The 71,067-nt window shown below is 43.0% G+C and overlaps 3 protein-coding genes across 5 annotated transcripts in view; 2 read left to right on the top strand and 1 right to left on the bottom strand.

The window, feature by feature from the left end:
* The window catches only part of FAM3B (FAM3 metabolism regulating signaling molecule B), a 13,402-nt gene extending 10,744 nt beyond the window's left edge, over window positions 1–2,658 (top strand). For both annotated transcript variants that reach the window (XM_021540324.3, XM_085586974.1), the window contains exons 7-8: window positions 194–326; window positions 2,528–2,658. In XM_021540324.3, the coding sequence (XP_021395999.2) occupies window positions 194–326; window positions 2,528–2,617 (223 nt within the window). In that variant the 3' untranslated portion in view covers window positions 2,618–2,658. The remainder of the gene's footprint in view (window positions 1–193; window positions 327–2,527) is intronic.
* Window positions 2,659–16,903: 14,245 nt separating this feature from the next.
* LOC110475866 (interferon-induced GTP-binding protein Mx) lies at window positions 16,904–36,285 on the top strand. 2 transcript variants are annotated; one of them, XM_085586958.1, is made up of 14 exons: window positions 16,904–17,040; window positions 19,780–20,104; window positions 21,607–21,799; window positions 22,599–22,736; window positions 24,034–24,188; window positions 26,051–26,189; window positions 26,660–26,858; window positions 27,597–27,675; window positions 28,577–28,699; window positions 29,455–29,596; window positions 30,792–30,950; window positions 31,457–31,533; window positions 32,853–33,092; window positions 34,933–36,285. In XM_085586958.1, the coding sequence occupies exons 2-14, from the start codon at window positions 19,835–19,837 to the stop codon at window positions 35,164–35,166; spliced, it is 2,148 nt and encodes a 715-aa protein (XP_085443084.1). In that variant the 5' UTR covers window positions 16,904–17,040; window positions 19,780–19,834; the 3' UTR covers window positions 35,167–36,285. The 2 variants fall into 2 exon arrangements, with proteins under 2 accessions (XP_085443084.1, XP_021396005.2); XM_021540330.3 differs by having other exon boundaries at window positions 16,905–17,040; window positions 19,746–20,104.
* A 1,773-nt stretch (window positions 36,286–38,058) lies between these two features.
* Window positions 38,059–59,780, bottom strand: TMPRSS2 (transmembrane serine protease 2). Its single transcript, XM_031506356.3, has 15 exons — window positions 59,548–59,780; window positions 52,868–53,024; window positions 51,617–51,687; window positions 50,268–50,463; window positions 49,282–49,365; window positions 48,020–48,139; window positions 46,635–46,764; window positions 46,121–46,231; window positions 45,242–45,285; window positions 44,450–44,624; window positions 42,753–42,928; window positions 41,544–41,639; window positions 40,795–40,937; window positions 40,004–40,156; window positions 38,059–39,815 (listed from the first exon to the last, which is right to left on the bottom strand). The coding sequence occupies exons 3-15, from the start codon at window positions 51,629–51,631 to the stop codon at window positions 39,804–39,806; spliced, it is 1,455 nt and encodes a 484-aa protein (XP_031362216.1). The 5' UTR covers window positions 51,632–51,687; window positions 52,868–53,024; window positions 59,548–59,780; the 3' UTR covers window positions 38,059–39,803.
* Window positions 59,781–71,067: the final 11,287 nt, after the last annotated feature.

Here is a 71,067-nt window from a genome sequence, read left to right as displayed (position 1 = left end):
AAAAATTTGATAAATTCAATTTTCTCTGTGAATTCAATGTCATGCTGCTACCACAGCTCTCAGGACTATTTGAATCTCATTTTTGCTTCTGCAGGCTTAATGCTGAATGTAAAGCATGAATCAGCTATGATCTTTTTCATCATTTTTCACATCTTGAATTTTTAACACTCGTGTTTTCACTACATTTTCCTAGGTTGAAAGATGACACCAAAAAATTAGTAGAAGAACTGGGAAGTAAAGAAATAAAGAATATAAAGTTCAGATCAAGCTGGGTTTTTATAGCTGCCAAAGGCTTCAAGCTGCCAGATAATATCCAAAAAGAAAAGGTCAGATTTGTTTTATTTTCACTTTATATTTGTCTGTATATCAAAACCTAAAACTTTGGGAATAACTTGCCCACAGGCTGCAGGAGGACTAAAGATACTGTTTTTCACAGAGATTTCTGTTTGCATCTGTGCCCTTGTGCTCAGTTTCTGTAAGCCCAGTCGTGCTCATCTGTGTGACTGAGGCTGACAGAAATGAGAAAACCCCACAGAGGGTTCAGGTCCCTGGATGATGCTGATGCCCTCCACAGCTCCCACAGTGGGGCTCTTTTTCCCAGGATGTCACTGGATCACAGCTTGGTCAGGCTGGAAGGGACCGTGGTGGCTCTTCTGGTGCCACTCCCTGCTCCAGCAGGGCCATCCCAGAGCACAGGGCACAGGGCTGTGTCCAGCTGGCTCTGGAATACCCCAGGGAGGAGAGCCCCGAGCCTCTCTGGGCTCTGCTCAGGGCTGGCACTGCCCAGGGCAGAAGTTGTGCCTCCTGTGCAGGGAATTGCTGGGCTCAGCCCCTGCCCGGGGCTCTGGGGCCATCGCTGGGCCTGGAGCAGAGCCTGGGGCTGCTCTGACCTCCTGCACACAGGGACAGCCAGGGACAGACTGGGACAGACTGGGACAGACTGGGACACACAGGGACAGACTGGGACAGACTGGGACAGATTGGGATTCACAGGGACACACAGGGACACACAGGGACAGACTGGGACAGACTGGGACACACAGGGACAGACTGGGACAGACTGGGACACACTGGGACACACAGGGACAGACTGGGACACACTGGGACACACTGGGACACACTGGGACACACAGGGACAGACTGGGACACACAGGGACAGACTGGGACAGACTGGGACACACAGGGACAGCCAGGGACAGACTGGGACAGACTGGGACAGACTGGGACACACAGGGACACACAGGGACAGACTGGGACAGACTGGAACACACAGGGACAGACTGGGACACACTGGGACACACAGGGACAGACTGGGACAGCCAGGGACACACAGGGACAGACTGGGACACACTGGGACAGACTGGGACACACAGGGACACACAGGGACAGCCAGGGACAGACTGGGACACACAGGGACACACAGGGACACACGGGGACAGACTGGGACAGACTGGGACACACAGGGACAGACTGGGACACCCAGGGACACCCAGGGCTCAGCCCCTCTCCCTGGGCTCTCTCCAGGCTGAGCAGCCCCAGCTCCCTCAGCCTTTCCTGGGCTGGAGCTGCTCCAGGCCCTTGCTCAGCTCCAGGAGCTCCTGGCCCTGCTGTGCTGAGGAGCCAGAGCTGGGCACAGCACCCAGAGGTGCCCCCAGGGCTGGGCACAGCACCCAGAGGTGTCCCCAGGGCTGGGCACAGCACCCAGAGGTGCCCCCAGGACTGGGCACAGCACCCAGAGGTGCCCCAGGACTGGGCACAGCACCCAGAGGTGTCCCCAGGGCTGGGCACAGCACCCAGAGGTGCCCCCAGGGCCGGGCACAGCACCCAGAGGTGTCCCCAGAGCCGGGCACAGCACCCAGAGGTGCCCCCAGAGCTGGGCACAGCACCCAGAGGTGCCCCCAGGGCCGGGCACAGCACCCAGAGGTGTCCCCAGAGCTGGGCACAGCACCCAGAGGTGCCCCCAGAGCTGGGCACAGCACCCAGAGGTGCCCCCAGGGCCGGGCACAGCACCCAGAGGTGTCCCCAGGACTGGGCACAGCACCCAGAGGTGCCCCCAGGGCTGGGCACAGGGCAGGGTCACCCCTGACCCGCTGGCAGTGCCCATCCCGATGCCCCCAGGCCACCATCGGCCTCTTTGGTCTCTGCTGGGCAGGGACAGCTCAATGTCCGCAGGACCCCCAGGTCCTTCTCCACAGAGCTTTTCCCAGCAGGTCACCCCCAGCTTGTGCTGGTGCAGAATACTTTTGCAATATTCTTCACATTTCAGAGCTTCTGCTGGACAAACATATTCAATTTATTCTATATCATGACAGCCATCTGTGAAAAAAGAAAGCACTCTGTGTAAGAGAGAAACTGGCAGAATCTTCACCCATTATTTTAAGCAAGATGTGCAACATTCTCCTCAGCTTCCCAGTCCTCCTTCATTACTCCCTCCTCTTATATAAAGTAAGACAAACTAGTATGTAAATAGAAAAAACTAAATACTGATTTTTTTAATAATTTTTAAAAATTTATTTTATTTTTACAGATAAACCACTCTGACCAGGCAAAGAACAGATACAAAGGCTGGCCAGCTGAAATCCAAATAGAAGGCTGTATCCCAAGAAACCTGATGTGAACAAATGCATACCTCATTAATAAAGACAATTTATATTTTTATATCTATGACTCTAATCAATTGCCTCCAGAACACAATAAGCATCTGAACACCAATTGCAAAACAAGTCAGATGCACAGTTTTTAACCTATCTTTGCTCTCTGTGCTTTTGCTTTAATCTGAAAACAAATAGGTATTTTAATAAGAAGTAAAAATAAAATAGTCTGGTTTGGAAATGCAGTGTTCAGGAAGTCAGTCATAAAATGCAAGGATTTTTGAAAGTGAGTATAGATTGTCATTAATACTTTTAGGGGTTTGGTTTTACTTTTTTCTTTTTAATATGACTTTTCTTTTGGTTCCCTTTAAATACTAATACACAAATACACAAACAGAACTTAGTCTAAATTGTAATATAAAATCATTTGCAATACAGCAAATTTCTTTGATGTCAGTTTATTAATAACATTTCATCTGTTCAGAGAAACAAGATCAGCAAGATGATCAAGATCTATGGCAAGATCAGGTACATTTGTTGAGCTGCTTTTAGTGATGTTGACAACACAGAAAGCAATACTAACATGTAAAGATCCAGTTATTTGAATTATTTTGCCAAATTCGAGCTGCAAATCTACATAGTTTGATTTAATTATTTTTTCTTCCCTTAAGTGTAACTTACATTAAAAAATGTAGTAACTTCATGCAAGTGTGTTGTTCATGTTAACTATAGAATTAAGCACATGATTGAAAGGAAGCTGCAGAAACATGTATTCAATTTCCCTTTCTTTGAAGCACGGCATATGTCTGGACTGGTCTTAAGTGGTGTTTGTCCCCCTGTGATTCAGATATCTCCCATATCGCTGATTCCATAACTTAAATTAGGCTTCCTGCAGAATTCCACTATTATTCTAATTATTCCCCAAACATATGGAATTAACCCAAAAGGATTACATGAAGAATAATTCATCACTATTCTTTTTATACCATTCCATGATGTATCTGATGATTGTACTCATCTACTCTCTCTTCCCTAGACTGAACCCACCTGTTTTAATCTTTCCTTACACTTTTTCTCAATATTAAAACATTAGTTCTGTGGTTCCTGCTTGAAGACCTCTTTGAAAATTCAAATTAAGCTTGAAAGTTTTAAATCTCCAACTGTGTCTGCCACTTGTAGTCACTGCTGTGCTCTCAGCAGCTTTCTGGTGTTGTGTCTCTCACCAGTCCCTAAAGTTTCCTGCTACTGGTTTGCAAACTGCTCCATAGCCCAGGGACACTGCCAAAAAAACCATTTAAATTAGTCTGACTCAATTTGACTGTGGCAGACTCAGTGGTTGCTCCTTAGCACCTTGCTGCTGATGAGGTGGATACAAACTGAGCCCTTCAATAGCTTTTTCAATGTTTTTCCACATTAAGTCATTCTTCTTAATAATAATAATTTTTTGGGGTGGTGCTACTGGCAGGACATTTATTCCTTTGCATCATAATCACCCTTTGCTACATGCCTGAATTATAAAAATAACATAATTACAGTGCTAATGGCTGGCAGTCCTCAAGAGTGCCAAGCTCTCAGACAGCCCTCGAGCTCTGTGCAGTCTGACAGCCACTGCCTCCTGCTCCAGGCCACAATTAATCTCACATCAATTACAATTAAATTTTTCTTCAATTTCTGTTTAGCAGTTACCATGAAGTACAACAAAATTCTCGTGTTTTACATTTGCTCTGTTCTTCACACTCTGTGCAGGTGTTCCACTCTTAGCAACAGTAAAAGCTGCACTTCTGTGATCTGAATCAAAGACCAAATCACCCCGAGAACCTTTCACAGCACAAATTCCTGCAAAATTGTCTTTAACCCATGATATTTTCCCTTTTACAGAGATGAAGATGAGTAACTTGGTCTAGACTGAAGTGTGTTGATAATCTGTAGTGCTGAATAGCCATCAACAGCTTTGTTTTCATTTGTTCATGACACAGTACTTAAATATGACAAGCAGAGATCTCTCAAGTACTCTGACAACACTCTGATCTGAGGAAATTGTGAAAAAGTGATCACTTGCCACTTTTTCAACCACTATTCAGATCAGAAACAATCTTGCAGAGTTGGTTTGAAAGTGGGACTTTGACTTTACACCCACATTTTGAAGACTTTTAAAGGAACGGCCTCCTAGGAAGAAGTGAAAAGTTTTTCGTGGAATCCTAATTCTGAAAAACTAATCTGGGGGAAAAACAACAGTGCAGTGGTGGAGGTCAACGTTCTCCATGCCAGGTGGTGTTGCCAACAACAAGGAGCAGGTAGGAAGTGATTTCCTGCATTCTCCTGAGCTGGGAAAGTGCTGGGAAATACATCTGGGTGCTTATTACACACATGGGGCCACCACCATGCAGTAAATTAAAAGCCTGCACAGCAATCCATCTTTTTCTAATCCCAGTAGGCAAATCCCATAGGAAGCCATGAGCTTTAGGCTGTAGCATTACTCAGGGTGTGGATTTGTGGATTTAAAAGTGGGATGGCACAGCAGGTGGTAGCAGTGGTTTTCCACATCCTCTGCATCTCTAGAAATACCCAACCTTCTTGTGCTTACCTGTCCTGGGCAGACACTGGAAGCCACAGACACGGCTGGAGGTCACCTTGGGTGGACACCAGCAGCTTTGCCCCTGTTGTGCCAGAACTTCTTTTCCTACACTTTGCCAGGGGGAGGCTCCCATTTCAAATATCACCAGCAGAACATTCCACACATGGAATACAAGGGGCTCCCTCATACCCTCATGTAGAAACATATTTTAGATGCTCCCACTTTTACCTCTTATGTTAACATGACAACCAGACCCATAAAGAACAAAGTACCTGGACAAAGTTCCTGTTTTGCTTCTCTGTTTAAGAGCATGAGAAGCATTTCAGGGTCCTGACATGTCTCTTAAAAATCCTTGGATCCCTGGCAGTCCAATTTGTTGGCAGCCATTTAAAATATTGATCAAATAATAGGTAACATTTTCAGTTTCTCAGTGGCAACTGCTTCTTCATGTTCTTTGTGTGGTGTTATCTAACTCAAAGTGGGAAGTTTCCACTATACTTAAAAGAAAAATAGAAGACAGGAAAAGAAAGGTGAAAGATGCTCTTTTTAAGGCAGGCTGTGCTTAAAGGAAAATTCTGACCAAGGGCAATCCACCCAGATAAGCAAAGAGAAGCTGATGCTTTTATTTAAACATAGTGCCTGGAGGGAAGCAATGTATGTATGACTGTGATTTATGTGATCTCGTCTTAACAGCAGTGAGATGCTGAAAAATGACTAGAATTCATGGGATCGTGATGAGTGGTTTAATAATATTTGAGTGACAGCAGTTCTTTATTTCTGGGGACTTGAAGTTTTGATTTCAGTTCTCTGCTTTTTTTTTTTTTTTTTTTTTTTTGTGCTGTGTTTTTGTTTTGGTTTGGGTTGAGGGGGGTTGGTCGGTTTGGTGTTTTGTTTTTTTTGCTTTTCTTTCCCGAAGAGGTTTTCAGCAGCACAGGAAATGTAGCTTCTCCTCCAAAACACAGACTTTACACTAGCAGCTCCTTCTTCCAAAGTCTACCCAAAGAATAGACCTTTTGGCCTGTCTCCATCTCCATTGCAGGCCTCATTAAAAATAAAACATATTTTTAATAGCTATGTTTTAGCCAAAAACAATACACATTTCAACCTTGTATTTCTCAGGTAAATCCTATGTGGGTGTGCTTTTTATCTCCTGAGAATTCCTAGCCATGTTTCGTGGGAGGCTGCTCTTGGCCACTCAGCCAGGAGGTCAACACCAACAAATGATTTTTTAAGGAACCAAGGGACACCTCCAAATCAGCTGCCCTTGTCCTTGTGGAGAATTCAGCTTGCCAGGTGTTCACTGGGAACACCACACAGCTGGTCCAAACAGCCCCAGAAGATTCCCCAAACACCTGGAGGACAATTCTCGGCACAGGGACTCGAGCCGGCTCGCAGAGTTGCCCTCTGGGATTTGTTGCTCCTTCCCAGAGAGGCTCTCGGGGCTGATGTGGGATTGTCTCGGCCACAGCGACCGCGCGGCTGCCGAGTTTCAGATCTCTGCTGCTTTTCCTGCGCCCGTCCGGCTCCCGAGATGGGCCAGGCACAGCTGAGCCTGGCTGGAAAAGCAGCATCTTTTATCAATGTGTCCATGGCAAAGCTGCTGTCCCAAAATGGATTCTTTCACCCCGTGTGCAAGGAGCCAATCTCCACACAGAGTTCAGCTGTTTCCTTTATTTACAGTTCTGCACAGAACTCAGAAACAGAGAATCAGCTAGAACTAGATTATATTTAAGGCCCTTCCACTAGCAACCATTAAATCCTGATCCTGACACAGGAAGCCGAATACTCACTGTATCTACAGGAGTATTTATTCAGATGAGCTACAAAAATAAATCAGAACAGAAAATCAGTTCTCCCACACTGTGCTGCAGGAGCCGATGTGTTAAAAGCATAATCCTCTTTCTCGGATGAATGAAAAACGAATTTTCACTTCGCCTTCACAAGTCATTGCTGTGTGACTCATCACGAGTCTGCATTTTATATTCTTAAGACACACCCCATAGTTGCAGTTGTCCAACATTAAATATCAGAGAATCTGACATTTATTGTGGTACTTGCTTTCTCCTGACATGGAGGATTTCCTGATCAAGCTTTTAATTTCCTTCACTTACAACTCATCATATATGTGCATGTGCAAGTACATTGTAGTTAGACTTGGTTTAGGAACTGGCTGCTCAGTCTGACAGACCAGGCTGGGGAACACAGCTACAGCTCCTGCACAAATAAACAACTGGTGATTATTAGTGATATGGAAAATGTCTGGAGCTCAGGGTTTGCCAGAATTCCCTGCATCCCTGTTCACTTTGACTGCAGCACTGGCCTGACTGAGAGCAGCTCTGCACATAACCAGCAACTGATTTAGAGCACTCTGTCCTTTACTGAGTCCCACTTCTCACAGCTCACACGGATGAACTGTGAGGGCTTTTTCTGTGTCATGTCAGGGAATGGGCCAGGATCACAGAAAGTCATGGTTCCCTGTCACAAACCCCATGTCTATGTAGAGCTCCAGCTGATGGAGATGAGAACCCCCTGCAGAGGAGGGGCTGAGGGACAGTCAGACTTCGATGCTCCTATAACCTTCTTCTGGGAGAGGATTTCACTAAATACCATGGGGAACTGCAACAGAGCTTTCATTTTGCTGTTGTTATCTTAAAACTTTCATAGCACTATACTAAAAATGCACTTTCATAGCACTATACTAAAAATGAGCACTCAAGAGTTCCCTAAGATACAGTTTCCCACAGTTTTTATTGCAGGGCACCTCAGCAGGCAATGCAACACATCTCTTATCTATTTGGGCTGGCTCTAACTCCATTAGGAATGCAGTAAAACTAAGGAAAGTTTCCTCTCCCTGCTCAGCAGAGCATAAATACTTCTTGTTTATGGATATATTACTACAACCATCATTTTCTAATGCTGCTGATACTGGTATCTAATACCCCAGGAATTTCCCATGAAGGAATTTGCATTTAGAGTTTTACAAGGTTTGTTTCACATAAATATAATTCAGACAGAAAACGGCAGTCATACATATGATCAGTCAGGGATCACTGTTGTTCCTCAGAAAAAGGCTGTTTCTGAAGTTCTTGAACATTTATAAGGCACAACTGGTGCAATTCAGATGTGGCCCTACAAATTTCACAATGCTGTTATCCCGTGTTTATTCCTAAAATGACATTCCTTGTGGACCTGGCAGCTCAACCCCAAGTTTCCCATAGCAAAGACTCAGGCATCTGGATCCTCAAAGTAATTTATTTCCCTGGCTGGTGCCACAGATGCCTGTGACTTTTGTGGGGCGAAGGGTCAGTGCCAGTTCTTGCCTGGGGTCCCACCCTCCAGAGCTCAACCTGCAGCTCCTGCAGCTGCACCCTGAGCCACCTGCACTGATTGTATTCCTCAACTCCATGCCGTGGGGAAAGCATTTTCCTTCTCTCACAGTCCACTGCTTGGTGTCTGCACCTCTATTTGTGTTTTTCTGCAGTGAACGTGTCAGTGAGACACTGATGTATTTCATAGCAAAGAGCAAGCATTAATTAACAACCATAACCTGTTTTCTAGTATGGCACAGGAGGGATAATTCAAATTGTAACTGCTTAGCAATGATAATCCCAGACCAAGGAATGATCTGATGCGGAGGAGATGAGGACAGGAAGGGGTTACCCTGACTGGAGGCAGGGATGCCAGAGCCAGGGCTGCTCCCTGTGAGGAAGTGAGCTTCCACTGGCTGATGAGATAAGAAAAGCTGTGGTATTTTGGTGGTGGTGGTGCAATGGGAGCACTCAGGGCCCACCTTTGAGCAGCAGAGCTGGTGCTGGGGGCTGGACCACGGGGATGGGGTGCTCTATGCACCTCACACATACAAGGGCAAATGTAAGGAATCAGCACATGCCACATCTTTGCACTGTCCTTGTAAAACCACTTATGGCAGTAGGACTCTGCTCTGGATATTGTTCATTAAATCTCTCTGCATTTAAGCATAAACATGTGCTTAATTCACCTTGAGAGATACAAAAATCCCCCACCACCATTCTGCCAGATCCTTTGCTACCATTTAGTTTCCTGTTGACAGTAGTAATTTACATGAATTGAGGAACTCATCTCTGTAATTTTTAATGCAACAAGATTTATAGAGACAGACAAGAGGAGGGGCATGCAAAGCCAGTTGCACCTGAGCAGTTCCTGGACAATCAAACACACTATATACTGTGCTTTAGGTTTCAAACTCTCCCTGCCCCACTCAAACTGTAATATTTTAATGCTAAACAGCTGTGAGGAACTCTTTATTTGCTTTACCTGTAACAGATAACACTCTTTATTTCATTATCAGAAACTAAGGAAGTAGAAAAATGGTTAGAGAAAAATATCACTACTTGTAAATGTCCTGATGGCAACTGTTTAAATACCATAAGCATAATGATCATTAACAGATTTCAGTACCCCTTGAACAAATAGGTTTAATATTCTAGATAACAAGGTTTTAATTCTTAGTCACACTGCCCTATATACGTTGAAGAAATGGTCCCTGTCTTTGAGGGGGGATATTTTTCTTCATTTTTTTTCCTCTTCCCCTTTTTTTGATAGCTTCTACTCATTGGGGTTATTTAATTAATTTTGGGAATCTTGTGTGGAGCTTGCTTTGGAGAAGTGTCCAATCCATTGCACAGTTAAAGTTCTTTGTTTTTTGATACATTACTTCATTTTTTGCTTCTGATTACCTTGAAATTCAGAGACAGAAAAAATACTTCACCTTATCAGCTGGTGGTGGGTTTGTTGCTTTTAAGCAAATCTTCACTCCTGTATTCAGTGAAGTTTGTACCATCCCTCTACAATAGGAAATTTCATCATTTTCCAAAGAGATGAAAAAATGCAACATGTAATTGAAAACAAGCTCAGGAGCATGGACAACAACAAAGAGGGAGTTCAGATGTCATTTCCTGGACTGACTTCAGACTGCCTTGCTTTAGACACTCTTTTAAAGCCACTCCTGGGCCAGGAGTGGAGGTTTTCATAGCGTAAAAAAGAAAAACCCAAGTCAAGATTCAGTGTCCAGACAGACAAAATGGCTTTGGCAAGCACACCAGCACAGACAATTTGTGAACAGAGCCAACAGCTCTCGTGAAAATGCCAACAGCATTTTCAGGTGAACATCATTGCTCTGATTGATTAATCCAGCTCTGGCCAAAAGTAACCAGCCTGGGAATTCATATGAGATTGGGACTAGCTACAGGATTCTCCATAAATATTTATGAGAAATAAGGAAATATTTAGTATAAAGCAGAAAGCAAACATAAATCTCTATGTTTAAAAGTTGAAGCCAAGTTTCTGCCTCATTAGATTTGTATATTTACTAAAAACTCGGAAAAAGCATCAGCTGAAACCACAGTCTCTTCTGTGCCTCTCAAGGAGAACATCTGAATTTCACTTTGCTTCAACCACTACTACAATCACTTCTGATGACCACCAAACTTGCAGTAAAGGAGCCCAAGAAGATTCCCCAAACTATCCTGTTCCTGTGGATTAAACCACTGCTCAACACTCAAATGCAGGAAATATTTCTGTCCACCAGAAAAGCCACTGTTCTCACACACCAGCCTTGGGGGTGACAGCAGGGTCTGGTGCCTTTCCTTCCAGCAGATTCCCTCTGGTGATTAGGGGTCAGAGTCTCCAGGATGATGAGCTCCATGTGCCTGACTCCAGGGCAGGGTGGACACTTCCAAATGGGGGGAACTTTGCAAGGATCACAAGGGAGAAGAGGGAAGGGTGGGGGCAGAATGGAGAGCAGACAGAGGGAAGAAAGGAAGGGTCACCATAGTAAAAACAGAAGATAAACTGTCTGCCCTGCACAGTCTGAACCACCCCCTCTGCCCAGAAAGCTTGAAGTCTAATAAATCCCAGAATCACAGAATCAATAAAGTTGGAAAACACCTCCAAGACTGAGTCCAGCCTTTGACCACACACCACAGTATCAACTGAACCATGGCACTGAGTGCCACGTGCAGTTATTTCTTGAACACCACCATCACCTCCCTGGGCAGCCCCTTCCAGTGCTTAAGAAACTTTTCTGTGAAGAAATTCTTTGTGGTGTTCCACCTGAACCTCCCCTGTCTGCCCCGCACAGTCTGAACCACCCCCTGCCCAGAAATCTTGATGGATAACAAATGTGCAGGAAAGCTGGAAGAAGGGAAAGCCCCCAGGCAGTGAGTAGACAAAAGGAACTGCAGGTCTCTGCACACAGCTGGAGAGCACACAGCCCACTAGGCAAGGGTTTCTGAGACTGCAGAAAACCCATTATCGAATGCACGTGGAATTACCCTGGTAATAGTGATGTCAGCAGCTCCCACTGCTTCAAGTAATTAGGATCTCTCAAATCTCAGGTACTTTTGTACTGGAAAAAGATCCCCTTAATTACAATATCCAGTTTACATAAGGCAATCAGACCTCACCAAATCACACACAGAAAAATTGCACTTGTCTCCCTCTCTGTTACTGACAGGAAACCACACAGTGATGACTACTCACATGAATGAGGTTTCATCACACTCTTCATGCTCTTCAGGATTGCCCCTCTCATTGTAAGGTTGAAACCTGCATGTCAAACACTGTGATCCAAACTGCAGCCAAGTCAAACAGCAGATAAATACACCTGAGACATTTGCAGAAAGAGGTGGCCGTGTTCATACACAACAAATCACACAATTCCCTATAGCTCACCCTCACTAGAGAAGAACAAGGCTCAGGAACTAAAGAGGATGGGTCTGGTTTAAGTGTCTCCCTCTCTGCTCTGAACCATGGAGAGCATTCTACCCACTGATGATGTATTTTTCAGACCCTTTCATGCACACACATGTTTCCCCCCCCCAAGAATGCACCCTCCCCCAGTTATATTTTCTCTCTGACCTTTCCATTTCTCTACTTATTTTAAAGCCTTTCAAATCACTGCCCACTCCTTCCCATCTCATGGGCTGCTTTTTGTCTCCACTAGCTTGTGCTGAAGCAGCTTTACTTTGGAACTGCAAAGCTCCTCCAGTCAGTAACTTGCTCATCTATCACCCCCTCAGTGGGATGGGGAGGAGAATCACAAAAAAACTTCTGGTTTGGGATCAGAACCATTGAATAATTGGAACAAGTAAAATATTATCATAATAATTACTAATTGAAATTTTTAAAAAATAAAGCCCAAGTGATGCACAGTACAGTTGCTCACCGTGCACTGATTGATTCCAACCTGTCCCTAATCAGCAAGAGGCTGATCCCCTCTGGCTAACTGTACCCATTTAAATCCTGAGCATGGCATTCCAGGGTGTGGAATATCCCTTTGGCCCTTCCAGCTCTGCTCCCTCCTGGATTTTTGTGCCTCTCCTCACTGGCAGAGCTCAGGAGACTGAAATGTCCTTGACTGAGGGCAAACAGTAGTTAGCATCTGTGTAGTATCAACACTATTCTCCAAAACACAGCTCTGCACCAGCTACCAGGGAAAAATCAACTCTAACTCTGTCCCAGGCACAGCCAGGACACTGGGGAGGGGGGTTCTGGGGGTGGGGCTGTAGCAGCCCCCCAGCACCTCTGGCTGAGGGGGTGGCACTGGGCTCTGTACAGAGATGCACAGTGGGGGAATAAGAGACATTGGGTAGAAACTGAAACATGGGGGGGAACATCCAACCAGATATGAAGAAGGGGAAAAAAAAAGTCATTAGTCAATCATTTGAATGAATTTCATTCTGTGGAATTTCCATACCTGAGGGTTTTCAAGACTCACTGGGATAAAGCCCAAGGCAACACGGTCTGAATCACTTTGATTTATAAGGTTTGACTAAACATCCAGTTTAATATCTGAATAATTTTATGATTAAGGATTTTTCCTAGTGGTTTATGTCACGGAATGATCCTGCCAACTAGTGCATTTACACTGTCTTTTGATTTCTTTTTAAATTATAATGTGAAATGGCTTTTGACAAATGCTTGGTCATTCATCTTTTGCATCATGCCCCATTTTTCTGTTCATTAAGATTATTTCAAAACATACTCAGCACTGTCAGATTTGAATGAAATTCTGCTTAGTTTATTTTACTTCTGCTTAGTCTATTTAGTCTCTGTTGTGTTGTGTTAGTCTGTAGAACTGTATGCCAGTGAAAGAAGCTGTTATAAATCATTACATAGACATGAAAACTGTTTTCAATGCCTTACACTAAAAAGTTTCCAACTAAGGGGGTCAAGTTTTTATTTTGCAGTTTCAGGAGAAAATGGGAGAACCAAACTCTTGACATGTGGAGAAAGGAGAGCCCTGATTTCACTGTTCACAGCAAGTGATGCTGCTCAGAGTCCTCCTTTTTTTTTGCTACATAGTCCTGTGATTAAACAAAACCAAACTGATCATGTAACAAGGGCACTGCTGAAAATTCATAAGATAATCTCTAGTATTGGTGTATAGCTCCCAGATGGATCAGTTATGGTTTAACATGTCTCAGTAATTGCAGCAGCTATAGAAAACAAAGAATGGAAGACAGAAATTTAAGATAATACATCAACTGAAACCAGGTATTTCTACTGGATAGTGGAGCCAGACATTCAGTAAAACTCACTGCAAGGGTCTGCTAAGTAAAGTTACAATTCTGATGTTGGGGTAATGGGAAAGTGAGCTTCAAAGCCATTCTTACAACCCACAGAATGCACAGCTGGAGATACTAATTAACTCATGAGTTTCTGTATGCCAGGATGTCTTAGGTTGGAAATGCAAGATGTGGCTGTGTGTGTGTTCTGTCACCATCTGTCAGAGATGGGGCAGTTCTCTGCTGTTCATTGGGCAGCTTTTTCTTTATCTCTTCCACAGCCAATCCTCCCTCCAGGAGATCTCTTCCGTTCATGGGCCATTAATTATTAATTATATTTTGTTCATGGCCAGTGAGTGTCCCTGCATGGCTGAGAAAATTCCATCATCCCATGGGGAGATGCTCTGCCCAGGGGAGGAGCCAAACATTCCTACCTGGATACAATCTGACCTGGGAGCAGCACAGCAGCCTCTGCCCCCTGCATTCCCAGAGGAGCAGCTTTCTCCCCACTGCATTCCCAGAGGAGCAGCTTTCTTCCCACTGCATTCCTAGAGGAGCGGCTTTCTTCCCACTGCATTCCCAGAGGAGCAGCTTTCTCCCCACTGCATTCCCAGAGGAGCGGCTTTCTTCCCCCTGCATTCCCAGAGGAGCCCAGGCCCATCTCCCCCAGCCCTGGAGCTCCAGAGGAAAACTCCCCCCTTGTGCAGGATCCTGCTCCAGCAGAAGCACAGCTGGCACTGCAGGAGGGCTGAGCCACCCTGGGATGGGGCTGAGCCACCTCCCTGACCCACGGGGGACAGGGCATGTTCTGACTCTGGCAGTGATGTTTGGTATTACTGCATTTTATTTTTTTTATTTCTTCCCTACTAACTGTTATTCCTGTTCCCATATCTTTTCCTGAGAGCCCCTTAATTTCAATAATTCAGAGGGAGAGGGTTTACATTTTCCATTTTAAGGGAGGCTCCTGCCTTCCTTAGCAGACACCTGGCTTTTCAAACCAAGACACAGGAAGTGTACTGTGCAAGTTAAATGCTTGAAAACCTTTTTCAGTAAACTCTGTGTATCCCACAAGAAAAGGCATGGAAGGCCTGCATCTGTTTAATAATGAACCAGAGCTCAGAGGAACCTGAGCATGACATCCTGAATGCTGCTTGGAGGAGGTCCCTCTGAATCAGACACCAGCAAAGAAGCCTCATTCTCAGCAGTATAGGCTGGTGCAGGATTTAAGAGAAATAAAACAAATTATCATGGACAAATAATGATTTATCTACTTTGGATTTAAAAGATACTTTCTTTTGCATTCTGGAGAATGAGCAGAGCCAGACCATCTTAGCATTCAGATGGGGAAATTCAGCAGGAGGAACAGTGCTGCTATTCCTGCAGATTTGATGGTGGGACACTCATTTCAGATGGTCACAACAGCTTATAGGGATTTTCACTAAGTTACTTCAACCTTTTGTTGTTCTCTTAATGCTGACCCTATTATGCTATGTCTTAATTGCAGCACTGAATATTTGCATTTGAAAAATCGTGAAGCAATTGACTTGCCAGTCATCCCTGTGATTTATTTCTGGGAAATGTGTGATGTTCATAAAAAGTGAGGCTTTTGAGTTCTGTTGTGGCTTTATAACCGCAACTGGAGAAAATGATGAACAGCTCCCTAAAAGATAAATTATGTTTAATGTGCCTCAGTAATTGCAGGAGCTGTAGGAAAAAAAAAAAAAAAAAAAAAAAGAATAGAAGAAACTTGAGATAATGTATCAACTGCAGCCAGGCATAAATTACTGCTGAAGCCACAAACCAAGGACACTTGGTGAATAAACTACGAGAATGCCAGATAGCAAGGAACAAAGCAAGGCCAGCTCATCGAATCAGGAATGGGTAATTTTGGCAAGGGGAGATCACAAACGCCGACTCACTGCCCACCAACCCAAAAAACTCACTGACTCAAAAGAAGAGAAAGACTGAGCATGAGGGCTAATTAGCAAAAGAAGTAAGAGAATAATTTAATGAATAGAAAATAGAAGACTAGTTAATAAGAGAACTCTGTGACTTGTAGCCAGTGAACATGAATGCCTTTGCTCCTCCCCTGGATGGCACAGGACCAGCATCCCCAGCAAGCAACACTGGTGGGAGTGGGGCACAGCAGCTTGAACCAGCAGGTTCTGCCCCAGGTGTGAGCACACTGACTCACTGAGATGCCTTTTTGTGGGGGAGGAAAGGCAAGCTGTTGCTCAGATATTTCCAAATAACTCTGCCATTTGACCCTGATATCATATTATCCAATACAGCCAAGGAAGAAGGAGCTCAGCTGTCTTGTAAGTAGTTTCATTTCTGCTGGTCACTAAACATAACAGGGAAATGAAACCAAAAGACCCAACATGTTACATTGTTATTTCCAGGACTATCACAAAGCTGTCTCCTTAAATTTCACATTTGCCTGACAAAGCCCCTCCAAGGCCTTTGATGGAGACAGTTTTGTAAAGTCAGAATTATGTTTTGAGGTGACAGCTGTAACAGATTCAGAATTGCCTTTGATAAATGCATTTGCTGCATTAGTGCTAAACATCCTAAGGCTCCACAGTGATTAATTAATCATTCACAATTCACTAAAAGTTCAGCAATAATTAAACTTAGCTGGATATAATAATTAAGCTGGATATCATCTGCTGAAGGCTGAGCTGGTGTACAGAGGTGTGGCTGCTCTTCTGAGAGGCTTCAGTGAGAAGAGGACTGAGAGATTTTTACAAGGACAGGAAGTAGTAGGACAAGGGAGGGATGGCTTTAAATTGAAAGAAAGTAGGTTTAGATTGGATATTAGGAAGAAATTCTCCCCTGTGAGGGTGGACAGGCCTTGGCACAGGTTGCCCAGAGCAGCTGTAGCTGATTTTGGACCCCTGGAAGTACCCAAGGCCAGGTTGAACAGGGCTTGGAACCTGAAACAGTGGAAAGTGTCCTTGGCCACGGCAGAAGGGTGGAACAAGATCATCTTTATGTTCTTCCAACCCAAACCATTCTAGGATTCTCTATTTCTCTGAACTTCTAGCTGTGAGGTCCGCCCCTTCTCCGTGGACACATTTCATGTGTTAGGATATCCATGTCCTAAACTGAGCCAGGTGCAAAGTAAGCAAGTGGTGCCCACTCGTGGCAGCTAAGGTCTTTTGAAACAGCCTGGTCATTTCCACAAAAGCCAAATATTTCTCCTGTGAGAATTACTTTCATTTCTGCTCCTTCTTGTCATAATGGGAAGGTGGAGCCTACAAATAAAAAGCAGCTGAAGAAGTTTCAGGAAGTCACTGCTTCTCCTTTCCACAGGACACTTACAAGGGTAAGTTTCTCCCTTCTTTTAAAAAGAGTAGTGCAAATTTTTACTGTTATCTTCATTCCTTTTAATGTGTCAAGGCTGCAGAAAGTGTCTAGAGTAAGTGTGATTAAACAGGGTTGCCAGGAGCAGGATTTTTTTTTGCTTTCTGGGGTGGAAAAAAATAAAAAAGAAAATATGTCAGTATTATTTCCTCTTTAAAAGGAGACAACTGAGAGAAGGCATTTAATTTTTTTTAAGCCATTATTCAGCAAGATGATCTATCCAGCACTATTTATGAGTAGGATCATAAGGTTTGCATTGCTTCATTCTCTTTTTGAGAAGACAGCTGGAGTTAAAAAACATACAACACAGGAACCGTGAGGTTTACCCAAATATCCTGAGGTCACACGATGTGTCAGCCAGAAATCCATGTGCTCCTTTGGCTGGACAGAGAGTGAATAAATCCAGGAGCTGTGTGGATCAGCACTGCAGCTCTGCACCTTGGGTTTGAGAGGGGATTTTTTTAGAAGGGGCTTTTCATCTTCTACAGATGCAAAGCTAAAGAGAAAACAGAAAAACACCCACAGGAACTCCTCTTTAGAACCATTGGCAGGTTGGTGTTTGTGCAGGTGTGGGTGTGCAGCAGAGTGCTTCGTGTTGTGCTGGGAATTGGCCTCACACAGACAAATTCTAAAGGTGAAGCTGAAGGAAATCAGTATTATCCCAACAAAGGCGAGAGGTCCAGCTCTGGTGAGAGGAAATTTTTGGCAGACTTTCAGTATCATCACGTCATGCAAATGTCATGTTTCACATGTGGCTTCTGGCCCATTGGAGAAGAGCTCTTTATAATTGCAGCTTTTTTGTTTTCCTCTCCTCCTTTCTTCCATCCCATGTTGTCTCGGCTCGGTACACAAAGAAATCGCTGTGCCCGTGTGGCACAGGGGAGGGTACAGAACCCACCCTGCAGGTCCCTTGGCTCTGCACCCTCTGGTCTGCTCCCCATCTCCATGTTTCTAAAGGGTGACCAAAGATAATCGGGTCTCCCCAGCATCCTCAGCCTTCCCACGTCCCTTCCACCTCTGTGATTGCCATGGGGTTTGTCTTGAATAAACACACCAGGTGGGTATTGCAGGATGGCTGGATGTTTGCATCATTAATTCATTCCAGAGTTCAGGAACTGAGATGTTTGCAATGGACTTTGGTGTACACTGGCCACAAAAAAAAAAAAAAATTAAATGCTGCTGGAGGCTGGGCCAACAGAGCAAACTGGTGTCACGAAGCTGCAAAAAGTTTCTGGGTTGATTTTTCCCCATTTCCCTTCTCTCCCCACCCCCACCAGGGATGCCCACAAGCTCCAGTGCTTTTGGACAGGTGTTAAAATACCCAAGGTCCACCTAAATACAAACATAAAATCCTAAAGTAGCTCCAGAGGTGCTTTTTTTGTTTGTAATGGTGAATTCTGCAAGGCCAAAGACTGAAAATCTGTACATTTCTACCTGAACCTGCTCATATTGTAACCCTTTAGACATGGACTGATGAATAAATCTGGAGATAAAGTGGAGCAGCTTGCACCAAAACTGCTCTGAGAAGTTTTGGAAGCAAGGGGATCTCACTTGTGACTCAGCAGAAGGACCATGACCTGATAATAATCCATTGTAATAGATAATAGAGTTGTTGTTTTGATATTGCACTGGCAATATTTACATACTGTACTAGCAGTAAACCTAATTATAAATGCTCACACAGTCACTGTGTCCAGTTTCTCATGCCTGGCCCACAACCTCCTGTCAACTGCTCTGCTATAATGTGTGTTTTTTTCTAAACTTGTTTTACACATTGAAAACAAGTTGTATCAGGTCGTCCTATTTCAGCATCTGTTTAAATTAGAAAGCCTGTAAACTTAATTCAACCAAAAAATACAGAACAGGAAGTTATTTAAAGGAAATATGTGATTCTCCTGATTTGTTTTCCAAAGTGCTTGAGTTAAACAGATCCTGGTTTTGGCAGAGGGAGGCTAAAAAATCTAGCTTTGAAAAAGGACTCTTGAGGTTTTTTTTCCTTAAATCACTTTCTCTGGAAATTGCCTTCCTGGATAATATCACAACAAAAGCCACTAATTTCCTCAGTCACTCATAGAAAACAAAATTTTCCATAAGGAAATGCTGAACAAGGAAATAAAAAGCCTCCTAGTCCTCCCTTCTCTAACATCACATGAAGAAAAGTCTGCTTTTGGCAGAGGGTTTTAAACTACAGAGGAGGGGACCAAGATACAGAGATTAGAAAAGAGATGTCAGACTTGCCTCTGACAAGTATTTCTTCCACAGAAGAGGTGAGAAGGGCACTAGGGCACTGTCTACACAGCCCTACACTTCTGACCCCAGGAATTTAAGGATTCACATTCCCTCCAATCCTGCCCTGATACTGACTGAACTTCTCCAAACACCTTTCAGCAACATTTTTCACTGAGGAGAATTGGCTTTTTCCAAAACCTGGTGTAGCTTTTTTTTTTTTTTCCCAAAACAAAAATACTGGTTTTTCCTGTGGCATTTTTTTTTTTAAATATCAAAAACTAAAAGCATAAGAGAGGTAGGGAGAAGTGTTTCAAGTCTATCCTCTGGAGAGCAATTTTAGTGATTTGAAAAGAGCTGTGGCACTTGGTACTTACCAAGGGTTTGGATAAGGAAACAAAATAAGTGTTTGATTTTCTCTGCTCTGATCATTCTTGCCAGGTGGAGTCACTCACTTCCTCCTGTTTGGTTTCAGAAGCTGCACCTCAGAGTGGTTGGACCAGGCAGTGATTAATATTTAGTGAAGCACCATGGACAAGATACGTTCAAGCCCAATAAATCAGCAGACCATGGATAAAAAGAAAGCAGCATTCAAACAACCTTCTGAAAGAACCAACAATCCCCTAAAGAAAGAGGGGGGGTTTGTGTTTTCTTTTGTAAAGCCATTTCCAGAAGCTGCTACAACTCCTCTCCCACCAGAGGATCCAGAAGAAGATCTTGAGCTGTCAGAGAAGCTGTTTGAGAGCAAACCTAACGATGACCAGGACTTGGAGAAAGAGTTTTCCAGAGAAGAGGGCACAGTAAGTCAAGGGGAGGGCACAAATCCTCCCCACTTTTACTCTGTTCTTTCACTTTGTGTTCCAAAATTAATTCCTTTGTCTCTTTGTGCAATCTGCATCTGTTAGGTTTAACGACAACTTTTGGCATGAGGCCTAGCAATTATTCATGTAAGTAGCAAGAGAGGTATCTGCAATTAATATGCAGACATTAATAATGCAGGTCTAAAAAAAGAGATAGCTTCAGCCTAAAAGCCAATTTAATGTGTAACATGTGTGTTTCAATCCTAGCAACAAAAGTTGAACAGAAATCATAAAAGCTGAGTTTTTTGGTTTTTTTCTTGAGGCTCCTTAACCCTTAACAGAAATGCGCAGCAAGTTTTATTATAACCTGCTTGGATATTTAACACTGAACACAGGTTGGTTCTATGTCTGTGACACAGTTATTGAAGTTTTTTGAGAATTTACTAGCTATTAAGCATTTTAGTGAAGAGAGTGAGCAGGGGTTACCAAAAAGGGTTTAAAATCCTTGCCTCCAGTAATATATGCTGCCTTCTTCATCTTGAACCAAAAAATCTGCTTTGTTTGAGTGCATCTGATCCATAGGCATACTTCTGGAGGTATTTTTCTTGGATAAAAGTGATGGAGAGAAACTTCAATTTTTCTTTTCAAAAAATCAGGTTTGAATATGCCTGGCCCAATATGTCTGAAACATATTGGTGTTCCCAAAATTGCATCTCTAACTGCAGCAGTCAGGCTGGAACATTGAGAGAGGAACAGGGAAAAGAGACCAAGTTGATCTTTATATACTTTAGCTGAGCATATTTAACAGCCAGACGGACCAGTTTTGCCAAAGACTGGAAATTATTTGTTTTGTTTTCACGTAAATGAAAAGCCTGTGTTAATATCTGGACCTGTGTCAAACGCAGAAAATGACAATAATCATTTAAAACAACCCACTCATATTCATGCCTTATGGGAGCCTAAAATTAGGCAAAGAAGAAAGAGCCATGATGATCTAAAAGATTTCAACCACCTGTTAAGAATGTTACAGCAGAACTCTTTAGGTGCCTGTGCACAAACTAAATCTTCAAACTCCAAAACAAAGATCTAATAAGCTATTTTTTACCAAATTCAGTGATTTCTGGGAGCAGTCTTCATTTGCATACACATGCTTCAGTACATCTGTGGATGAGTGGAAGAAAATGGCAGTTATTGAAAAAACTGTTATTAAAAAAATTAACAAAGCACACTTAGTAATGTGTTCTTTATCTTTTCAGGATGGCTTCCAAAGTTTGTTATTTTTATTAAGGATGGTCTGTGAGCCAACTTCAACTGTTTCTTTCATATTTACAGACACCTGTTTATTACATGGAGATGGAAGGGTGCACAGTGATATGAAGTAGAGCTTGATGCCAGTAAACAATTTTACTAAAGACCGACGAATAGAAAACGCATCTCTTTTCTTTTTTTTTTTTATTAATTTTTGACTATGGAAAATTCATTCCAAATTTAACTCTTAACAGGATTCAGAGCACACCTTGTACAACAAATATGAGGAGAAGATCCGACCCTGCATTGATCTTGTGGACAGCCTGAGAGCTCTTGGAATAGAAAAGGACCTGTCCTTGCCTGCAATTGCAGTAATTGGAGACCAGAGCTCTGGGAAAAGTTCTGTCCTCGAGGCCCTGTCTGGTGTTGCTCTCCCCAGGGGCAATGGTAAGAATTCACTTTCTCACATTTTCTCTTTGATAAGGTGGAAGGGATTTTTTTTCTTTTTTTCTTTTTTTTTTTTCTTCTTTTTTTGTTTGGTCTAGAATTGGATAACCCCATGACTGAGGCACCACAAGCTAAATCCAAGGCACATGTTCCAGGTGGTCAAGAGACCAGGAGTAAGAAGTGTAATGTGATTACCCAACTGACTCTGTACATTTCCCAGAAAGCAGCAGTGCAGCAGAGTATTAATTTCACATGGAAAACCAGTTTTTAAATTTGCTTTTGGGATTGCCTTGAGTTTTTTAAACTGCATTTTCTTACAGATATCTTTTATTATTATGTGTAAAAAGCGTACAAATATCTTTACTTAAAGCGTAAGTCAGAGATGGTGGTTGAAAGACTTTACAGCTCAAGAAAATCCACTTTCCAGTTCTGTGTGTGTATTTTTACACACATAAATTCTGCAAGTTCCATGTGAATTTACCTAGTGAATATAATCTAGTCTTCCAGGCTGGAGTTGTGGATAGGTTTTTCATAGGATTAATTGCAGCTCTGAAACAGATCATCCAGAGAGGAGCAGAACTCCATCTGTGGAGGTTTGCAGGGCCAGACATGTCTGCGAAGAGCCATGGTTGACCTCATCTCATGACTGTTCTGCTTTAAGCAGGAAGCTGGACAAGTCCCCTCTGGCAGCGTCTCTTGGAACATTTCCACATTTTTGTGTGACACAGGCAACACTCTGTTCACCACACACCTCAAGGCCGTGTTTCATGCACAACCTCTGCCTTTGGAACTGCTGCAGGTATTGTCACTCGGTGTCCCCTGGAACTTAAACTGAGGAGGTTGCCTGAAGGGCAGGCATGGCAAGGGAAGATCTCCTACCGAAATGTAACCCTGGATCTCCAGCACGCCTCTGAGGTGGACAGAGCAATAAGGCAAGGTGAGTGGATTTGGCTGGCTCCATCTCCTCTGAATCCTCCTCTTGGACTGAACAGCATCCACGGTGATTGTGGAGAAACATCAAGAGCTGGAATCAGAGCAGAAGCAAAACTCACTTTTGCTGGGTCAGCAAAACTCACTGCTCTCAAGGGAGCTGTATCAGTGCTTCTGTGGTGAAGATGATTTATGACGATGATCCCAGAATGGCCTAGATTGGAAAGGACCTTAAAGGTCTCCAAGTTCCAACACCTCGGGCAGGGATGCCACCCACTAGATCCATGATCCTTTTATCCTGATCCACGATAAAGGCACAGGCTGTGTCCTTACCTGAGTGGTGGCTTCCTGGTTTGGGGATGTTGTCTGTCAAATTGTAAACATGGAGCCTAAATGGTTCCTGTCATGAGTTCAAAAGCCCAGAGAGTGCTTGAAGTGTCTCTGGCTGGAAATCTTATTATTTTGGAGGAAATTGCAAGAAGACAGAGTGCAGAACAGAGAGCTTCTGTCAGGTACTGTGGCCACAGGCTCAGTCTCTGCCTTCACATGTCTCAGCTTTACTGTTATGGCATTTCATGCTGGGTAAGGAATCGGTGTTTCTACCCAAAGGGCAGCAAGCACTTGCCCAAAATGTGAAAGTTGGATTGTCCTTACTTTCTTGACTAGCACAGCTCTGCAAATTGTTATTATTTATATTTTTTTAATTAGCTTTTCAACACATTATTTGGATATTCTCAAAACTGGCCAGGCAATTGCTATGAATTAAGGTAATTAAAGAGCTGAAAATCTCTGATGAAAATGAGGGTTTCCTTGTTTCTCTGTGCTCACAATTCAAGCATTATTGCCTTGTAGTATCTGGGACAATTTACTCTCAATCTCCCTATCAAAATGTGAAGAATATAGAACACCACCTATATTTCTTTCATGACATCCAATGATTAGTTAATGCTTACAAAGTCTCTTGCTGTTGAGGAAGCATTTCTACAACTGACCAGTGTTTTACCTGATCCCTTTCATTGTGGTTTATTTATATGCATTTTGTCTTCATACACAAGAGTCCCTAAATATAAGCTCTGTAAAATATCACAGCTCATATTCCAACAGGACTTCACATCAACTTCTTCTGGATGATATTTTCCTTAGATTTTTGCATAAGTGGATTTAAGTGTGTGGCTGGATCCGAAAGAAAACGCCAAGCCTGAAAGAAGCTTAGGTGGTAGTTGGTACATTTCAAAGTCATTGTGTTCAGCTTTGGTTTGATGCATCATTTGAAACTTGTATCCATTGCCTTGCTCTTTTCACAGCCCAGGATATTGTGGCTGGTCCTAGAAGTGCCATTAGCGGGCAATTAATTTCCCTGGAAATTCGGTCCCCTGATGTCCCAGATCTGACACTAATTGATCTTCCTGGAATTGCCAGAGTGGCCGTGGGGGACCAGCCAAAAGACATTGGGGACCAGGTAAGCTCAGCCTCATGTGCCAATCTGTGCCCAGGGGTTCATCCCTTCAGGGCTCCCAGCGGCCTTTCTGTGAAGCAAACAGAGTAAGTGGAGAGTGTGAGAACCCCGGGCTTGCTCTGGGGTCTCGTGTGGTGGAAAAGTCTCTCCTCCAAGCCGTGCTTCCAAAGAAAAACTCCACAGCCTCTTGTTGTTCGGTCTCAAGGCAGTTTATTGTGAGTTATCTAAAAGATTTTCTTCTCAGGCTGCGGCTGCTTGGTCAGCAGCCCAGGCAGAGGCACACACACACCCTGACATCCTCTCTGTCTGCTGCTTTCTTCTTCTCTCCCCACACCCAGGGCTGCTGCTATCTTTTATATGATATATTACGTATTACATGTTTACAGTTTTTCCCCAATACCTACTACCTATATTACAAAGTGCTTTTCTACTCTAAACCAATCTGTGCGTGCCAACATCACCAAGAACATGGAGGCAAGGAAGAAGAAGGAGGAAGAACAGGATCAGCCCACTTTCATCCATCTTAGAACTTCTGACCCCCATGTACAAAGTGAAAACCCCCTGTACAGGTGCTAAAACCCCCCTCCACAATGCTAAATTTTTTTTCCCTCTGTTTTGTAGCTACTTTTACTATACTATCTAACCCTTTGTGACTGTTTGTTCCACCTTCAAAGTTGGTAACTCATTGAACTCATGACTCAAACTCAAAATCACAGCTGATTCCAGCTGCCTGCCAGGGTTTAAAATGCTTCTGACCAAGGCCTGGAACCTCTAAAAATGTCTGAGAGACATTTTGAGTTCCAACAGAGAGGATCTCTGCTCTTCCTCTATCTGTTTTAGGAAGAAATGCTGGGGAATGCAAATAAAACTCTGCTAGGATAAGGCCTGCTGTGAGGGTGATGTGCAGGAGCTGGGTGTGTTGTTTCTCCTAAAATACCTTTAAATGGGAACTTGGAATAAGAGGAGCCCAAACTAAATTAGATAGACCAAATAGAAATGAGACAAGGTTAGATTGTCTGGGCTTTACTTTTTGGGAGGAGAGTAATTTAATTCTACAGTTAGATAGCAATCTTTCTCTTGTATTGAGAAAAAAGCAGCAAATGTGATAAAATCCAAACATTTCCATTGTTCCCACCTGTCTGCATGCTCCAAGGGTGGAGTCTGTAGCACTGCAGCCTGTCAGAAACTGGGATGGGTGGGAAGTAGAAAAGAGAGGCATCATTACCAAAATCCAGGGGGGAAAAAAAAAACTGATTTACTGTGCAATAAGCACAATAGTGCTCTGTGAAGCTTCTACACAATGCAAATTATGAGGAACTCATTTTGTTTGGCATTGAAACATAGAAAAACACCAACTAGATGTCATGTGCATCTCCAGTTTTGGTGCTTTTTAAAATTTTCCTGCAAATATTCCACTGAAAAATAAGCTGAAGACATCTGTGCTCCTTTCAGAGATATATATCTGAGACTTATCAGCATAATCGAGCTTGCTTTCTTTCCGTAAGTGTTTACCTGCACACCAGAACCTGATTTTCTTACATGTGTTAGATATCAAATACCTTTAATATTTCTGTACTGAAAGATTATATATGCACAAGAGGTTAAGCTCCATGCAGCTGTCAAGACAGGCTTAACATTAGTCTGGTCTCATTCATGCCAGATATTTGGATTAATCCTGACATAAGGAAAGGGGTTGCATTCTTCTGCTGGTCCCTTTCCATGCCATCCTCTAGCATGTAAGACTATCCTCAGCACATATAGCATTTAATGTCATCAGGAAATTGCTCATATTGTGAGAAATTGTCACATCCTACAAGCAAGTGTCTAATTTCACTGAACCTCCTCACTGCTGTTTTGAATTGCAGATCAAAAGTCTACTTAAAAGAATTATTGGCTGCAAAGAGACAATCAATTTGGTAGTGGTGCCATGCAACGTGGATATTGCAACAACAGAAGCATTGAAAATGGCTCAAGAGGTGGACCCTACTGGACAAAGGACAATAGGTGAGATAATTTTCTAGGCTATGAGCTGAAAAGGAGGTCAAGTATTTATTTTCTCCCTGCCATGAGGTCTGATGGTGTGTGTTCTGTGAAATTAGCTACAAGAAGAAGAGGGGAGAAAAAACAACAGAAAACAGCCTAAAGAATATATTTGCAAGCATTTCTAGTCACAGTTCTTGAGTAGCTCCAAGAATCCCTTAGTTTGTTGTCTTGCTGGCACTCCTGTTATGAATAACTGAAAGCTGAAAATCTCAGTTAATAGTAGTTGATCTGAAGTTAATGGTAAAAAAGCTTTGCATTAAAAAAAAAAAAAAACTTTAAAGAAAGGTTTGCAATGCAAAAGGCTGCAGAGTGAGTTTTACAGCCTGGGAGCAGAGAACTTTCTAGGAGAGAGAATACCAAAAAAATTTCTTTATAAAACATGGTACAGAGTATTCCTGCTTGGTGGTTAACTTTCTCTTTTAACTTCACAGGAATTCTCACAAAACCCGACCTCGTGGACAGGGGAACTGAAGAGGCTATTGTTAAAATACTGAGGAACAGGGTAATCCCCCTCAAAAAAGGCTACATGATTGTGAAGTGCCGTGGGCAGCAGGACATCCACAACAACCTGACCTTGGCTGCTGCAATCCAACAGGAGAGAATCTTCTTTGAGAATCACAAACATTTCAGGTACTCCTCACAGAAATGTTCTCATCAAAGACATGTTAAAGTCACGTCAAATCTTCTTGTTGATTTGCTGAGATTTAACTGCTTAGGGGTCACAAACAGGTATTAGTTATACTCAATATTTCTCATTGCCCATGTAGGATTGTGTTTCAGTAACCCAGAAGATTTCTACATACTGAATAAACTTTTTTTAATGTTTTGGGGGTTTTTTGGATGCAAAATACACGGGGGAAGGGCTGTGAACTTCAGAAGTTCCAAACAGTCTCAAAGAATTTGAATTAAAGTATCTGAACACTTCAATCAGGCACTGAAGTATTTCTGTTGACTGTAAAACATGGAGGAACAGCACATGAGAAAGGCTGTGCTGAGGACACAGATGAGTCAGCAGCAAATCAATCATAATACAGAGAATGTAATACAGAGAACCCTTGTCAGCAGCTGACAAGGGTTGTGAACTTCACATGTGGAGAAATAATAGAACAGAACATTGGTCTGCTGTTAGAATTTGCTTTTTTCAGATTTTTCTCTGTTTCCCTTTGCTCAGTCAGTAACTGTCAGACAACTCTTGAATAAGCCCAGAGTCCTGGGCTGTTGCCACATCTGCACCAGCACGGCCCAGAGACCCTTTCTTAACCCAAATTGTGTAATTGAATTAGTGAAAACTGAGCAGAACATCAGTGCTGCCTCCTTGCCCTGCCACAGCCTGGCTAACCAAACCCACCTTTTCCTCTTTTTTCACAGGGCTATCATGGAAGAAGGGAAGGCTACTATCCCCTGTCTGGCAGAGAAGCTCACAGATGAGCTTGTGAAACACATTATTGTAAGTAACAGAAGTCCCATACTAAGCTGTTTGTATCAATTATGTAAAAACAAGTTCAACTCTTCAACCTTGGACTGCGGTTGGATTTCATCTTTATGTGCTTAATGATCCTTCAACTCAGTGATCAGAGAACAAACTGAACTGAGAGGCAGAGGTAAAAAGGCCCATGGTCTGTCTTCAGATTTGCCTTTTAACTGCAGATCAACAGTAAAACAATTATTTCATCTATTTGTGGCTCATAATTCCTGCCTTTTCAATGACAGCCATGATATTTCTTTTTGTTTATGAGTGTTGATCATCTGGGTGACAAGTTACTGCTGTCAGCTTACTGAAACAGTGATTTCTATTCCACTGAAAATGTCTTCTAAACATCAAGATGTTCTATTATATTAATATACTTGTGTAAGGGTATTGGGGGTTTTTATTTGTTATAAATATATCTGCATCGTTAAGAGAAGATGCTAAAATACAGGGAACAGCTAAATTCAGTCTCAAGTGAGAAAAAAAATATTTCTGTAAATTTACCAAAAATAAGCAACTAAACAGCCATGTTCCATCAGGAATTGAGCAGTCACCACTTTCCTGGCACGGCCTGTGAGGATATTGGCTTTGGTTCACTGTGGGTGAAATTTTGCCCTAGACTGCAACTGTTCTACCCAGATCTCAGTGAAGTCCAGCCTGATCCCTCAAGGAAATCCTGAGTTCCCTCAATAAAGGCCATATTTGCTTTTCCATGTTATCCCACTGCCACGCATGGGACACTGACAGCCAACTCTTGGATTTGTAAAAACAGCAAAGATCCCCTGCAGGTGTAGATCGCTCTTAGAGGGGTTTTGTTTTCCTTCCAAAATCAGACAGGTTCAACCTATCTCAATGTCCTTCGTCACTGTCTCCTCCCCAGAAAACTTTGCCAGCACTGGAGAGCCAAATTCGTGACACCTTCCAGAAAACATTGCAGGAGCTGCAAAGGTACAACAGAGGCACACCTCAAACAGAGTCTGAGAGGCTGTTTTTCCTCACAGATGTAAGTATCAGTATTGGTCACAGAGCAGAGCAAGGAGGTAACTGTGGGAGAAAATAAACCACCTGAAATTATCAAAACTTCAGCATGGACCACTGGGAAGTTTGTGGTATCCATCATTTCAGTGAGGGTAACACAGACAAACCACACCTGCAAAAATAATGGACCACAAGAGCTCATGGCCTCTTCTAAAAATTTTTTCCTGTGATTATGGGACATGAAAACTAAACAACTTGGTTGATTGGGTCAAAATCATGCATCTCAGCAAGGGAAAACAAATTGCTGCATGCTCAGCATTTTGAAGGTTTCCCATTGTTTACACACATAAGATCTAATGTATCCGTGATACCAAAATGTGGTTTGCACATCCATCTAAGTGCCTTATCTCATGCAGTTACTTTCTGAGTAAGTCTTCAGTAGGCTTTAGAGGTATTTATGGAAGATCATCAGACTTCATGCAAGTCTGACCTATTAGAATTTAGTAAATGGCTCTAAAAGTCTACAGGGAAAAGAAAAACCAAAAGAGTATAAAGTTTGTTCTCCTCTAGCTGTTACAGTCTGGGGGGAAAAATTAAACAAAAAACAAACAACATACAAACCAGGAGCTAAGAGCACAAAAGATGTAAGAAAGGGATGTTTTTTATGAACTGTGTCCCTGCTTTAATATCAAATAACTGCAGATTTGCTTAAGATCCACAAATTAGTCTGAAGAAATGAAACTTCACTAAACTGCCTGCTTGTTGTTCGATTCACTGCAGTTGATCAAATACTTCAACCAAGACATCTCTCAGAGCACACGGGGAGAGGAGCAGCTCTATGGGGATGAGGTCAGACTGTTCACCAAGGTCCGCAAGGAATTCCGCTCGTGGGGCGTGATCCTCCTGGAGTCTGATGCGAGGGGTAAGCACAAAACAGTCTCAAGCTGTGCCAAGGGAAATACAGGTTGGACATTAGGAAGAAGTTTTTTACAGAATTGGTGATAAAGTTCTGGAATAGCTGCCCAGGGAGGTGGTGGAGTCACCATCCCTGGATGTGTTTAAAAAAGACTGGATGTGGTGCCAGGGTTGAGTTGAGGTGTTGGGACTGGGTTGGACTTGATGATCTTGAAGTTCTCTTCCAACCCTGTGATTCTGTGAATTCTGTGAACCCATCCTGGCAGCTGACCTGAGAGCCCATCCCCTAGCTTTTAAACCCAGACACAGCACCTTCAGTAAATGTTTTCCAAGAAAATTAAGAGCAGGAAGCCAGGAGCATCCATCTGTTGTGGTGTCCTGGGGACACAGACACAGTTTGTTAAATGTTGTCATTACAGAGAGGTCAGTGCTTGTATCTCCTCTCCCAGCACAGCAATAAAATCAAGACACTGGCACAGAATTTGTTGGTGATTTTCTGAACTGTTCTTCTAAGTAACAGCAACATTAATCACAGAATCACAGAATAATGAGGCTGGAAGAGACCTTTAAGACCTCCAACCTATGCCCTAACACCACAACTAGACTATAGCACCAAGTGCTATATGAATAATAATAAATAATAATAATCTAGATAATAATTTTTATTTTTACTCTTAATGTTTTTATTTTATTATTGCTATTAATATTTCAGAATCTGGGTGGGGTTTTTTTCACTTTAGCTCTGGGCTAAGGTGATACCTCATACAAAAAAATTAGCAAATTTGTATAGTATCAACAAAGAAATAGTGACTGTGATATCTTAAATAAAAATAACCAGTCAAAAGTAGATTCCCCAGAAACAGTGTTTAGTGAGCTTGGAGGTTTTTTTTGTTCAGGGTGGGTTTTTTTAAACTTGGAAGTGACTGGTAATGGCCAGCTACTTCTGTGAGGGTAAAAATACCAAGAAGAACCAGAATTTTTGTGGCCCACCATAATTTCTGTCGGTCAGATGCTTGATGCAATGTGTGACATGGCTCATTCAGAGAACAACGTGTTAGCTCTGTTCTGTGGTAACAAAAAATCATCTCAGTAGTTTTTCCTCTCAAGAACAAATCAAAGAGGAGAAATATACTTCCTTCTTAAACCTGAAACGTGTACATTGAGTGATTTAGTAGCAAAGCAATGTTATTTTACCATTACAGCTAAAAAAATGGTCCCTGGTAAAGTGTGGAAATATGAAGACCAGTACCGTGGACGGGAAATCCCAGGCTTCAGCAACTACAGGACTTTTGAGGACATTATAAAAGAGCAGATGAGAGAACTGGAGGAGCCAGCAATTGAGATCCTGAACAATGTGATAAGTATGGCCCAACCCATGGGAGGTTCTTGTGTGGGGGACACTGCTGGGCCTGACAAGTTTATTTTCCAGGAGAAGCTGATGTTCTCACTGATGCTCTCAGGATCCTTCAGAGCATGGAAGTAAATCTGATTCAGCTTGGGGATTGCTGTTACAAATGCTAACAGCATTTGTTAATACTTTTCCCACTGGCTCTTGGAAAGAAATTAGAAAATAACTATAAAAAATAGAAAATAACTATAAAAAATTAGAAAATAGCTATAATAAATAACAAAGCAAGGAAACAGTACAGTAGAAGTACTTGGTGTTAAGTGGTCACACTCTTGAACCTGGAAATCTAAATTTCTACTTGTTTGTATATATCATAAAGGCAGAGTGCACCAGTACAGCAGCTCAGCTATTTCTGAATGAATACAGAAAATAAGTAGTCTCCCAAATCTCATACTAACAATAGCTTAAAACCCTCACTTACTTACCTGACTGTATTTTGTCTCTCTGTTCTTCCTTTAGAACTGGTTGAAGAGAAATTTATTGAACTCGCTAAAAGGAATTTTGCTAATTTTCACAATCTAAACAGAGCTGCCAAGGTGAGGCACTACTATAACCTGAGATTCTCAAAAGACAGAATGGCATTTGTAAATACATCCATGATTGTGGCACCTTATGCAAGTATGGAATTTCTTGCAGGAAAGTAAGAAAGAGTCTGAAAATGGTGGCATGATTATAATGGCACTAATGAAAGTGCATTTTGCACAACTTTGACAAGATCTAATATCAACATTCTTTATTCATTCTGCCCACATTCTTGACAGTGCAAAGAAAACCTGCTGTGGCTACCTAGAAGATTTTATCATTAATTTCAGATTCAAGTCCTGCAAAGATTTCTCAGAGTGCTCAACTGTTTTCTCCTCTCTGAAAGCAAGCCTGGGTTTTAGCCAGTGCAGGAATCTCATCTTTGATGAAAGGGAGCAGGAGCAGACAAACCAAAAATCATTCAGCCATGAAAAAACTAGAAGATGGCTGTTCACAGTTTGGGCATTTGCATGTTTTGGGGTGGATCCCCTTGAAGGACACCACCTATACGTTCAGTGGTGTGGATGTCCTTGAAGGCCTTTTCTCAGAGAGAGCTTGAGGAAAAGATGAGAAACATTGAGGAAAAGATGAGAAGCAATGCTGGCAGCCAGGAAACAGAGTCCACTCACGGGGTACTGCTGAAAAAGGAAACTCAGAGGCAAATGTGAGTGAAATAGGTAGTTTGCTATTTCACTTGCATGGTCAAACCCTCCTGAGCTCCCAGGCCAACCAGACAGTGAACAAATAAATTACTAAAATACAAACACAGAGGTGTTCAGGCAGGGTGTTTAGGTGTAACACAGTGAGAGGAATGAAGGAGGAAGACGTTCTGGCCAACACTGGACATGAGAAAAGGTATGGGGTGTTTTCTTAGGGATGATAGGAAAGCATTTTAAGGGAATTTGAGCATGACTGAGGGAACTTTGCCAGCCTCACAGACTTTTAGGTGGAAGTATCAAAAAGGCCAGAAAGAGTCAGATGGCTGCAGTAAAAGCACCAGACAGAGAGGGGTTAGACAGGGTTGGTTTGCTGACTACAGATATTTTCCTTTGGGTTTCAAGCACCAGGCCTGGACTGATGTGTAAGGAGGGGACAAAACTACCCATCATGTGTAAGGAGGGAACAAAACTGCCACATTTTTCTGCTCTTTCACAAGAGAGAGACCACAATGCAAAGCCTTAATCCATGTTCCCATGTTCTGGGATTAGACAGTGCTGCACAAGGGCAGTTGAACACTGTGCCCACCTTGCCATTCCCTGGGGATGCTGCTAAGCACTGGCACCTTCCCAAAAGGAGCAAATGTCTCAGAACTTCTTGTTCCTTTCTTTTCTAGATGAAAATTGAAGACATTAGCGAGAAGCAAGCATTGGAGGCTGAAAGACATATCCGGGCACAGTTTAAAATGGAGAGAATCGTGTACTGCCAGGATGACCTTTACATTCATGATTTAAATACTGTTAAGGCACAAAATGCTTTCAACACGTCCTCAGAAAAAGATTTGAAGTCTCTGTTTGCTCCAAAGGACTCCTCTTTTGCCGTGGAGATGGCTTCTCAAACCAGTGCCTATTTTTCTGTGAGTTCACAGGCAGATTTTCTGCCCTCTGAATGCCACAGCAAGTCCCCCTCAGCCAGATCTTGCTGGAGTCAATACAGCCTTGCATGCCACGCTAGCACTGTGCAGGGAATAGCCAGGGGGTATCTCAGTGTCTCATTCAGGTAGATGCTCAGCTTCTCTGCAAACTACTTAGAATTTCTGACCAGCGACGAGAGTGTCAGGGCAAAGCTGGGCTGTATCAGCAGGATGCAGGATGCAGGATATGGTGATTAGAAAAGCCTGAAGGTGCCAAAGTGACAGCTGGCTCCTAAAGCACTTGTTAGCTACCTCCCAGTCTGGCTCAGATCATCCTCAAGCCACTCTGCACACTCCTGCAGCCAGCAGAAAGCGGTGTCAGTGGCTTGCAGTCAGATTCTAAACTTCTACAGCAGGAGGAACAATAATAAAACATTACATTAAAATATATCAGCTGTCTGTAGGGATCAGAGTGCATCTGCTGTACTGCAGATAGCACCCTGTAAGTGAAGTCTCTGAAGACAAATGGGGCGTTTTAACTAAGAATCACGTTAAAGAAGGAAAAGAGAACATGCAATATCAAGATTTGCTTTGTTGTAAAACTCCCTCAGAAAGCAACAAGTTCAATATTAATAATTCAGGAAGGTAGGTAGCAGCTCAGTTTGAATTCCAAGAGCAGGCTTTGTGACAAATTCCTGCAATTAAATGGTCAGGCTGCTCAGGCTGATGAAGACAAAACCTTTGGCTTTCATAGAACGAGAAACAAAGCCATAAGTGCATAAGCACGTCCATCCCACCTTGCTACACACTCTGCTATGTTTTATCTGCAGTTAAGTATTTTTGTAAATGCCCTGAGACCCATTTTCAACAAAGCACCACAGCTCCATGGGACTGACTTGTGCAAGGCCAAATACAACTTGAATGAGATGGAAGTTGTGTCCATGGCCGCCTACACTCTATAGGACCTATGAATGCTATTTTCAAGTTGTACTACAAAAAGAAGGACAGAACCTCTCAATTGCAGCCAGGCACTTAGGTCTAAGTGCTCACCCAGCACCAGGAGGGTGAGCACTTCCAAGCACTTCCCAGAGCTGGGAGAGGTTTAGAACCTCATGTTGCCTTAAAGCACCCCAAACCCTGTGCATTTCCATGGGGAAATGGCCCCACAAGCTCTTCTGGATCAATCTGTTTCAGTTTGCATCCATAAATGAGCCAGGCAGCTGGTCAGGTCAGAAAGGAGGTTATCTTGTGAGGATATCAGTTAATGTAATGCAGGCACAGTCTGGCCTCACTACTGCTGAAGACATTTCCCCTTTAAGGCTAAAGCTTCCTCCAAAGCTGTCTTAAGCTTAAAAGGATGACCACATCAGAAACACCATCTAAATACCACCATCTAAATAATAATCTAATAGAGGAATTTACCAGCTTTAGGAAAAATCATTCTGATTACCTGCATCAAAACATATTGTTAGCATTCAGTGAAGACAGGTGGGACACCAGAAACTGGGCACAAGTTCTGTTTGTCAGGAATATCCTCCTATAACTTGTCCTAGTGACAGCTGACAGAGCTGAGCAGAGAACAGTCTGCCTTGGCTTTAGTTTGCTGAGGGAAGAAAAGCAACAGCTGACATCCCCATTACTCTCAATTTTTAAATTTCAGGCACAAAAGACACTGTTTGGAATTTTTTTTTGTTCATAGCATCACTCCCTTCTTGAACAGTAACTCAGGCCAACATTTTAAGACCTTGGAACCACTTTTTTTACCCGATTACCTAAAGACCCTTCATTTTTCAGTTCTTGTTACCAATTTAGTATTTTGCCTTTTTCTTCTTCCATCTCGCAGGAAGCAAGTAAACGGCTCACCAATCAGATACCTCTGATCATCCTGTCTTCTGTCCTTCATGACTTTGGAGAAAATGTGCAGACCTCAATGCTGCAACTTCTGCAAGATAAAGAGAAGGTAAACTTTCTCCTCGATGAGGACTCTGAAGCTGCTAAAACCAGGAATTTCCTCAGCCAAAGAGTTGAGCGTCTCACCAAAGCCCTCCAGTACCTGAGAGAATTCAGCTGCTTGTAATTTCTTTGGTTTTCACTTTTTTTCTCCTCATCTACTAGCATTACTGAAAAATTCCGTCTAATCCCATAAAAATGTAGTGTCAGCCCAGACTTTTGATACTAATTTCTAGTGTTCAGTTTTTATTTTCCATAATCATATGTGTTGTGGTGTGTTTTTTCTTTAAAATTATGTTTGTTCAGTGTCTGTTCATTTCCCTCCTCCCTCTCCTCCCCAGTTGTCAATCTTCCCAAGTTCTTCCCTAACCCCTCCTCCCCAAATTGTCAATCCTCCCTTTCCCTGCCCCTTTCCCTAGAACATTCCCTGTCATTCCTTCTAGCCCCTTCCCCTGCTTCCAGAGCATTCCCTGTCCATTTAGTGAGGCTCAACACCCCATTGGTTATTTTGTGTTATTCCACTACGCTGTTTCCCCTGATAGGTTTGTGATACGTTAGTCCCACCCTCAGCTCCTCCCCAGTTCTACCCTCATTGGTTGCTGTTCCTGTTGCCCTGATTCTTAAGATTTTCCAAAGCCTTCTGCGTTTACATTCTTGTAGAGAACTTTCTCACACAACTTTCTGTAAACAACCTATTGTTTACCATTCCTCCATAGAGGTGGAGGAATTTGATGTACTAGTAGTTTGTCCAATGTCATTGGAGAGGTGGCACATTCACCCTCCAATCCACTGTCACCTTTGGAAAAGTAGAAATGCTGGAGTCAGAAAATAAACTTCCTCTTTTTCAGCTTTGCAATAGCAGCGGCTCACGTCGTGCTTTCATGTGTCCTATAGTGACAGTTCCTACACCTTCCTCCTGAGTTCTGGTATTTCCCCCTCCCAAGGGGGTCTTGGGGCTCCCTGAATAAATCCATCTTGTTACACCCCAAGTCCCGTGTCGCCTCCGTCTGTCCCCGTGCCAACAACAGGGACAGCAGAGCTCACAGGGGAGCAGGCACCAGTTCTGTTCCCTCTCCACCGCTCGAGGCATCGCGTGGCCGATACAACACATGCAAAGAGCTGCCTTGGCATAAAGAGCTCCAATGGGGGGAGTTGTGACTAAATAAACATTATCCCATTTTTGAACATTTCCTTTGTGAACTCTCTGCAACCACTGGAATAATCATTAAAAAGCTAACTCTCTGAGGATTATGTGTTTTGTTGGGTTTTTTTTTTTCTCTTTTTAATGACGGAAGCTGTATCATTCGCAAACTGTAGAAATCAAATTATCTAGCTTTCCTCAACGAAGCTTAATGCATGACACAGATCTCCCACTTCCCATTGTGTTTTTGGCTTGCTGGGGTTGTTCTCTTTCTTGCCATCACCTAAAACACACCTCTGCAGTGTCACCACTAAGTCTCAGCCCAGGAGGGAGAGAGGAGCACACAGCAGGCACAAAACCCTTCCAGCCTAAAAGGAAAAGAAAGTTTTTTTTCCTTTATGTGACTAGTGCATCTGGACACCGCTGGCTCTGTTCAGCCTCCTTTCCCAGCTGTCTGGTTTTCAGAAGGCCAAGAGGCTCTTCCTCAGATGTCTGCAGCATCACCTGAAATTTCAAGAATGATGGGCAACTCACCAGAGGGCAGGATTTGGATGTCCAAAAGGGAAGAAACCTCCCAGGGTGTTAAACATTACAAGGGTGTCTCAGCATGTGTTTTGCTGCCTTTCTCCTTTCCATCCCAGGGCAAGGAGTGTTGCCCTGATTTTTAAAAGTGTTAAGTTTTCTTTTATAGTTCTTTTGTGAAAGTCTTAAAGTTCTCATAAAACTTCTTCAGGTTTTTGATCGGTTTACATATTTCTACTGGAGTTCTCACTCACTGTTCATGTAAATAATTAATGTTTTGCGTTCTTCTTTGTGAGAGAATTGATGGACTGTTGGTTTGACCAGTGTGGCTGGAGAGGTGGTAATTCCACTCTCCAATCCACGGTCACCTGTGGAATTCTATAAATATCAGATGCTCGAATAAACACTCTTTTTTGGCCTTTGAACTTGCCAAGCATTTGTATACTTATTTTGTGTCCAATAGCAACAAAAGGAGAACCTTTCCAAAAGCTTTTTCATTTCATGGAAGCCAATGCAAAATATATCACACACTGTGTTCATGATTTTTCACATGGAAGATTTGGCTTAATAACCAAAGATAATGTCTGCATCCAGCTAGAAAAAATGTGTTTATACCAGTATTTGATGTAGTCATTTCCAGGTTTCTTACAAGAGAAGCCTTCTCCTCGGGCAAGATATGACAGAGAGGGTTTGTCCCTGTCATATCCCCATTCACCCCAACATCCAGTTCCCTCAACCTTCTTGAACACTGCAGCCAGTTTCCTCTTTCTCCCAGTATGTTATTTTGCTATTAGTGGCTTGCAGTGCTGCAAGAAGCCACAGAAAAATTTTCTCATACCTGTAACAATTTAATTTTAAAATTTCTGTTTTGAAAGTACTTTAAACTCTTTGGTTATTTCACAGTATCCCCCCCCCCTCCTCCAAGATGTGCTATTGCAAACACCCATCTCACACCTACAGGAGGCAAGGACACATTGCTCCAGGCAGCATGAGGAGGAATGACAAAATAGGGTGTGACGCCCTCAAGCCACTGCCTGAAGGCTAAACTTCCTTATTTAATTCAATTATGTCAGAGTGATTTCATCAGACCCAGCCACCAAAACACATTCCTGGACATCTTGCTCTATTTCCCTGAAGGACCTGAAATAATGGAATTAAAATAATCTCTCAGATCATCCTCTTAGGGTTTTTTTTGTTTGGTTGGTTTTTTTGGGGTTTTTGTTTGTTTGTTTGTTTGTTGTTGGTTTTTTTAATCAGACTCTCAAAGCACTTCATACAATGAATCCAGCAACTGCTTCCAAAAACAAAATCCAAGTAAACAGATATAAAGCACAACTAAGGAAAACTACTTGTAAAAAAAAAAAAAAAAGAAAAGAAAAAAAAAAAACAATTTATTGGTGCAGTGTTTACATGTAAGATAATTGTATTTCAGTACCAAAACAGAAAACAAGACTAGTAGAGTCATTTCATTCAATAAAGATTTATCCTTCTTAACAAAGTGACTTGATATGGCTTTTTGATCCTCTACCACGATTATAAATTATTTTCAAAATCCTCAGTCAGGTGGCACTTGGATACAAATTACATTTTGCTAAAAACATACAGGTGGATACATAAAGGAGAGCTCTAAGGAATCAGAAGCCAAATTTAACAAATGAGGTAGTTCATCTCGTCCCGCAGAAACGCAGCTTTGTGTTTCCTTGTACAAAACATCAAGTCCCTGTCTGTGTCTGTGTGTGCAGCTCGAGGTGCAGCACAGCCTGGCTGGACACGTTTGCCTTTTGACTGCAGGGAGAGGTTCAGAGTCACCTTCAGTGTGCTCAGCCAGGGACATCAGCACTGAGACTCCTCCTGCTGCAGCTCTGGAGCATCCCTGACCAGGACATCCCTGTCCGGGGCATCCCTGACCAGGGCATCCCTCTCCAAATCCCACCTTGACCCCGTGCCCGTTTTGGGTTCAGAGCAGCTTAAGGCAGAACAGCACATATTTTGGTAAGGTCTGAGGCAGCCAGACTGCACCAGTCTGACTTTGATTGACGGCTGTGTTGAGATCCTGAGGATTTTTAACTACCTGAATAGACAGCGTGTTTGTTATTTTATTTTCTGTGTCTGTACTGTAGTGCACAAAAAATTCCCTTCATATATATTCCTCACCCTCTTACTGTCCTGAGACCCTGGGATTCCCCAGCAGGGACCTGTTGGAGTGAGTCCAGAGGTCACAAAGGTGTTCCAAGGGCTGGAGCAGCTCTGCTATGGAGACAGGCTGAAAGAGCTGGGGTTGTTCAGCCTCTGGAAGGCTCTGAGGAAACTTCACCACCTTTTCCAGTCCCTAATGAGCCTAGAAAAAAGCTGGAGAAGGACTTTGGACAAAGACATGGAGTGAGAGGACGAGGGCTAGTGACATCAGACTAAAAGAGGGCACATTTATATTAAATTTTAGGGAGAAATTCTTCCCTGTGAGGGTGGTGAGGCACTGGAGCAGGTTGCCCAGGGAAGCTGAGGATGGTCCAGCCCTGGAAGTGTTTAATGCCAGTTTAGATGGGGCTCTGAGCAACCTGGGATATTGGAAGGTGTCCCTGCCCATGGCAGCAGGGTTGGAAGTGGATGATCCTTAAATTCCCTTCCAACCCAAACCATTTTATAATTCTACACTAAAAAAACATTAATTTCTTTTTAAATTGCCAACCAGCAGCTCGGAGATTCAACATTCACATTACTTAACATTTAATTTAAAAACTACTAAACCAACTGTCTCAGCATCCTGCTACGAAAATCTGAAATTAAACTGTGATTGAAATTGTCATTATAAGCCTGATCATCAAGTGAAAGTTATTCAACAAAAGAGAGACATTTCAGCAAGCAGCTGACAGAATGACTCTGCCAGGCACCACAAGGAAAAGAAAGGTACTCATTGTGATAATCCTTCAGTGATTAAGATCTGTCACTGTAGCCAGCACAGAACTAAGTGTGTAATCCTTCATGTTACTTTTAAAAAGAAAAATCAAAGAGGAAAAATAAAATCAACCACAAAGTAAATAAATATCCCAGGCCCCCATGGCTTCATTCATTCTTGTCCTCAGGAACATCAGTTAGCAATGTTGTCATCTGTTTGCCTGTTTAAAAGACAAAACAAAACAGAAAACAACAGCTCAGGTTCTGTCTTAACAATCACTTGGATGCTTCCCAATAAAACAGCTTAGTTATCATGCAAGTCACATTTATTTATTTTTTTTTTTAAATGTAAAATCACATTTCAGGATGCGGGGCCTTAAAATGTATGGAAAAACTCCGGATATTTTACCTGCATATTTTTATAAATCCAGTCTGTAAACACAGTCATATTCCCGTACACTCCAGGTTTGTTGGGAGTGGCACAGCCAGTGCCCCAGCTGGTATCTCCAACCAGCCACCACACAGAGTGGTGGTGAGTCACCAGAGGACCTCCACTGTCACCCTGCCCGGGACACAAACACCTTGTTAGTGACACAGCCACCAGGAAAATCACCACCCATTTCACTCCAGGAACACAGATTTAGTATCAATATAAACCTACCTGCCATTTAGGGAGTCACTAAAACAAGATATGGTGGCAATTTTCATGTTAAATGATGTCTGCTTCCAAGAGGGATGAAAATATTTTGCCCAGAGCCCTCTAAGTAAGATTTGCATTATTGACTTTCTTGCTCACTAGCACAACACTGTGGTTAACAATATAATAATGATAATAATATGGGGAGCATTTAATCACTTTCAAGTACCAGGTAAAAAACCATCCCTAAAGCATTAAAAAGCAGCCTCACCCCCTTGGGAATTTAATGAGAACTCAGCACTGGCAGCCATTCAGAAAAACTCTTCTCTTTAAAGGGATACACCACCAAAATAACCAGAAGCCCAACCAGATATAATGTAAATTTTTAATTTTTAGGAGGGCATAGGATTTATTTGCAATAGAGAAATAGATAGATAGATAGATAGATAGATAGATAGATAGATAGATAGATAGATAGCCTACTAGCAAGGCCACAAAAATAATCAGATCATTTTTCATTTCATCTTTTATATAATTATTAGCTATTAATTAGAAATAATTACCTGACAGGAATCAATTCCCCCTGCTAGGTCTCCAGCACAGATCATTGTAGGCAGAATCATGCCATTGTAGATATAGACAGCATTACACCTTGAATGTTCTATTAAGGGCACTGCAACGTAATTCAAGCTGTTTGATGTTTTACCTAGAATTGAAATATGCACAAACGTGCAAAGACAAAACCAGAATCAGCATCACATTACTTTGCTGTTACAAAAAATCCCAGCAGCCAAGATGAAATAAACTTCCTAGAAGCAGTGGGATGGAAATTTAAGATGTAAGTCTACAAGAAGTCAAGAGAACCTCCCCCAGTACCTTTCTTATACAAAAAAAAACCTTTTCCTCTTTCCAGTCTTGCAAATTTACTTCCACCATTCTCTTCAGCCTGAGGTGGTGGAAAGGAGCAGCTCCTGCCCTTTCCCACATCCACAGGACATGCTTGGCACACAGCAATCCTTGCTGCAGGAGAGGTGGCCCTGCCAGCAGGGGCACAGAATTATCTCCTGATTGGGAATTTCTGGCCCCCAGAACTGATCTGAGGGTTTTTGGCAGTCTGGCTGAGTGCAAAACCTCACAACTTGCTTTGAGACTGAACACCCTGGGGAAATACTGGGGGGCTGTAAAACAGGTGAAAAAATAGTGTATGAACAGATCTAATTCAAACTGCCCCATCAGCTCATGCAACAATATTCTTAGGATGAAGAGGACTAGTTTATGTGAAAGATCAAAATATTCCAGAGGCACTTTTTACCTCCTTGGTGCTCTGCTCCCCACCCTGATATCCAGCACTGCTGGTTAGGTTGGAACATCATTCCTGGATTGGGCAGACAAACTGGCCTCACACTTTCTGCAAAACAAACAGAAAATAGATGTTCAGACAGAACTCAATATTTAAATGGCCACCACTTACACCATGCATTCTCTCTGTATTTTACATTCCTTGCAGGCAGTCAATGCAGGAAGCAGCACAAGGTTTACCAGCTGCCCTTTCCCTGAGGGGTACCTCATCTCCACCTCAAATCTACCTCATCTCCACCTCAAATCCACCTCATCCCCACCTCAAATCCACCTCATCCCCACCTGAAATCCACCTCATCTCCACCTCAAATCTACCTCATCTCCACCTCAAATCTACCTCATCTCCACCTCAAATCTACCTCATCTCCACCTCAAATCTACCTCATCTCCACCTTAAAGTGAGGGACAAGCAGTTAATGGTTCTACTTTAAATCATCAGGTTTAGTAGAACTTGATGACTGAATTTAACACCAGCTCTTCTGAGCAGTAGAAGAAAAAATTCTGCAAACTACAGCTCTGCATTCTCTCTACAAAACTCTGCTGAAAACAATCACAAGACAAGCAGGATTCAGTATTGATATATGCAAGAAGAGTGCAGCACAAAAACCTGGAAAACAGACAATCTCCCTGCTCTCAGGAGCAGAAAATCCCTTTCAGGTCACTCCTGGTAGATTTAAACTGATGCACTGAAACACAAAGGGCCTGTACACAAAAAGCACTTTATGTTTAAATAATGGCTTGTCCTCTATTTTCTACTGATTGCTTACAAACAACCTACATCTGCTTTTATGAAAGGAACTTCTTGTAATGTTGAATTCTGAAGGGTTTTTTTGAGCATCTTTTGACCTGACTTGAGTGGGGTTTTAATCAGCTGCTCTAGCACTGCACCTGTAGTTGTCTGACATACAGCAGTGACCAAACTGAAGCACCAGAGAAAATTCTGGGGTAAAAATGTATAATTGAGATGAGCCCAAATCCCCTATCCATGTAATAGATTTAAATAAATCCTGCTTAGGAAATCACAGGCTATGCCCTCTGTCTCTAGGGTAATTTTGTGTTTTCCAATAAGTGTCTACAAGGATTGCTTGATGAAATTCAGAAATTTGAAAAGGTGTGCTCACTCCCACTGGATTTTTTCCCTTAAGAGGAGCAGAATACCTACCAGTAAAACTCAGTGGTGTCTCCAGCTTCATAAGTGCAACATCATTGTCTTTAGAGTCTGTGTCATAATCTGGGTGGGAAATTATCTGTTGCACTTTGTATCCACTTCTAAAAAGCATCTCATCCTGATTCAGAATCCCAGCATAAACCCTCCAGCTGTGTGGGTCAGCCAGTCGCCTACAGAACAAAGAAAAGGTCTGAAGGTTTTCTTCTGTGGTGACAAGACACAGATTAGGACCTTCAAAAAACTGTCTTCAGGAGCTGTAGTCAAATGCTTGTGTGACCAAAAATGCACATGCATTTGGACTACCATTTCTGAAGAATAAGACAAATTGCCAGACATGTAACTTGAAAAAAGCTTGGCTCTAGTTTCAAAAATATATTAAAAAAAAAAAATCTTTGCAGTGGGTTAAGTATCACTGTCTATCCCTTTAATCACTCAGCACAACAAATTAAGTCTGAGGTTGCAACACTGAAGCCTTTTGATTTCTATGACTGAGGGATCAGGCAGGTATTTCTCAAGTCTCACATGTCAGTGGTATCAGCAGACGCCAGAATTAGTAAAAATGTGATCTAGTGAAAGAATTTCATTATCTTGAAAACATCAAGGGTTTTTTTTTAGGCTGGTTTTGGGTTTTGGTGGGTTTTTTTTAATGTTAGTCATGCTTACTAGATGTTATTTAAGCCGCCTCTTGTGCTCCAGCACAGTTTACAAAACTTAATAGAAAACTTGCCACGAGTGTTAAAACTCCCTCCATGAGAAGCACCAAGGCAGTTGTGCCTACAGGTCACCCCAGCTCCAAAAAAAGCCCAGATCAGGCTGAAAACCAGGTCTGTGCCAGCTGCAGCTTGGTTGCCATTCCCAAAGCTTTTGCACACCACAGAGCTCAAATCCAGGCAACAAAGGAGGGATAAGATCTCCAGGTAGAAATCAACACTTGCATTCCTTTCTCAAGGTTAAGGACAAATATTCTTCCTTGCCTTAGCCTCAAACTGTGATCCAGCCAACCAACCATTAAAAATATTTTTGTTTTGTGGGTTTTCCCTCCAACAGAAGCAGCCACCTTTTAAACAAATTCTTGCCCTTTCTGAGGGTACCACAGAACCCTCAACTCTCTTTTATAGGTTAAAAATGTACAAATCACCAGCTATTTTTCTTGTTGATAGCTACATAAAGTGCTCCTTGGATAGATATAAATCTGTATTTAATACTGACTTGGACTTTACTACCCCGTGGCAAGAAGATATGAAGAAATAAATGGCACAGACATCTTTAAATTGATCATATCTACAGCACTGTGATATTTGAGAATTTGGGGAGGGGGAATTTTCTCACGGGGTAATTTAACACCTTCATGGAAACATTGTACTGGCTGGCATTAAATTTGGTGCCTTGAGTTTACATCTTGAATTGGGTGGGTATCTGTGCTCAACATCACCCATTTCATTTTGTAAATAAGACAAAATATAAAATAAGGCTTCCTGTAGAATGCAGACAGACAAACTGCAGCCATCCTCCTTCCAATCTTCCCTTAATACTTCAGATTTTTAACACAGAAAAAACACTGCAACGATCACCTGCATGCCAGGCTTGGGGAGGGGAGAAATTCAGTTTTAATGGAGAAAGTGGGGAGAACAGAATAAATTCATGCATTTCAGCCTGCAGAAAGGCAAACAGGCAGGGAGAGAGGGACTCACCCTTCCACACAGTGTGCTGCTGTCACGAGCCAGTGTGGGGTGATGATGGAGCCCCCGCAGACGTGGGTGCCCTGCACGTGCAGGCTGACCTGCCACGGCCACTGCCCCAGCACGGCCCCGCTGCCCCCCACGATCCTGTTCATGATGCTCACGCTCTTGCTGGACAGGCCACACTCTGAAAAAAGGCAGTCACACGCAGAGGTTGATCAAAGAATGAGCTGGGAGGCAGTTCTGCACCCGGGGCTCCCCTGGCAGAGGGGTGCACACACCACGCTGGGCACAGCACAGCTCAAAGCCCTGCCCTACACCAACTCTGCCATTGCCCAGACCCCCATTAAATTGCAAACCTCACCTGGCAGCTGCTGCCCTTGGTTCACCATAAACTCTTCCCACCTTTCAGGAGTCTCTGGCGATTCTGGCATCCCTGTGCTGTGCAACAAAGCAGCCAACAGCCAGGAGACTCCCTGGGACAGGAATCACCATCAAGCAGGCACTGCCCACCCAGTTGCTGAATCTTGGAGAGCAAATGTGCCACAGACCCCCCCAACACAGGGGGATGGACATGGAGCTCCACCACAAGTCATCTAAAGGAACCAGTGGCAGCAACTGGGGGTCCAATGTATTCCTTGTCTGCTCTCCCACCCTGCTCCTAAAACTGTATTATTTGGGAATCAGAGTTAAATCTTTTGCCCATGCAAAAACAGCAATTAATGCCAAAGGTCCAAAAGAACCTGCCAGCCAGAGCATTTCAAAGCATGAAGAGGCAGAAGTCTGCAAAAGCCCGTGAGTTACCTATGCAGCGCAGAGAAACCACCTTTCCTGAGGCACAGGAACCACTGCAGGAGAAACAAAAAAATCCAAAGAGGATCTTAGGCACTCAAGTGAAGGAAATGGTGAGCACAGTCCACCCTCCAGCTGCTTTCTACCCTTTGCAGCTACATGCCCTGCCTTCAGCCTCATCTTCCTGTGCAAGTCCCTCTTTTCTTCACTTTCTCCAGCTACCCTACCAGCAACCATCTGGCCTCCACCATGCTTTGCTTTCATCAAAACTGTCCTGTGGGAGCCTGCAGGCATGAGCACAAAACGTTTGAAAGCCTTTTGAGAAGCAAGATGAAGTGATAAAGTGCAGCTGATTTAGGAAGCCCTTGCAGAAGAACTAAACAAGGGAGCTGCAGGAAGTTTGCAGGCACAGCAGATTACAGGTTTTGACACTGGACACTTCAGAGTTATTTAATGATAATACAAATGCTTTCTAGAGTGAAGATCCGTTTTTGCATGCTGTGCATTTATGTGACTGAAAAAATGGCTGTGCCAGCTGCTGTGAATGTGTTGCAGCTTGTAGCTCTTGTCACCATACACAAACTCCTACAGATGGTCAGAGAGCCTTACAAAATTACTTTTGACATGGCAACCTTCTAGACAGCACAGGGGATGGACATTTTTTCTTTTAGAAGAGGACAGGGAGGATGGAAAAAAAATTTAATAACAGCTGTTTTTTTAAAAAGAGGGAAGAACAGTTGCTGCAATCAGATTGAAAGCAAAGTCTCTTTCCCTCCAACAATCCCCACTGAAAGATGTGCTTGCATTGTGCTGCAGGCAGAAGCTGCACCTCTGCCAGCATCTGGAGAGAGCCTGGATGAAAAGAGAGAGGCTTTTATTAAACAAAGATACCTGGTGTACAGCTTTTTGTACAAGTCTATATTCCCAGCACTCGTGTTCAACTTCATGTAGCTCTTAAAGCTGACTTCAGGGGCCACCCCACGACTGTAGAAATATGTATCCCTGCAAAACAGAACGTCCACGATGAAACCCAGCACTGGTTTCAATTTTCAAACAAGTGATAACAGTGAGCAGTGCCAAGCCAGATCTTCTGACATGACAGCACTAGGAATCTTTATTTTTGTTTATTATATTTATTTTTATTTTTGTGAACATGGAACCCTGGTGGTGCAGCCCAGCCAGAGTCTCAGATTCTTCAAACATCTGTCAAGTTCCACTTCCCACCAATTGCTGGGTTAAAATAATATTTTTATCTGATATGCATGCACCTCATGTAACAGGGCAAGATGAAGAGGTGCCTTTGCCAGTACATTTTCCCAGCAAAGTCTCAAACACATTAAAAATGGCAAGAGGGAAATTTTAACCTTTCTTTGTCTGAGCAAAGGCTGACAGGGGTTGCACTTACACGCTGTAGCCCATGTCTTTGCATGCAATCTTCCCATAATCATCATTCCAGTCATCTTGGCAAACAGGATACCAGAATTTGCTGACAGGTGAATAAACTTCCAGAATAAAATTTGGTCCAAAAAGTCTAACTGCCAGAAAAGGAAGAAAGGGAAAAAGGAAAAAAAAAAGGAAACTAAGAACACCACATGCCGTTATTACTGCTTTCTCTGCTTGGAAGTAGTTACCCATAATATCCAATTCATTTATGAACTGATGTTAATTTAATGCTCTCTGCTACTCAAATTCTGAGTAAATAGCAAGTAGACAGAAATATGGCAATGACTTACTTCTTTTTATGTAAGGCAATTTAGAAGAACTAACCAGTTTTAAAACGCAAATGTACAAGATACAAGATTTCAGTTTTTAGACTCAAAATTCTCTTTTATATTCTACCACTGAAAAAGATTGCAACAATGAAAATTTCCTGATCTTTTCTCTACACAACCATATCTTTCTTAATATATCACATACTGCGTATAAATAAAATATGATCTATTGAAAATACTTTATATTGTCTCTTAACACACCAAATTTCTCCAGAGAAGTGCTTTGTAAAGCAAGAATACAACCAGGAGCAATTAGCTCTGACATTCCATGTCCCATTGTGTATCTGCTTGCACAAGAATTTAATAAAAAGTACTTCAAGCAAAAGAAGAGATTGAAACAGGCCTCTCCAAGATGCCATTATTCAACTAAAGGAGTGGAACAGCTGCCAGCAAATGCCAACCCTGCATGAGAATAAAAGTTTACAGAGGGAATTTAAAGCACAGCTGCAGTTTTCCATGTGGCAGTGGCACGACACAAGATGCCAAACCTCTGGAATGACAAATCAATGTCCTTCTACCTTCAGCTCTGCACTAAAGCTTCCTTTGGCATATTTTCAAAGCAATGCTTAGGCAGCTTTTTGTACACAAATAAGTTAGGAAGTACTTGAAGAACTAAGAGAACAAGGAATATAAAATACATGAAAAAAGACAAGCCTGACTGAAGACCACCAGGTTTGTTATCACCTGAAGCTTACTGAGAAGTCACCACTGACTGTTCCATCCAGAGACAATGCTAGATCCAGCTCTGCACAAACCCCACTCAAATTAACAGGTGACATTTCAAAAACTGACTCAAAGTCAATGCAGCTCAACCCCCTGAGCATTTTATTTCAGCTTTTCAATCGGGCTGGAAGCAAACTGAGTATCTATACATAACACACATCCTAAACCATTTTAATGACACGGCTTGGGCTAAAACACTCTTGTTGCAGCTTAGGCAAGCTCTGGACAAGGCAGTCTGCTGCCAGGCTCCTGCAGTGATGCAGTTTGCCCCCAGCCCTTGGCTGCTGTCACTCACCACAGCGGGTCTCATCCTCCCCGTTGGGGCAGTCGCTGACTCCATCACACCACTGCGAGGGGGGCATGCACACCCCTGAGGATCCACACTCAATCAGGGAGCTGAGACAGTGATTCTCTACTGCAGGGAGACAGAAGCACAGCCATAAGCTGCACGTCAGCCCAGCTCTCAAAGAGTTTCCCACTTGGATGGAGCCAAACGTTGGAAGCGGCTCCGAACTGCGGTGGTGGGAGGGACCCAGCCTGCCGCAGCAGAGATGGATTGCTCTGTCCTTTGCACAGATCAAGCCTCTGATGCAGCTGATTGGGTTTTGGCCACTTGCCTCCCCTGAATAATCAGGCACCATTAATTTGTCAGGAAGGAGTCAGCTTTGCACTGGCAAAGCGTTAGCAGGTAGAAAAGGAGGAAGAGAGTGAGCGCCTCAATTATATACTTTTGTTCTCATTTAAAACAAGATTACACTCCCCCTGCTTAAACCAAAGTGAGTCAGAAAAGTGCCTCTAAGAACACAAAGTGTCATAGTAATAGTTCTAAATTAACTCCCTTAAAGTCATAGATTAGTTTGGAAGGGGTCTTTAAACATCATTTTAGTCCAACCCCAATGCAACATTTCTCCTCCTCTTCTCCTGAGCAGAATGGAAAGGAGAGGCTCCAAAAAACACCAGATTTTTAATTTCCTGCTTTATTAGCAAAGCAGCTCTCATTGAAAGGGAAATTGAGACAGCACAAGGCAAATTTCACCTGAGTTGAACAGAATTGGTCCAGCCCTGCTTCAGAGCTCAGTCACCCCAGCTGGGGATGATTTCTAAAGCAAACATCCATGGTACAACTCAGAGTGCTGAGGCAGGCTGGGCTCGTGCAATATTTACACAAAAGCCCCACAGAAACAAATAAATGGATATAAATGACTTCTGCTCCAAGAGAGATGCCATTTTAGCAAAACAAAACACGTCTTGACCGTTTACACTCCTGCAGTTAAGGTTTGCACACTTATTGCAATCCCCTCCCTTCACCTGGAATTAAGTGAAGCTTGAATTTGGAAAACAACAGCAGCATTAAAAAGAAAGGAAAAAAACAAAAAACCTCAACCCACCAACAAAACTGAGCCATTAAGAAGCAACATTAGTTATCTCTTAGGAGAAAAGGAACAAAGATTTTTCTATCCTTAATTCAGAGTAAAGCATAAAATGAGAATGGATATATCTAACTTGAAAAGTTTAATACATATTTCTCTTTAAAAAAACAAGAAAAAAAAAACTTACCAAAATACCAGATGAAGAAAGCAGCAATTGCACAACAAATGACTATTAATATAGATAATATTATTATTATGGTTTTCCGTAGACCTGAAATGAAAGCAAGGAGGAAAAGAGAAATTAGGTTCACAAGTAATTTCTACCCACCAGCACTATTTATTTGACATTAAAATCAGTCATTTTTGGCCAGACTTTTCTCCATTCCACCATCCTTCCTCCCAAAGCCCCCAGCTTCACCAGCACCCCAACCAGCTGTCACTTCTTCATCCACAAGGAAGTGGCCACTTGGAAGGGTGGATCCCTTTCTGTGGGAGTCCAGGGCTTCCCTCTGGCTGCCCTGGCAGGTCTGGGACCCTGGCGGGGGTCAGGAACCCCCCTGGACAGAGCCCCCAGAGACACTGTCTGTGATCTCTGTCCATGGAAAAGAGTTTTCAATCATACAGGATGAATTACCAGCTCTGAGTGTTTGATATCAGTAATAATTAAGTGTGGCACGGGTGCAAAAGTAAAATTTTAGGATTCTAGATGAGGGGTCCAAAGGGGACAAGATGGAGGAGATTGGGTGTGCCTTGTCCTTTTTCTCCTTCTTCATGCCCTCCATGTTTCACTGTGGTGTTGGCATTTTTCTGTTGGTTCAGGCTGGGGACACACTGTCCAACGTAGGTGACAGATATTGGCACATTCTTGTAAATGCAGCCCAGGGAGTTTCTGGTATTTAATGTTTGTCACATCCCACTGAGGGCAGAGCCCCACACGCTGCCCTGCAGGACAGAGCTGGGCAGGGCAGCAGAACATGTGAGAGATCAACAGAATAAACAACCTGGAAACCATCACAGACCAATTATGGCTTCTGCTTTGGCAGCGGGGCAGAAATACAGAGACTTTCTACAATCTCAGAATCATCAATACCATAGATAACGACACCTTTCCTTTGTTATCTTATTTTGACAGATCTCGGGACCAAAACCAGGAGAAATCCCCCCAAAACTTACTGGCTGCACAGCTTCTCCTGGGCGGGGGTGCTGCTGGCCTGCTGGACTGGTGGGTGGCAACCCTGGGCACGTAGGTTGGCACGGAGGGAGGGCTGGAGAAGAGCTGGGGGTAAGGATTAGCACCTGCTGCCAGCCTGGCAGCGTAGAGCGGCTCCGGCTGGAAGCCCCGGTTCTCGTAGTACGGCGGTGGGGGACCCTGAGGGGTGGCATGGGGAGGGAGGGAACAGGAGAGGGTGAGAAACAAGGCTGCCATCAGCACCAAATCTCACAGTCCTGCTCTGTAAAATACACCAGAACGCTCACTGGAGACCCCAGTGTACACAGACAGAGATTCACAGAACACGCCTAAAGCCTCGTGCTTTGTGTTGCCCTGATTTTTAAAAGTGTTTACTTTTATAGTTCTTTTGAAAGTTTTAAAGTTCTCATAAAACTTCTTTAGCCTTCTGATGACGTTTACACATCTGAGAGTCAGAGTTCCCACACCATGTCATGTTTAAATAGAATGGTTTACATATTTCTCTGGGGGTGGAGAGAAAGGATTGCTTGATCTTTGGACCAGTGTGGTTGGAGAGGTGGTAATTTCATCCTCCAATCCACTGTCATCTTTGGAATTCCATAAATACCAGATGTTTGACTAAAACCATGTCTTTTTCTCTTTTGAACTTACCAAACTTCTGTGTACTCATTTTGTGTCCAACAGCAATAGTTTTAAATTATAAACATAACACAGAGTGAGGTTGGCAATCCTCTGACAGGATCAGTTTCCTGATCCATAGCAGCCCAGCCCAAGAAGGATTCTTGAGCCCAGCTCTCCCAAATGCTTGTCCTGGGCCATCTGACAGGGTAGAAATAAACTGCAAGGACAGCTGTGGGCTGCACCATCACAGCAAGAAATGCTGACAAGAAACAGCCTTTGTCCAGGTCCTGGATAAATTCTCACTGCTCCATTTTGTGCTGTGACAGCACCAGGTACACCTAAGCTATTTCTGACACACACTGGCCTGCAGCAGGAATATTTATCCTGGAAGAGCTTTAAGAACTAATTAGAAGCCATTCTAACCTATCCCACCAAAACAAGCTTAAATAAATCAAATGCACGTGCTCAAAAGCATAAATCTCCCCTAAAAGTATTTGAGCACTTGAAATGTTGGTTAAATCAAGGTTCTTACACCTGCCTCACAGCTTCTTCTCTCCTTTTTGCCAAAAAGGAAACACAGCAAATAGTCCATGTTTTAAAAGACTTGTTAATCAGGACAGCACTCAATGGAGCTGTTACGTGTAAAGAAACAAAACTGTATTAAAAGAAAAAAAAATCAGAGAGGAATATTGTGAATATTTTGTTTACTTACTAGAGTAGAGGTCATTTTTCCTTTGTCAACAGTACAGAAACAATTCAAGTGTTGGGGTGTAAAGTGTGAACCTACACAAACAAACAAAAAAGAAAACAATCACTACTGGAGGTTTTGGCCAGCTTTCTTGTCAGTTTTCCCTTTGGAAAAAGACCAGATTTGCAGAGTGGAGAAATAAAATGAATTTAAAAAAAAAAAAAAAAAACCAACAACAACAACCCAAACCAAGCGGAATTATTTGAGGAGAGGCTACAAATTAAGGTGCAGCATGAAATCAGATCTCAGCAGCCTCTCAATCCAAGGCTGAGGATAATACAGTGGTGACTATTCATTAGCACGAGGGCAGCACAAACTGAGAAGGTCAAGTCAGTGCTGGCAGAACCAGAGTCAAAGAATAGCCTGGCAGAGACCCACACGGTGTCAGTGCCATGCTCAGGCCCTCTCTCAACACCTACTCAAGTGTCTCTCTGAGGTTTATGACACAGAAAGCAGCAAAGCATCAGGAAATTCAAATTCAAGCAATTCATGATACTTGCAGCCCCCACAGGCCAGGTTTTTTTCACTCTTATGTGTTCTAAAAAGTTGTTTTCTTGGCTCTGTGTTGTAGTCACTGAACCAAAAACAGGGAGAGAAGCACGGCAGGGGAAGAGTGCCACAGAAATATTGAAAGTTTTGCAGACAGGGTAAAAAGAGAGGTTCTGCACTGAATGTTTCAAGCATCCAGCAGTTTATTTTAAAGTTAAACGTTAACGTTGAGTAAAACCAGTGATTGCCACAGACACAAGAAACACCAAAATGTTTGCTGGAGCAGATCTAAAATAGGCAGTTATACAGCTTCACAAGCAATCATTCTAATAAATGCTGCTGTCTACTGAGTCCTCTCATGTTGCACTACAAGAAAAAAAGCCTAGAAAGTGCCTCAGAGTCCTGCACTGAGAAATACCTTTCTCTACCTTGCAGAGCAAAACCCTGCACATTGCAGCTGTGTAAAGATACAACATGATTCAGTGTGTTGTATAGTAATAGGTTATTTTTTAGAACCTGTATCAAGGCATCATCTCGCCCAAAACTGAACTGCAAATGTCACTGAAGCAGATTTCAAGAGCTGCTCAGCCCCTCGAGCGTGCCAATTCTTTGTGACACTTCAGGAAGGCTGATGCTGGTATTTGCTGATCATTGCTAGCAAACATGTAAATAATGCACCACTGAACTTATTTGTGTGGCAGGTAGGTGAGTCTTACTCATACTTACTGAAAGTCCATCAGACTGGTGACTAAGGCTCCAGGACTTCTGCTTTGCTTTATGTCCCATCCATCCTTGCCCAGCTCGTCACAGCAGCTGGGAAGTGCAGCTCTGCCCAGACTTAGGGACAAATAAATCACAGGAAAATATTTCTGTTCCTTGTTCTCTGAAAAGGAGAAGGAATAAAAGGGTTAGGACAGAAGGGTCTCTCTTCTCAGGAGAGAAGTGGTGATTCTGAGGTAAGCCAACAGGTACTGTGACCAAAAAAAATCCCAAATACTTTTTTTACCATTTTAAAGGTTTTGCAAATTAATAGGGAAGAGTGTTCCTCACTCTTTTTTGGGAGTTTCTGGGAGTACTTTTAGTTTGGTTTTGGTTTTTTTTTTTTTTAGTCCTTGTTAATCTATTTTCTATCCAGCTTCTGATTAATAATTTCCTTGTTATAAAATAACAGGAACTCATAGATAAATACAGACTTCCATGATATTACATACACAAATTTTCCCAGTGTTTTAAAACTGCACAAAACCAAAATCACTGAACTCCTGTTAGCTTTGCAAATGTTGCAGGCAAAAATCAATCTGTAGCATCCAATAATGACATAATCTGGTTTTCCTGTGCACACATCACTCCTACACTTCAAAATGTTTTACAAACACATCAAGGCAACTGTGACAACTTCTCAGATAAGGAAGCTGGGTCATGAAGAAGCAAAGTGACCAAACACTCCCCTTCCCAACACTAGAGCTAGAAGGGACTGGTCTGTTTACCTCACTCCAATACTTTGGCCTCTAACTCACCTCACACATCAGATAAATTTAAACAGGCCATTTAAAAGTGTCATAAACCCACTCTGATGGTGCAGAAGAGTTCAGTGGGATGTACAATTGTCCTCCCCTCTCACTGCCCTCATTCCTCCTGATGCCCGCTGAGCTATTATAACACTTTACTGGGTGCACCTGAAAAAACAAATTTCAGGAGTCCTTTAAAAGGAGCTAGAGCTCCCAGGCAAGGGAACTGGGATGGAGTTCCCCACCAGAGCAGGCTTCAAGGTATCACAGGGTACACCAGAGGGTTGGCTTGCTATCCCCTTCCAGCTCTGGAAAAAGTGAACCCCAATAATGAAAGGGACCCATCAGTCCTGTGCAGTCAAGCCCCTAAATTTCAGTAACTCCAGTATGGATGAAAAACTCCAGCATTTACACCTTCAACAACACAGAAGGTCCAAAACTGAGTGTGTTTTTCTATCATAACTCAAAGTACAGGAAAAAAACCATTGTTTCTAATGACAGGAGAGACAAAGAGTAAAAAGCCACCACTGGCAAAATTTACTCATGAATAAAGCAAAATGTGTTGTCTCACAGATTGTAGCTGCTATTTGAAGTATCTGGGCTTCTTAAATATGCCTTAGGAGTGTTAATATTATGTTATCTTAATCATGGGTCATTTAGTTTAAGAAATGCATCATTATTTCCTGTAAATTTGTCAAAAAATGAAACCAAAACAAGGAACACGGCCAAACAATATAAAAAATAAAAATATTAGATTAATTCAAAACAAATTCAACCCAATAGCTTTTTGCATTTTTTATGTTTTTCTACAGATTTCTGCCAATCAAGTCTTTAAGTAAAAATTGCATCACAGCTGGTCTGTACTTCATTTGACAACGTGCTATTTAATGAGAAATGGACTTTCCAGACTCTCAGGAGGCTTGTCCTCCTCCCTACCACAGTGACATTCCCTCTCTGCCCTGGAGAGCTGCACGTAGCCCTCACCACCACTTGCTCCTAAACCCCTCGCAGAATTTTGGTGAATTTTGGGCAAAAATTACGTCCTGATTTTGCCTCATTACATCAGCATAAGCTCACGGCCCCCTCACACCTCCCGTGTCCTTTGCTAACCAGAAGCCAACACCCCAAAAAGGCAACAGACAGAATGAAAAGCAAAGAAACCCTGAAGGTCCAAGCAGGATTTTGTCATGACACCAGACCTGCTGCCTTTTACCCTGGCCCTCCATGCAAGAAATAACAGGACTTCCTCAGCACACGCCAATTCATAATTGTTTATTGGTTTCCAAAGCTTTCACACAGGGATCCCTATAGGCTGTTTCCATGCCCAAGTCAATAGGATGGAATAACTACCTGCAGATATTCTAATTCAACCCTGTGAATTCAACTGGGCAAAGAAACCAGAGTTATACTGGCAACAGCTTGCTTCCTGCATTTACATATTGCTCCAATACATGTTTCGTGCTATTTCCTGATACAGAAACAACATCAGCTGTTTGCTAAGCCCTGTGACGATTATTTATCAGCAATTGAAAAAGAAACTCCAGAACAAAAAAAAAAAAAAAAGAAAAAAAACCCAAAAAACTAGTTCCTCACAGTTAGACCTACATAAAAACAACCACATGTAAACAGAAATGTAAGAGGACAGAACAGTCAAAATCCAAATGAAAGTCAAGTTCACCTTCTAAAAGGAAGGTGAATATGATAAAAGCATAAAAGCATCCAAATATTCCACACGAACCTAACACACTCATCCAAAAAATTCCCTGTACCAAGCAAACCAACAGAACTCACTGAGATAGCAAAGGAGTAATTTCAGTGCAAAGCTCAGCCCTAAAGAAGGGCAAACCAACACATGATGGCATTGATGACGCTAGAAAGGAAACATTATTTTATTAGTTTTCATTTCCAATGGTTTTATGAGCACCTAAAAGTTGCAGCAACATAACTGTGAACACAATATAACCATGATATGATGGTGTGGAGGAAAGGTTAATGGGGAAATAAAAAAATAAAAAAGAGGGAAAACAAGCAAGGAGGTGATTTGAGATTCATTTTCATGAAAATCTCACAGGACAGTTCCTGCCTTGTCATGTGGACAGGAAGAAAGAAACATGGTCAAGATTCCTGTTCAACAATCAGTACTAAAAATTATCACGACTTGCAAATTAAATATAGAAAGGTTAAAAAATATCGAGTTATGAATGAAGAAAGAAAGGAGCTAAATAAGATTTTTCATCCCACTAACAAGATTTCCTTCACACTTCTTCAGGAAGTGGCACTGAGTGTTTTTATTGTGATGATTTTAAAAAGTGATTTTAATTTATTCCATTTATCCTCTGGCAGGGAGCAAAGATGAATTGACAAAATGTCTCAAAGTAATCAAAATCAGGGTCCTGAAGTGTCCTGGCCTTTCAACAAATCTTCTCAACAGAAGTGAGTTCTACTCAGGGTGCCTGTGGAGTAACATCACAAGTTTTTCAGAGAACTTTGTGAGACTGTGCAAATATTTACCTGAAAGGTTGACACAAATAAAACCTTGTCCTTCTCACAGTTCCTAAGAAATAGTTTTGAAGCTATTCTAGATTAGCTCCTAAAATGCCATTATAATGTACAACTACTTATCAAGAGGTGTTAAAAAACAGTGCCTCTTGATAAGCACTATCAGCAGCAGCTCACTGTAGTCCACAGCAATATTCCCCAGGCCAGGAAACCAAGATTAATTCTACTTCCATGTGCCAAAAAAAAAAAAGGAGGCATTAAAAATCTCCGAGTGTAGCAGTCATATTTTTAAAAGTTATAGGATGCCATACTCATACTACAAATAATTGTCTCGTTGTTGTTATTGTCTGAAAACAGACATTGACTTCAAACTCAGCCTTGTCACAAGTACATCGTGTGCTTTGTTAGGAACAGTGGGGTGAGGAAGGAGGCTGAAATGCTCTTTTCTTTTTCCTCATTTCACTGAGTGAGTGGTGAGGGGCACAAGACCCTATGAAATCAGCCATTTCTAAATCAGAAAGGACCAAGAGCCCAGAAGGACCAGAGGCTCTGGCATGGGAGGAGATGGACCCATTGTTCAGGCAACAACTGCAAACCACAGCACCTGGATCACAGGAGGAGCTGGAGGCTGCAGCAACAGCCAGCTTGGCCTTGGGATTCTCCCCCTACACTACATCCCAGGTTCTGCCCTTGCCCTTCTTCCAAAGCATTAGCAAATAACTTTCTGTCAGAATCATGTTTGCTAATCATTTTCATATTTGATTATTACCTTCTGGCTAAATTCAAGTCTTTGTCTACGTCACTGAACATCACTGGCAAGGAAATAAACCTCTCAGGGACACTTGTTCACCATATTTGAGCTGCAAATAATGTGACGTGAATAAGGCAGCGCTAGGTACCCACACTGCAGGAAAATAAAACCCAGCAATGTTAACAAACCAGACTTATTTAAATACCTGTCCAGGTCAGTGATTTTTAACCTGTGACCTACAGGTCCTGAGGAGCTGCAAACCATTTCTAAGAGGTCTATGGCAGATAAGAGTGAAAAGCAAATCTTGCTGGCAGGAGGTTTGAATTCACTCCACAGGGGAGGCTGGAGTTGCCAGAAACAGGTTTCAGGATGCACACATCAAAGCCCTGGGGGAAGCACTGCTGCAGGGCACAGGCACCACCGAGCCACCACCCTGGCACTGGAGCAGCCCTGGACTGCCCCAGGAGGAAAAGCCCTTATCTTCAGGACTGGCAACTTCAAGGCAAATATTTTGACCTGCATCCCACAATAATGTGTTGATTTGTTTTTCTATCAACATCCAGGAATATAACTCCAACTTATTTCCAATTTCAGGCTAGGCTACCGTGATAGATTTGCTCTAGGTTGATTGTCCTATGAACCAGAATAAATTTTAACAGTTGAAGAATGAAAGGAAGAAAGACAAAAAAGCACATGAAGTCCTACTTTGACATCAACATTCATCTTAGCCCACCTGCCTTTTGGCTTTACATCTACACCTGTAGGTAAAAGCCACAACTTGCCATTTTCCCAGTTCACTGATCTATGCCACACACAATGTCCATCTCTAATATTGCCCTAGATTATGCAAATAATCCAAGTTGCTTCCTTGGGCTCTTTCTAAAGCACTTGGAGACATTAGTGTCACCTAACCCAGGACAAACAGGGCCACTTAGGACAAAAGCTCAGTGTGACAATGCTCCCTTACATTCACAGACACCCACCCAGGAAGTTGAGGCTGTTTCGAGGTCTGGGTAAGCAATGAACACAAAGCCACCTGCGAGGAGGTGTGGACTGCATTCACTTCAGCATGCCAAGTTTTGGCACAAAAGTTTGAGCGGTATGGTTCTTTTAAAAGTTACTTTTCCAAAATCACTTGAGGAGCTGTGCCGACTTTCACACTGAAATAAGGACTAATGCCGAAACCCAATGCATCAGTACACACTGAAGAGACCCCAGAGCTAAATGTTGTTCTGGTTTACTCCCTCTGTGACCTTGAGGATGCTTCCCAATCTTTTCCCCTTCATCACCAGGGCAAGAGATGGACAAGCTCCACTTGGAGCGGCCGGCTCCGGCCGAGCCCTCCGCACCTTCCCTGCTGTGCCTCCTCGGACCGAACCCACAGCGCCCATCCAGCTCCTTCCTTCATCCCTGCCCCTCTGGCTCCCGGCTGTCCCAGCTATCCCCATCCACCTTCCTGCTCCTCTGGCTCCTGACTCTCCCAGCTATCCCCATCCACCTCCTTCCTGCTCCTCTGGCTCCTGACTCTCCCAGCTATCCCCATCCACCTCCTTCCTGCTCCTCTGGCTCCTGACTCTCCCAGCTATCCCCATCCACCTCCTTCCTGCTCCTCTGGCTCCTGACTCTCCCAGCTATCCCCCATCCACCTCCTTCCTGCTCCTCTGGCTCCTGACTCTCCCAGCTATCCCCATCCACCTCCTTCCTGTTCCTTTGGCTCCCGGCTGTCCCAGCTATCCCCATCCACCTCCTCCCTGCTCCCGGCTCTCCCAGCTATCACCATCCACCTCCTCCCTGCTCCTTTGGCTCCTGGCTGTCCCCATCCACCTCCTCCCTGCTCCCGGCTCTCCCAGCTATCACCATCCACCTCCTTCCTGCTCCTTTGGCCCCTGGTTCTCCCAGCTAGCCCCATCCACCTCCTCCTTGATCTTTTGGCCCCCGGTTCTCCCAGCTATCCACATCCACCTCCTCCTTGCTCCTTTGGCTCCTGGCTATCCCCATCCACCTCCTCCCTGCTCCTTTGGCTCCCGGCTGTCCCAGCTTTCCACCTCCACCGTGCTCCTCTGGTTCCCGGCTCTCCCAGCTATCCCCATCTACTTCCTCCCTGCTCCCGGCTATCCCAATCCACCTCCTCCCTGCTCCTTTGGCTCCCGGCTATCCCGGTTTCCCCATCCACCTCCTCCCTGCTCCTCTGGCTCCTGACTCTCCCAGCTATCCCCATCCACCTCCTTCCTGTTCCTTTGGCTCCCGGCTGTCCCAGCTATCCCCATCCACCTCCTCCCTGCTCCTTTGGCTCCCGGCTATCCCGGTTTCCCCATCCACCTCCTCCCTGCTCCTCTGGCTCCCAGCTTCCTTACACCCCGGCCCGCGGAAAAGCGCGACTTTGTGGCTCCGCATCCCCCCCTGGAGACACGGGTGCGGGCCGGGCACATCGGGGGAAACCGGGGGGAACGGGCCGAGCCTCCCCTCTGTTTCCACTCCTCCGCCACCTCCTACTCCGCTTCCCAGAGCCACCGCTTCCCTGCTCATCCCCCGCAAGAGCACAGCCGAACTTTCCCCGTTCGAAGCCAAATCTAGAGCGCAGCTCGCAGCGGCCGGGATGGCGATTCCCTCCTCGCAGGGGCCCCGCGGGCGGGGAGAGCAGCGCTTACCTGGGGCTGCGCAGGGCTCGGGAGGGGATGGAAGGCGGCGGAGGGAGCCGGGAGCAGGCGGTGAGGCCGGGGAGGAGTCACGGTGCGGGGCAGAGCCAGGGCCAGGTGCCCGCAGGTGGATGCGCCGCCCGGCCCCTTCCTCCGCGGCGGGCGGGACCCGGCAGCGCAGCGCTGCGGACCCGCGGCGACACGGGCTGCCCTTCCCTTCCCTTCCCTTCCCTTCCCTTCCCTTCCCTTCCCTTCCCTTCCCTGCCATGCCCCCAGCCCTCCTGCTCGTCCCGCGGGTGTTTGCGGACCCAGCGAGCCGGACGGAAGGCAAGGGGGGGATGAGGTGGTGGCCGCGCCCCCTCCCCATTTTAGACCTCCGGGTTTGGCTTTTGCTGCTCCAGCCCAGCCTGCTGTGGCTGTGCCTGTTTTTTGCCTGTTGGCCTCCGTTTCAGGGTGTTGCAGGCAAATAAGGACTCACAACACTTCCCTGAACAGGGCAAGTCAACACCTGATAAAGATTGCTCGTAAAGCACCGGCCGGGGCAAATGACTTCCGTTTGCTTTGGAATTTTTTACATTTAATAACGGGGCGTTCTGGAAAATTACCGCCGTCCCAATGGTCGCGTTGCTTACAACGCTCTGGTGACTTTGTGGTGTCACCTGTGAGGCAGACCTACAGTGAAGGAGGGTTTTTCTCTGCCAAAGCTGAGCTCCACAGCAAAAAAGGAAAAAAATATTCCACTCACATCCCAAAACTTCAGAGTAGTGCTGAGAAAGTAAGTTCTCAAATGAAGAAATTCCACTCACTGTTAATAACAGCTCTGATTTAGCTGCAATATTGCTGCGTGCTATGCTTAACATCTCGGTAGGGGGACTGCAGATAAGGCAAAGTACACAAGTTTGGCATGCAAGTGTCTGGGGTTTGTTTATATTTCCAAATGCATATCAAGGAATTCTATCAAGCGCACCAAGATCGCACCTTCAGTATTTTTCCAGGTCCATGTGCTTGTTCAGAGAGAATTATTAATCTGCAGACCCCTAGATACAAAAACAGAAGGAGTATTGTCTAAAACATCTTTCAACTTTAGCTTAGGTTTTTAAGTTGCACCATTTTGGGGGCTACTTCTGCTCCTGAGCTCCCAAAAGGAACCAGTGAGATTGAGTCATTTTCCAGTATGGATTCAGTTGCAGCAATTTGATCTTAAAAGGTAAAATCATCCCAGACAAACCAAAACACTGCAGTGTCACCTTCTGTGGCTCTCTAACATGCCCACCTGTGTGGCATGTCCTTGTCTTTAATTTTAATTTACAGCAAGGTCTTCAGACCTTAGAGATGTTTTAGGTTTGAAGTAGCATGCCTGGTCATAAGATTTCCCTGTTAAGTTCCCTTACCAAAATGGAGGGAAATAATCCTGCAAATTGTTACTTGGCATCATGGCCACAAGAAAAAAAAAAAAATCCCTCAAGATCTGCTCAGTTCTACTAGAGAAGCTGCACACTTATTTTCTTTGGAAGTTCATATATTGTTTTCTTTGAAAGTTTGGAGGTTACGTACTCCTGTACTGATGGTGTCTCATTTCTCTCTCAACTTAGAATCCAAAACTGCATTTCTTTTGAGTTTAAAATATCCTGGAGCTCAGTTTGGATTTGCCCAAACATCTTACTCGATGGCTACGGATAAGGAGAGATATTTGAAAAATATTCTCTGGTTCCTGTCAGTCTGTATAAAGCCACTTTGAAGGTATGACATCAATTCAGGTGGCAGAAGGACATAGCAGGAGGTAACTTTGTGGGCTAGGAAACAACACCAGAGCAGCTCGGTTCAAGTGAAAGGAGCTCTGCTTAGTTACAGCCTTGAAGATCTGGATGCTCGCCAGCAGCTCGTTGATGAGCCCTGTTAACACCTTTTCTTCTCGCATTCCCACCCTTTTTCCCCCATTTATTCCCTTCCTCCCGACTGGTACCTGGCTCACCCACTACTCTAGAGTAGTAAAAGCTTTTTTCTTTTTTTTTTTTCTTTCTTTTTTTTTTTTTTTTTTTTTCCCAGCTTGGTTTAATATTCCCCGGGGTTAACTCAGCTGGCTGGCAAAGGTCAGAGGAGCAGGAGAGCCTGGCAGCGCTGGGCAGGGGGGCATTGCCTGCCCCCGCTTCTGTTCGGCTTCTCCTCCCGGCATCTCATCCCAAATAGCTCCGTGATGCTGCAATTGTGGTTTAAATCCTGCGGAGTGCCGGGATGCTGAGCAGTCGTTTTATTAATGGATTATAAACAACCTCTAAAGGACTGATCAGGGCAGGGTTTGGTTCTTCCGAGCGGCTGCGTGTTTTGGGAGGAGCAGGCAGTGTCTGCTGCAGAGGGATGTGCTCTTGCTGGGCAGCCCAGGGGTTACTGCCGAGAATTCAGGGTGTGGAGACCTTCAGCAGGACCCAGCAATTGCTCCAAACACCTTTATCGCACTTAAATATGAATAAATTCAATGGTATTGATCATAACAATTATTAATAAGTTAACTGTTAGCAAACCACTTCCTCCTCTCTATTTCTGCAACAGAACGATGTTTGGATGTGGGTTTTTTTTTTGGTTCTTAACAGGAATGCAAGCTAACTTTTCCACACGCTGGTGCTAAACTATTATTTAGATAATGTTTTATATGAATAAATAAATAAACTGATAAACTGCTCTTTTCTGGTGTCTGCCATCACTCACATTGTACATCCTGGTTAATTTTGGCTTCCTACAGCACCTCCTCAAGGTGCTATAAGTTAGCTCTGCCCACCCATTTATAAAATCATGGAATATTCTAAGGTGGACCCATCAGGATCATCGAGTCCAGCTCCTGTCCCTGCCCAGACCCCAAAATCCCACCCTGGGCATCCCTGGCAGCGCTGCCCAAAGGCTCCTGCAGCTCTGGCAGCCTCGGGGCCGTGCCCATTCCCTGGGCAGTGCCAGCACCTCTGGGGAAGAACCTTTCCCTAAAACCCAACCCAAATCCCTCCAGACTCAACCCCACGATGTTTCACTGGGCAGGAGAGTGGAGAGATGCCCCAAGAGCACAATGAGGTCATTTGCCACAGCTCCCTTTGTTTCTGCGGGCGCTTTGTCAAAGTTCATTTCCCACTCAGTTAATTCCCAACTTGCCATATGCTCCCTTGTATTCTGATTTCTGCCTCTGTTTCAGGTGTCTAATCAAAACCCCAGGGCAGTGGGAGGTAAAGTCTCCCTGAATCCAAACATCCAGTGCTTACTCCAAGCACCCAGGGTGAGCTTGCCCTTGACACTTTGGGATTACAGAACAAAACTTCCTTTTACCATTCCAATAGAACTACCATTAGAGCCATCTCCGGGGAATTTGGCTGCTAAAACCCACAGCTGGAAAGAAAACCCACCAATATTCAAATGGTGGTGTCCTCCCTGATTTTTTTTCCTTCCCTTGGTACCATGAAAGGTCTCTGTGGTTGACAGAAACGACAGGTACCCACTCACCCATAAAACTACACCAAACCTGGGAACATAATTAGTCATTTAATAACTAAGCTTAAACTGAATGTATGTTGACTTTGGAAGTACATTTGCATCTGGCTGTTGTTACCACAAATACACACACATTAATTTACCTGCTGCAGGTATAGCTGAAAATCAAGATAAATGGGCAGACATCTTCAAATATAATCCTTTTTCTAGTATTATCCCAACTGTTGAATGAAGCAGAAAGTGATTCTTTGTTAGGGTATTAACTAAATATGCTGAAAAACCACAACTCCTTAAACCAATTCCCCTGTTATCTGGGAAGCAGGAGAGGGTCTCATGGGCCTGCAGATTAGAAAGGTGTGTCCTTGTGAACATTCTCATTTCTAATTCTCACTTCTCTCCCTGCCTTTCAGAAAATATTGTAAGAGTTTGAAGCCCTGCACAGATGGAAACTCATAAAATTGCCCAGACCTTTTTTAATTCTCAATTTATTTGTTTTCTTATTTCCTCCCAATTCAGTTTTCTGGTATAGAGGCAAAGTTTTAGAGTTACAAAATGAAATTCTTTGCTGTCTCTCAGGGGGAAGGCAGGAATAATAAGTGACCTTCACTTTAGTTCAGGTGCATGTTGCTTCAATGGGTTTCTCCTCTGTTACTGTATAACAAGAGAGAATAAAAATTCAAATCCTTGCTCGTTGTTGGATTTTTCTGCGTGTATCGTGTAAATACAGCTGCATTTTCCCATATCAGAAGAGAATCTGACCTACAAATTTGACCTTTTATCCACATTAAAACAATCCTATTCTTGTGGCACAGAAATTAATGCCAAATTTGATTTATTGTATGACTTTTTTCCTGACACTTGGGGCTTTTTTTTTTTCCCTCACTGATCTGGTAGTTTAGCTTTGTCTTGCACTTGTAGCACAAAGCAGCAATAAATCCAAACTGCTTAGCCAATTAAACCAGGCTTTAGTTACTCATATGCCAGCCTGGTCTGAATCAACTACAATGCATCAGTAAATTCGAGTTTCAATGCAGAATGATCTCACTGTTCTCACAAAAAGAAATGTCAAAAATGCATTTTAACTTCTAATTAAAAATTCTAATTTAATATTTTAATTTTTGTTTTATTTGCAAAAGAAAACCTACTCAGTTCTTATGTGATTGGCTTCAAAAAACCAGAGAAAGAACTGTTTCAGAACAAATTAGAATCAAATACATTTAGTCTTCCTGATGCATACAGAAAAAAAAAAAATTAGTAAAATAAAAAGAAACAAAGCACAATAAATATTAAATTAAAATTTTCTTTTTCTTTTCTGAATCAGAAATCAAAAATTAACTTTTAGATGTAATCTTGGACAAAATTAACATTGATTTAATGAAGCCAGATTTTCTCAACTGATCATTTAATCATAATAAGTTTTTAAAATGTTGACTGTTAACCATGCCATCTCATATAAAAAGAAACCCACCTTATTCTCTATAGTTCCCCAAAGACCAGTGTTTTTTCATTTATCTGGTAATAAATCTATGCTAGATAGATTTTAAAAAATGAACAAGACCTTTTGAACAGCTGAATTTTCTGAATCCCTGCATGAAATAACCAGAGATAAATCCCATCTGAAAAAAATTGCCTTTGTTTGTATAAATAATAAAAAGAGGGTGTTTTTTTTAACTTTCCATACTAGTTCAGCTCCAGATTTGCTGTATAACTTCAGTGAATTTGTTTCTGTCTGCCTGCATTTCCTGCTCTCAGAAGGGAATTAATGGTATTCAATGTCAGGAGAAGAACAGCTATATTCACATTTAACCAAATATTTGTAAAATGCTTGGAGAGTTGTTGATCAACCTGTTATAAAAGGGTAACAATAAAGTGTCCTCTTTATATTTACTTGCATCTAGACAAACTTTTATGGCCTGTTCCTGCATCAGGTATAAAGGTACTTGATTTTTATCAACAATTGGACATTGTTTTAATTCAGTGATAAATGGAGCAGATGAAGTCAGAAAGCTGTAAATCACTGATTGGTCACCAACAAAGCACTGATCCAGTTCATTGGATCAGGCAGGTTATAAAGGAGGAAAAATGCAGCTCAGTTTCATCTGTTTATATTCTTCAGCAAGCCAGTAATTCACTTGGGACCAAATATATTTAATTGTGATCACGAGAAAGTGCTGTTCCATATGCAGTTTTCAGGGAGCTGTGCTTTCCATGGAAGCAGCTAAATGTGTTGCCCATAATTTTTGACAAGACAACTTTATTTGTGACTAAGGCAGGATTTTTCACCTCGATTCCAATATGTTCAATTATTTTACTTTACCTTTCTTTTTAATTTTATCTGAAGTGGCTCAATGAAAAAACATTTGCACTATGAATATAATTTCAAGTGGAGGAAAAATTATTATTTCTGAATAATGGTTGCCACTCTTCCATGTCCTGATATAAAAACTATTAACTTGTAGTAGGATGTCACACTCTTGTCACTCTTGCTGCATTTTCCTCGTTAATGACTGAAATATGTCTTACTTCATCAGTCTTCATTTAGGTCTGACTCTCTCTTTATTCTGGTTCAGTGGCTCCTTGAATTGCTTAAGAAAGAATTTGTTTGCCAGCCTGCTGCCTGTGGAAAGAAGCCTTGTGTTTGAAGGTACAAATAAAGCCAGAATACTTCTTATCTTTACAGAAGGTGGCACAAGGGAAGAGATCCTTTCTGGTCAACAACAAGAGCTGTGGCATTAGAGTTTTCTTCTAAGAGGTGATAGACTGGTGCTTTAATTCATCCTTCACCTAATTTCCAATACTTTGTAATTAAGGAAGTAAATTTTCCGAGAGGAAATTCTCATGCTAGATTAACAAAATTGATTTCTAGATGTTTAGTTCATAGATCTCTTTTGATATCAAAACCCAACCACACTTTGAATGATAACAAAGCTTCATATGAAGCTCAAAGCAGTTAGCTGGAACTGTTTGTTTTCTCTGGAGTTGGTTGGACATTGGTTATCAGACTCCTGTACAAGCACCAAGTAAGTAATTTTCAGAAGGTAATTTGAACCCATCCTGGGAAAGGAGTACAAGCTGGCTGAGACAAGTTTCTGCTGGTGATGGACCTGTTTTCTTAAATATTTCTGTGTGCACAACAGCAAAGGACTCATAAATACCAGCTAGGGCTGGCATCTGTACTGCTGCTGTACATGAAACTGCTCAAAGTGCAGGTGCAATAAAAACCACTTGACATCATTGCATGGGCCCTGTAGAAAATGGCCCTAAGAAATTAGTATTTTCACAAATACCCAAAGCTGACAAAGCCTGTGTTTTAGATCTTAACATTTTACCCCTATCACTAATTGGTCAGGTCATTGCAAAATGCTGATTGTCTTGCTGTTTGTGTGGGCAAGTTTTGAAGGGAAAAAATAAAGAATGGATGGCATAAATGGAAGTCAGGTAAGTGAAGCTGACCAACTGATAGTTAATTTTATGGATATGTGTTTATAGTCAGGGATTTTATTTTATTTTGCCACTTTTTTTTTTGCTGCTACATGTTGCCCAATACACAACAAGTTGTATTTGTTGTGGGGTAGTTATATTTCTATTCCCTGCATTATTTTTTAAAGTCTGTTTCAAGATCATCCTGTCCTATCTGATTTTGAGGAAGGCACATTACAATTTATTTTATAGGTTTTCCTTTCTTTTGTCCCTTTATTTATGGCTCTGGTTTCGTAATTTCTGCTTGTGTCTATGTACATGTGACAACTGTTAATATTAACTATACAGTAATGAAATCTTTACCGTGTTTTATCTTTCTCTGCCCTATCCTCAAAACAAAACAATCCTCTGCCACCGCTTACTGCGGAATTTAGTTCTACTGAACTCCTCCAACCGGATAAAGAGGATTTCCACACCTTTGAACACAGCTGCAAGGTGCCTTTTGTACAAAAACAGGGAGTTCACCTCTTCTTCAACCCCCTGAAGTGGCAGAGAGAGTTTGGAACTTGAGATTCCTGCTCGGGAGTGATGCAAGAGCTCCGGGCTGGTGTCCCCTGTCCCTTTCTGAGTCCCCAGGCCATTCCAAATAAAATCTGGATTATCAGGAGTGCCAGAGCCGAAGTTGGGAGGCTCAGCTGGCAAACACATGAAGTGCAACCTTGGAAAATAATAGTCCCCAGGGTTGGATAATCCCCCAAAGAACATCAGGACACATCTCCAGAGTGTATGTCATAGATGTTGGCAGCATTTGGGTGAGTTTTAATGTAGTTTTTTTTTTTTTTTCCTACAGCTTTTAAATACAAAATAACCCTCTTATTTAAAGTTATCCTATATGTTAGTGTTAACTTAAGGATAACTTAAGTTATCCTAAATTCGTGTATCTTGATACCAGCCAGATTTGTTGAAAAACCTAGTCAATACATTGCCTTTTAAGAGTGGACAATGCTTCAAATAAGAACTGTGGGATTCCACAGGAAAAATACGATTTTCAGGGTATTCTTGCAGAGATCAGAGCTGCGACTCAGAGAGGAAATTACCCTTTAAGTGTTGGGAACTGTCAGAAGACCTTAAGGCAAAGAATTCACAAAACAACCAGATTTTAGCATCCCATTGCATGGCCCAGAAAGCCATACTTGGAGCTAACAATTTGGGAGAGTGTCTGTACTTCAGCACTTGTTTTATCCCTGTCTGAGAAAACCTGGAATTTCTTAGATATTCTAAAGGTGACAAATCAGCCCACGAGTCATTTCATCAGCACAAACTGCTCGACCTTCAAGCACTCGGAGCAAGTCACTCATGAAAGGATTTAAAAGAGGCCACTGGCTCTCCTGCATCCTGTGCATGCAGGAAAGGTAAATTTTATGTAATTTTATGTAATCCAAAAGTGTAGCACATGTGACAGGGCTGCAGAAGCTGCAGTCTTGTGGGTCTTAGATTTAGTTAAAGAAAGAAAATGAGAGTTTCTAGCCAGGCAAAAGCCTGGGAAGGAGCTAAGAAAGAATGTAAATAATTCTTTATGTCTCTTGTTTTTCGCATTGTTTATAGTTCAGTTCTATCACTGTGCATCAAGCATTTTGCACCAATGGTGGTGGGTTGTTTTCACTTCAGAACCAATGGATTTGATCCTTGCAAAGCTGTGTATAAAAGAGCAGTGTATTTTGAATAAATCAGTTTTACTCTCAGCAGCCTTCTGAGTCAGAGTCTTCTCATTCCCGTCCTGCCTCAACAGCGACAGCCTTGACTCTTACCTAGGTGGGAGGTCAGGCTGTTTGTCAGACTCTGAACAGGGCAAGAACAGCAGGTTTTGACTGTGGTGGGATTTCCCCTATTTGCATGTGAACAGGGAATCCTAATGCCTCTATTTCCGCATGGATTAATCCTCCAAGGGCTCCCGGGAGCAGCAGCAAAAATCCCTGAACAGCTTCTTCAGGTGCTCCCTTCTGCAGGAGGAAAGCAGGCGAGCAGAAATGATTTCAGCTGAGTTTAGCCAGTTTATCTTGGGAGAGAGGGACAATCCTCCTGCCCTGGGGACATCCAGTGACCCAGCGCAGGTGAACAGTCCTGTGAAGCACCCCTGAAGTTTTAGTTCTTGTCGGCTCTTGTGGATGCTGCTGTGCACAAAATACACCCAAAGCTAAAACTGAAAAGTGAAAGCAGTGAGGTTGCACCTATCAAACTGCTGTCTTGCTCAGAGAGATGTCCCAATTGCTCTGAATAAAAGGAATGTGAACGTAAGAAAAAGATAAAAAGGAAATCTGCATCCCTCTCAGAGGTGCCTGAAAGATTGAGTCTTCCTTAACAGCAGGAGCTTAGACACTTGCTTGGGCACAGATCGGTTTAAAACCATCAAGAAGGCAATTTTTTGGTGTGGCTTTTTGTGATACATAAAGAAGGAGCTGGCTCAGCTTCAGAGAAAAGTGGTTACAGAGCAAGAAATTGCAGAGCTGAGGAGCAGCTGTGTAAGGCATGGGTCTTTAGGGACAAAAAAAAAAATACATTGCGGCACCTTGATTTCACTCTGATGCTTTTGGGGTTCTCTCTTGTTTTTTTTTCCTCCCTGGTTCATAAGAACATTGATGGTTTTTTTAGATTACACCCTCCAGGCTGTCTGGAGCTACCTCCTAAATGTGGGCATCCCTAGAAGTCGCTGGGAAGAACAACGTGCCAGCCAGGGCTCGAAATGCATTTCTACTAATGCACAAGACTCCATTCTTCACAGCACATGCTGTTCCCAGGCCACTATTTCTGTCCCCTGGGAGCAGAGCAGTTGCAAATTACCTTCCATCAAGACTATTGTCTAGTGGGGTTATGGATCAGAAGCTTGAGTTTCCCTCAAGCTTCTGATCCATAACACACACACACACAAAAGCCTCCTGGCTGAGCCACCCAGGGTGGTTGGCTGCCACCCACAAGTTCTGAGTCAGCAGGGAGTTTTGAATGAACTATAAAATATCTGCTGGAAGGAGTTTGAGGGGCACAGAGGTGGCATTACTGCTGCAAATGATGCTAGGAAATAGGAAATGGCACAGGCTTCCATGGGATTCCCCCGCCAAGGAGGGTTTGTCATTAACAAAAACAGACCTGTGATAGAAGTCTGCACCAAAGGGGATTCAGGTATGTTCAAAAGCTGGTGGGGAGGCCTGGTAGAGCTGTAAAAAACCTGGTTTAGCCAATGGAGGTGCCATGGAAGAGCTCAGAGTCAGGTGGATGTTAAACCTGAATCCTGGTGGTGCAGGCAGGCTTCTGTCAGCTCCAGGGTGTGTGTGAGAGCCAGCACAGGCAGGCAGCCAGAACAACCGCAAACAGCCACAAATTTATGACTAAAACACAAACAATAAACTGATTCCCATTACCTCCGTGACCAGGGGATCCCCGAAGCAGAGGCACACAAGAGGAGACACAGACATTGCTAAACCCTGCCCATGCCAGGGGATCCCTGGCCCTGCTCTTTGCTCAGGCTTATCAAGGGTTACTCCAGCTGCAAGGTCACCTGGGCTCATTTACAGCCCTCCTCCACTCCTCTGCTTTTTAACCCATTCCTCCCAAGCCTGAGCATTAAAGAATTCTGCCCCAACATCTGATGTGTCCTATTGAAACCGTGCCTGGAAAAAGAAAACAGACGAGCTATTCAGGAGTAAAAATCCACACCAAATCAAGGAGCTGGTTCTCCTTCCTGGTGCACACAGAGCACTCTCTGTACTTGTGTGAAACCTTTGCCAATGCTTTTATGGCTGCACCCAGGAAAGCACAGACTGTAAAGCCCCTGGAGCTTTATAAGAAGTGTGTCCAGCAATTAAGAGCTGTGTTCAGTCTGAGAACAAGCATGGAGCTGGCATCCGCCTCCATCCTTGGGTTTGCTTTTCCATGTTCTTCAGGAACGTCAATACCTTGTGCCAGCTTGACATTTGCTCAGCCCTGACTTAAGAAGTTGGTGAAATGCCTGGGAAAACTCAGGTAGATCATGATCCTTCTTTTAATTAAGAGATTGTCTGATCTTCTCCTCACAGGTGCTGTTGAGTGTGTAGAGACCCACAGGTAAATCTGAGATGTCCTGAAGGGAACACTCAAGCACAGCCTGTGCTTTTTCCAGGAGTTGTCTGGTTTAAAGCCCAGTTCCTCAGGATAAAGAGGGAGGTAAATTCCTCTTTTTCCCCATGGACATTCATGGATGGTCCATCTCATGCTGTGCTGCCTTTCACAGCTGCAGTGACAGACTCCATGGAGGACACCACTGCAAAAAAAAAAACCAAAAAAAAACAAAAAACCAAAAAAAAAAAAACCAACAACAACAACAAAAAAGACCAGCTTTAAGGACCTTAGAGGGAAAAATGAAATATTTTTCTTCAGGGAAGAGCCCTGCTGACTATTGACACTTCCTGCATCAACTGTGTCCTCTGTTTAGTTTTGTCCCAGAGCATCTGGCCTCAAAGCAACATACAAGAGTGAAATTAGGACCTCAAAAAAATATACAAGAGTAAAATTAGGGAACAAGCTCCTGCTGGATGGTTTGAGACATGGAAGACACAAAGTGTTGATTACAAAAACTCCTCCACATTTTCCAGAAATTGACTGATGGGTCAGTCC

Source organism: Lonchura striata, chromosome 1 (genome assembly GCF_050655825.1).
Source record: "Lonchura striata isolate lonStrDom1 chromosome 1, ASM5065582v1, whole genome shotgun sequence".
In the NCBI taxonomy this organism is placed as follows: Eukaryota; Metazoa; Chordata; class Aves; order Passeriformes; family Estrildidae; genus Lonchura; species Lonchura striata.
The sequence above is the reverse complement of the archived record's forward strand: the minus strand, read 5'-3'. Positions and strand labels throughout refer to the sequence as shown.

Excerpts from the sequence above, each read along its gene's own strand:
- TMPRSS2 (XM_031506356.3), bottom strand. Across the intron at positions 46,765-48,019 it reads GGAGGATGAGACCCGCTGTG|TTAGACTTTTTGGACCAAAT; the intron begins GTGAGTGACAGC and ends CTTTTCTGGCAG. Across the intron at positions 41,640-42,752 it reads GACACCACTGAGTTTTACTG|AAAGTGTGAGGCCAGTTTGT; the intron begins GTAGGTATTCTG and ends TTTGTTTTGCAG.
- LOC110475866 (XM_085586958.1), top strand. The coding sequence starts at position 19,835 with ATGGACAAGATACGTTCAAGCCCAATAAATCAGCAGACCATGGATAAA. Across the intron at positions 20,105-21,606 it reads TTTCCAGAGAAGAGGGCACA|GATTCAGAGCACACCTTGTA; the intron begins GTAAGTCAAGGG and ends AACTCTTAACAG. Across the intron at positions 26,859-27,596 it reads GAGAATCACAAACATTTCAG|GGCTATCATGGAAGAAGGGA; the intron begins GTACTCCTCACA and ends CTTTTTTCACAG.